The sequence below is a fragment of the Phascolarctos cinereus genome, unplaced genomic scaffold (genome assembly GCF_003287225.1).
Source record: "Phascolarctos cinereus isolate Bilbo 61053 unplaced genomic scaffold, phaCin_HiC Scaffold_1;HRSCAF=81, whole genome shotgun sequence".
NCBI lineage: Eukaryota > Metazoa > Chordata > Mammalia > Diprotodontia > Phascolarctidae > Phascolarctos > Phascolarctos cinereus.
In genome coordinates this window covers 67,201,222-67,273,310 of record NW_027555514.1, presented here as the reverse complement: position 1 = coordinate 67,273,310, position 72,089 = coordinate 67,201,222, and the positions used below count along the sequence as shown (strand labels likewise).

Genomic DNA, 72,089 nt, shown 5'->3' with positions numbered 1-72,089 from the left:
TACTGACTACTCTCAAATTTCTCCTAGCCTCTGCTCCTAAATATCTCGTATCTATCTCATTATATTCTCTCATAAAACATCCCAAAAGCTTAGAACTACATTAAGACTTTTGGAACATGTATGGTTGTTGTAGATATTTGTATTTTTGTTTATTCTCTCTGTATAGCTTTATATGTGTGTATATAGATATATATGTATATACACATAGTATATATATAGAGTATATATATATATATATAGTATATACACATTGTATATATATGTATACACACAGTATATATATGTAGTATACACACGTAGTACATATAATGTAGTATATATACATAGTATCTATATATACATATATATGTATCTATCTATATCTATATCTATATCTATATCTATATCTATATCTATATCTATATCTATATCTATATCTATATCTATATCTATATCTATATCTATATCTATATCTATATCTATATCTATATCTATATATACTATATCCCTATATGTCATTCCTTCCTTAGAATGTAAGCCCTTGGCATATAGTAAACACTCACTAAAAACCTCTTTATCTGATTAACTGATATGTGTCCTCATTGACTCCCCTGCTCCATTTGAGTAGGAGTCATTTTATTCTGGGTATTTGTATTCATAGCACCTCACACTGTGCTTAGTTTTTATTAGATGTTCCATAAGTGCTTGGTGATTGATTGATTAATCTAATCGAATTTGGAATTATACTGCTTCAGAGTAGCTGTGAGATCACGTGGAAAAGTATCCTGAACAATTTATTAACTTGTGAGTGAAGGGTGGCAAACCTTCTTTTCTTAGAATAGCATATAATTTGGGACATATTTCCTTGTACTGAAAGTTTAAATTCTGGTGCCCCAAGGAGGATTGAACCTCCTAGAGGTCTGTCTTGGCCCTGTGGTTTTTTAACATCTTTATCAATGACCTGGACAACAGAAATAGAAAGGATGCTCATTAAATTTTCAGATGAGATAAAGTCCAGAGAAAAGAAGGAAAAGAAAGCTTTGAGGAGTATAAGATTAAAAATTCACAATAACCTTGGTAAAACGGGAACATAATCAGCATGGCACCAATAAAAGTTATAAGGTCAATCTCTATGGGGTTCAGCTAGCTCACAGATTTAATTCAATTAAACACCACTTATTAAGCACTTACCATATAAAGAGTGCTACGTGACACATCAGGGAATAACAAAGTTTAGTTAACACAAGGCTGCTGCCCTTATGAGGCTTAGAGGTAAAGATATAATGTATGTTTGAGTAATCATAATACAAAATGATACATCATACATGCACAAACAAGAGGCAGTATATCACAGTGGATAGAAAACTGGCCTTGGAGTTAGGAGGACCCGAATTCAAATCCTACTTCTGATACATATTAGCCAAGTGACCATAGACAAGTCATTAATCTTTCATTGTCCCTGGTGACTTTTTAAGACTATAAGTTACAGATAAGTGGACAATCTCCATCTTGGTGAAGGATTAATAGGGGGTTTCACACTGGGAGTTCCCTTCCTTGATGAAATCATAAGTCTGGGCTAAAAAAAAAAGTGTATTTTGTTATCCAAGGGGGAAAAGGTCATTACTGGCTAGAAAGGACAAGGAAAACTTCCTAGAAAGAAGTGGTATTTGGGCAAAGTATTAAAGTTAAACAAATTATTAAATAAATTAAAATTTTTAATTTGGGTAGGTATTAAAGGTTAGATAGGAAATACAATGGGCAGGAGAAATTACTTGAAGACTGATATTCCAGAGGCAGTTAGATGGCACAGTGAATAGAGCACCCACCCTGGAGTCAGGAGGATCTGATTTCAGAATCTGGTCTCAGACTAGACACTTTGACACCTACTAGTTGTGTGACCCTGGGCAAGTCACTTAACCCCAATTGCCTTGACAAAAAAGAAAAAGAAAAAGAAAAAGAAAGACTGATATTCCCAGCTGTTTTCCTACCCCAAGCCATCTCTTTTCCAAACCAAACATCCTTCTGGAGGACCTGAGACTCACATGGTATGGGCCTTAGGGGCTTTGCCATCTTGGTGCCCTCCTCTAGATTCCTTCTGGATTATTAATGACCTTCCCATGACTGAACACAACTTCCCAGATGTCATATGCCCAGGGAAGAGGACAGCAACCTTTTAACTTTTTCTTATTAACTACTGATTATTATTAATCATTAGCTGTTGATTATCATATCGTTCTTCTCTTCAAAATCTTTTAGTGGAGTCTTATTGCCCACTGAGTAAGGTTCAAATTCCTTTCCTTGGCCTTCCTGGTCCTCCCCAGTGTAGTATAGTGAACAGAACACAGGATTTGGAGTCAGAAGAGCTGAGTTCAAATCCTGTCTCTATCATTTACTACATGTGCCCCATTTTCCATCAGCTGCTCTGCTTGGCTTGGACTCCATGGAATAGCCTTAACACCCACCCCCCACAAGTAAGATGATCACCTGAAATCTTGTCACCATGAAGAATGGGTCCAGTTTTGATATTCTACCCCAGTGCTCAAAACCTGAGCATCAGTCTTCAAATAAGCGAAGGGCTGTGAAGTCCAAAGGGCTTAGGCTTGTTCTCTTTGGCCCCTGAAGACAGAACTAAGATCAATGAGTGGGGCGGCAAAGGGGGAAATGAGGCCTGACCCAAACTCCCTAATGATTACAGCTCTCCCCAAATGGCAGTGGCTGCCTTGACGCGCGAGGAGCTCTCCTTCCTTGGAAGGCTTCAAGCAAAAGGCTGGCGGATTGGTTGCGTAGCAGAAAAGTTCTAGGGGGGTTTCTTGGTCAGGTAGGGGTTGGACTGGATGCGCTCTTAAGTGCTTTCTAAACGCTGAGATTTTGCCATTCTGTGAAGGGTAGATTGAGGAAGGAAGACAGTGGGAGTGGGAAGACCCACTAGGTGGCAGCGGTAGTAGTCCAGGTACCAGGTTGGGAGCCTTATACTACAGTGGAAGCAGCAATAATTGGAGAAGAGATGGATGCAGAAGAGGAGGCTGACGTGGTGTTACCAGGAATTAGTAACTGATTAGATATAAGAGGGGAGGGAGAGACCAGAGTCACAGATAACACCAAGGTCTCAATTCCCCCAGACTGGGTTAATGATGATACCATTGACCAAAACGCTGAAGTCAGAGGGAGAGCAGGTTTTGGGAGAAATGGAGTGAGCTCAGTTCCCACAGGGGTGGGGAGAAAGCCTGTTTTTATAGCCATAAACTAGCCCTGTCCCCAGCCAGTCATTTCACAAATGTACACTCACACACACACACACACACACACACACACACACTCATACATACATGTGTGTGCACACACATTCTCTCTCTCTCTGTCTCTTTCTGTATGTCTCTGTCTCTCTTTGTCTCTATCTCTGTGTCTCTCTGTCTCTCCTCCCTCCCCACCTCCCCGCAGAGAAAACTGAATCAGGGTAAAAGATGGCTCAGGTCAACACATCATCATTTGTGAAAAAACAGATGTTTTGTCAAGCACTGCAAACATGGGTCAATAGGTCCATCTTCATTTAGGAAGGACAATAATTCAAGCCAGAAAGCATAAGCATGAGGGTTCGGTAAGGACAGGAATCATGCTGCTCACTCACCAGCCTCCACCTCTCACCCAGATCAAGCTAGGCTCTGGCTGGAGAGTAGTTACCTCATCTTGCCTAGTCTCAGGGCACACACCATTTGCCTACCATCTCTATTCTATGCTGACCAACTAGTAACCTCTCCTCACTCTCCTTCACTTTCCAACTCTAGCTGCAAAACAGTGATCAAATCACCATTACCATTCTCAGCCTTGACATATCAGTCATTTGCCCCATGTCTTCAGTCACTATTTCCTCTGATTTCCCTATCCAACACTCTCTTCCTGGGCCACCACTCTCCTCCATACGTTGGGTTCTTTTATTAGAACATAAGCTCCATGGGGCAGGGATTGTTTTGCTTGCTTGCTTTTTATTCGAATGCTTAGGACTATCCCCAGTACACAGTAAGCATTTAATAAATGCTCTTTCACTCATTCATTCATATTTTAGGCCCAAGAAATGAGCTCAAAAATTGCAAGGTGAATCAGCACATCCAAGTGCCTTCTTCCCATTGAAGCCGACTGTAAGCAATGCTCTAACCCCGCTAGTCTATGCCAAGGATGCCAACGAGGTTATACTCTTCCTATAACATAGCAAGGAAAGAACAATGCAAGGTACCAACCCAAGAACACTTGGCCTTCCCTGACCTTTAGTTAAGTTTACACTCATTAGAGCATCTTTAAAAACCTATTTCATCAGTCTATTCCCTCACTCTTTGGCCAAGGTTTTGGTATCCCCTTCATCCTTTCTCTTTCCCCATATCCTCTGCTTTCCCACATCCTATATCTGCATTAAAAGAAACCCATCTGGTGGAAGCTATTTCTATGCCACCACTGAGCACATCCCATTCTCATAATGGTTTCACCAAGGACATCTTAGTCAGAGATCTGAAGTCATCCTGTGCTGCCGAACATCAGGATAGATGTCATTGTGAAGTCATGGTAGCTTTTGCCTCAAATTTTCTGAAGTCTGAGGGGCCCCCAGCCCAAGGTGCAGCTGCATGCAAGGACAGTCTGCCTGAACCAGAGATTCCCAGCTACATTCCCATACGTGGGAGTCATTCCCTATAGCCATAACTCTGAAGGTAAGGATGCTGCAGATTAGAGGATTAAAGGTTGATTTCCTTCCTTCCTTTTTTCCTTCCTTCCTCCATTCCTTTCTTCTTCTTCCCTTCCTCCTTCCTTCCTTCCTTTCTTTCATTATTTCCTCTTCCTTCCTTCCTTCCTTCCTTCCTCCCTTCCTTCCTCCCTCTCTCCTTCCTTTTCTCCCTTCCTCTTTTCTTCCCTCCCTCCCTCCACTCCTCCCTCCTTTCCTTTTTTCATTTCTTTCTTTCCTTCTTTCTCCCTCCCTTTCTTCCTTCCCTCCCTGCTTCCATTCCTTCCTTCCTCTCTCCATTTCTTTCTTCTTTCCTTCCCTCCTTCCATTCTATTCCTTCTTTACTTCTTCACTTCCCTCTTCTCTCCCTTTATCCCTCCCTCCCTGTCTCCCTCCATTCTTTGCTACTTCCCTTCCCTCACTACTTTTTCATCCCACCTTCCAGTTTTTCTTCCTTTTCTCCCAAAATGGAACGAATAAAGTGCTAGCTTTTAAGCCTAAAAGATGCTGCCTCTGACTCTTGTTATCTAAGAGACCTTAGGCAAGTCACAACTTCCATGTGCCTCAGGCAGCTCCCTAGGATTTCTTTACTAAGTCAAAGACTGGTTGAGATCTGCATCAATGAAGGCCATTTGTACTTGCAAAATTGCCAATGTAGACACAGACTTAGTAGTTTTTATAGTCACCTCAGTAATTTTATTATATAATTGGGGTCAACAGCATCTAGGGCTCTTTACAACTCCAACGATTGCACTTAGTGAATCTAAATATGGGGGGTTTTTTATAAGAAAAAAAGTATAACATTTATGAGCATTTTTATGCCTTAATTTATTGCCAAATGGCTAAGATAGTAGCAAAGGAGGCCTCATTTCTTCATCAGATAGGGTAACATTTTCCCAGGCTTCTTTCCTTCCTAATAAAACCCTTTTTAAATAGGAAACATCAATTTTTGCCCTTGGCTTGTGGTCCCCGTTTACAGATATCTTTGCTACCATTAATTCCATTTGCTCAGGCCCCCAACATTTGACTTGAACTTGTTTGTACTGCATAGACCTTTGTTTCCTCCCTGCCCCCCCCCCCAAGCTCCATGGGTTTATTGCATTCCTTGTTTTTTCCTTTGGTTGTTTCAGGAAGATTTCTATGAAATAATTTCAACTTAACTCAAAGCTTTCCCACTTTCCCTACATGGCAAGGGACCCAAAGAAGGGGAAATATCTCATAAAGAGAGTTCCCACCAGCTATTTAACTGGGCTAAGGAATCAAGAGCATTCAATTGCATGTCTGCCTCCAAAACATATTTACGCTTGTCACCTTTCATAAGAGGAAATCCACACCAGCATTTCTAAAATTTTGTTCTTGTCATTTATTTAAAGCTCTATTTGGTCAGTGGTTAGGAAGAGAAAAGGCAGTACTGTTATCTGGAGTCCGAAGGGCAGGTTTTGAGTTCTGGCCCTATTGCCTGCTATCTGCCTATGGTTACTATGGTGCAGTGCAAAGAATGAAGGCTCTAGACCCAGAGGACCCAGGTTCACAAGGGAGCTCAGCCACTTACTACCTATGGGACCTTGGCAAGTCCCATAGGACCTCAGTTTCCTTCTCTATAAAATGAGATAGTTGAACTGAATGGTCCCTGCCAGTTCTCTGAATCTATGATCCTGTCACTAAATATTTTTGGGCCTCAGTTTTCTCATCTAAAAATGAGGCAGTTGGCCTAGACTCTGTTCTCTTCTATTTCAAAATCTATGATCCTAGAAAATTAATCAATGCTGGAAGGCCACTGACAAAGATCACAGAGGGACACATAATTATTTTTGTTTAGTCATGGGAAGGCCTCCTCAACAGCATACTTCTCTCATTGTTCAGTCATTTTTCAGTTGTGTTCAACTCTTCATGACCCCATTTGAGATTTCTTGGCAAAGACACTGGAGTGGCTTGCCATTTCCTTCTCTAACTCATTGTACAGATGAGAAACTCAGGTAAACATGTAACCATGGGCAAGTCACTTAATTGCCTAAAAAGAAGAAAAAGAAAGAAACTGAGGTAAACAAGGTTAAGTGACTTGCCCAGGGTCACACAACCAGTAAGTGTCTGAAGCTGGATTTGAACTCCGGAAAAGGAGTCTCCAGGTTCAGCACTCTATGCACTATGGCACCACCTAGCTGCCCAAAAGCTTCCCTCATAGCTACATGTGAAAATTGTTCAAATTTTCTTTATTTAGAATTAGCATGTTTATACAATAGTTCTCTTCTCCTTACCCTCCTGCCCCCTAAAAAAATTTAGCAAGAAATAAATTCAGTGGAACTAATTATAATAATTGACATTGATATAGCACTTTAAGTTTTGCAAAGTGCTTTACATAATCTCATTTTGGCCTTACAACAATCCTAGAACAAAAGTTCTGTTCAGATTATATAGAGCCTCTCTCTCTACAGAGTGTTTTTATATACCTTAATAGTCTGGTGAAGCCTATGGACTTGCATGTCTACCTCCAAAACATATTTACGCTTGTCACCTTTCATAAGAGGAAATCCACACCAGAATTTCTAAAATTTTGTTCTTGTCATTTATTTAAAACTCTATTTGGTTAGTGGTTAGGAAGTCAAGGGTACTGAGGTTCTCTTCTCATAATAATGATCTGCTTGGGCTTGTTTTTTAAATTTTTAATGAGAAGAAATGCTAAATTTCAATTAGAGGTTAGCAAAAAAAAATGTTTTTTTTTTCTCATCCAAGTCCACAGACCCCCTGAAATCTACCAGTAGATCTTTTGAGAATCCAATCCCCCTAGGTTAAGAACCTCTGTTCTAAGGGCATCATTATCCATATTTTACAGATGAGAAAACTAAAGCTCAGAGATGTTAAGAGACTTGTCCATGGTCAGACAGCTTCTAAGTATGAAAGGTGGGATCTGAACCCAGGTCTTTCCAAATACAAATCCAGTACTCTGTCCATTATACCATGCTGACTCCCAATAAAGGATGAGTTTTATAGGACCAGAGCTGAGGATGTAGAATTGCTAGCAGTCCATTTCACTGAGTCTGCTTAGTTTGGTTTTTATACTATTTTGAGGGGTAGGTTCATGCCAAAATATTTCTCTGCTGTCATAAATGTGGCAGAGAGATCAATAGTTGGGTGCCGTGACTTGGAAGATCTTGGCATGGCGGACAGCCTAGGAATGTTCCTCCTGCCTTCTCTGAAGATCTTCAGCTGTGTTATTGAGGGCCTGGGGAAAGGGTCAGCATTCCAACACAGCCTAAAGTCAGAACCAATATCACGGAGGCCAGCCATGATTCTTTTCCCAGCTCCATCCCACAGAAGAGTTAATAGAATCAGTTTGTTTTTTTTTTAAGGGACCCAAAGAGGAACTTCAGTTTCCTAGCTCACTGGCTCTCTGAAGTCTCTTGGAAGCCCCATTCATTTATTGCAAAGAGAGGCTGCACAAAGAGCTGGGAATTTGTTCTGGGATGCCCATTGTAGTAGATATTCACAAAAGTATCTGAAAAGCAACCCACGGTGTAGCTTGATACAGTGGACAGAGCTTCTCTGGCTCAGAATCCTGGCTCTGCCATTTACTGCTTTGGGTAATTTAACCCCTTAGTTTCCTCATCTGTAAAATGGAAGGAGATTTTGAACTAGATGACCTCTAAGATCCCTTCCGGCTCTACATCTGTCATCCTATGCGTGATTTGGCCCCTCCTCTAAAGCTGAATTTGATTGGTCATCAGGCAGAAGGGGATAAAGGAAGGGAAGAAGTATTCTGGTGCTGACAAAACACAATGGAGTTCAAGAAGAAAATGACAAATGTTGGAGGGAATGAGGGAAAACAGGCATGCTAGCCAGCCTAACCGTTCTGGAAAGGCATTTGGAACTGTGCTTCCACAGTTACTAAACAGTGCATACAGCTAGACAGTGCAGGGGAGTCAGGAGGACTTCAGACACTAGCTGTGTGACTCTGGGCAAGTCACTTAACTGTCTCAGCCTCAATCTTCCCCATCTGTAAATAGGGATAATAGCACCTACTTCCCAGGGTTTTTGAGAGCAACAAATAGGATTATACTGGTAAAGATAATATTTGCAAATTTAAAATGCTATATAAATGCCAGCTATTATTATTACACGCTTTGATCCAGCTATACCACTGCCAAACCTATACCTCAAAGAGATCAAAGAATGCAGGGAAGGGCCTCTACAAACAAATATATTTATAGCATCTCTTTTCATAGTAGCCAAAAATTGGAAACCTAAGGGGCAATGTCTAAACAAATTATGGCATATGAGTTTAATGGAATATTACTGTGCCATCAGAAATGATGAAATGGACAATTTCAAAGGAAATTGAGAAGATCTCTATGAAGTGGGGCAGTGAAGTGAGCAGAACTAGAATAATTTATACAATGACAATAACATTACAGAGAAAAACAACTTTGAAAGACTTTTGAAGTCATATCAACCCGATGACAAACCGTGGATCCAGAAGACTGCAGATAAACCACAGCATTCACCTCCTGCCAGAGAGGTGATGGATTAAAATGAAGAGAGACAGACATCTGGGGGCATGACGAATGTGGGGATGTACTTTCCTGGACTACACATGTAAGTTGTTCAGTGAGGTGGAGGGAGTATTATAAATGCATATAAATATAAAAATTAAATATAAATAGGATGTAAATATAAGTAAAATTAATTAAATATAAAAATTAAAATATAAAAATGATTTTTTTAAAGAGAGAGGCTATATAAAGAAAACACATTTTAGAGGCACCATGATGAACATGTATTCTGCATGGCCCAGGAAAGAAAATTCAGTTTTGGAATCTTGGGGCGGTTTTGGAGCTCCCTCTGCTGGCCTGTGATGACTTGTTAAGTGATCATTTTCAAAGTCACTGTTTGCTTAAAGGCCTCTTAAAAGTACAGTGAGCCAGACTGCAGTTAAAGATATGATAACTTGCTTTCATGGCCTGGAGAACTTCTCCCAGCAATGCATTCTGGGGTGGTTAAGCAAAAGCACAATTAAAAAAAAAATACACTTTAAAGCAGAAACAGCCTGGGTCCTTTCAGTTCCATGCAGCAGGGGGTAAAATTATATTACCAATTAGAAAACAAAATCAGGGCAAATCAAATTGCTTCCAACTTTGAAGGAGAAAGCTCCCCATATAGATTGGTGGGGAGCTGGTAAATCAAAGAGCATGTGTCCTAGTCTCTGGGGTCATGCTTCAGCTGCTCCTCCTCTTGCTTTATAGATGATCTGTTTCTGTCTCCAGTTTGCAAGAATTTTACCCAAGGCTGCAGCTATGCCCTCTCAGCAGGCTACTGGTCCTGATGTATGAGGGAAAGACGTCACCTGGTGAGCCACTATAGGGGTGGGGTCCTATGGTCCTGTTGGAAGCTTGGGTTCCTAGTCTTTTCTGCTTATTATCCTGGCTGCCCTGAGTGTGTTCTTTGATTTTCATTCTTCACTAAAAGGTTACAAAGCATTTTACCAGCATTATCTCATGAGGCCCTGCAAATTGGCCAGTGTAGTGAGATCACTGAGTGTGTGGAAAGGATTATTATGTCAAGAAGACTAGAAAGGTAGGAAGGGGCCAGGGTACAGTTTTAAATGCCAAATGGCAGACTTTATATTTGATAATGGAATAGGAAACTGCTGGAGATAGTTGTGGGGGGTATGGAGGAGAGAAGGTGGCATGACGGACCTACACAGAGTCTTTGTAGAACATGCAGTAGTGAAAGACTTGAAGCAGGGAAATGAGTTAGTAGGTTATCTTAGCCTTTCAGGTGCAAAATAATGAGGGCCTGACTAGAGTTATAGCTGTATGAGCAGAGAGAATAGGTAAGTTCAAGGCATCCAGTTTCAGATACCCAAGAGGCAATCGTGAGATACATTACCATAGCTCACTCGATGTTTCAAGAGAAGTGGGTGGACAACAGAGTCCACAGGTGTCCCACAGCCATGGACTACACTGATTACTCAATCTACAATCTCATCACAAACCATTAGGGGGCAATGTGACTTCAAGCACTCCCAGCTCTCTGGTTTCCTTCACTCAATCTCACACATGCACAGACAGAACATCATTTGGGTCTTGAGCAACTGGGAGGAGAGCCCACCTTGATCCCTGCAGCATCCAGCCGAACTCCCCCGCTTATTCCACTCCTCTGCCCCCATCCTCTGCCATGGTTTACCCTTTCTAGTCCTGACCAGATTCTAGCTTACTTACCTTATTTAACCTACACCAAAGGTTCTCAATTTTTGTGTGTGTCAGTTTTGGGAAGGCTATGGACTCCTAAGAATGTTTTAAAATGCATAAAATAACATAGACAAGATTACAAAGGAAAGCAATTACATTGGAATGCAGTTTTGTGTGTGTGTGTGTGTGTGTGTGTGTTTATACCAAATTGATGGACTCCAGGCTAAGTACCCTTGGTCTAGGGTTTAAAATGTAAAGGTCATTATCATATAATATTTTATAAATTTATCAAAATTCACTTAGTCTCTGTTGCCTAAGATTCTTTTCTGCTTCATTTCCTGTTAGGCAGGCAATAAGCATTTATTAAGTACCCACTATGTGCCAGGCACTATGATAAGTGCTAGGGACACAAACAGAGGTACTGTGTTTCACCACATAATCATCACAGATTTTATACCAATTTTTTTTTTTTGCAAAAAAGTGGAGTGTGACCATTATGTGAAGCTTTTTTTTTAACTGTGCCGGTATTACTTAAAAATCATTTATTACTAACTTGTCTTTGGTGCAAGATTAGGATGCACAGAATACTTGTGAATACTGACAGTGCTCATGCACTGAGAATTCTAGGCTTGTAATGCACGAGAGATAAATGCATACCCACGTGCCGCTAGTGAATACACTGTTGCTCTGTTTACCTTTTAAGCAGCAAGATGAACAAAATCATACCACGTGACAATTACATGATGAAAAGCTATAAACGAATTTTGGATTGGGAAAAAAGCAGCAACAACCCAGGGTGTGACGATTATGCAGAGGGGAAACAGGGTAAACGATCCCTGCCCTCAAGGAGTTCACGATCTAATGGAGACAACAAGGAAACAACTATACAGAAACAAGCTATTGTTGTTGAGCTGTGTCTGACTCTATATGACTCCATGGACTTTGTCCGTGGGGTTTTCTTGGCCAAGTTACTGTAGTGGTTTGCCATTTCCTTCTCCACGTGTCCCCATTTACAGATAAGGAACTGAAGCAAATAGAGGTTAAGTGAGCTGTCCAGGGTCACAAAGCTAAGAAGTGTCTGGGGTCACATTTGAACTCAGGTCTTTCTGACTCCAGGCCCAGCACTCTATCCACTGTGCCACCTAGCTATATAAAGGAAAAAGCGGGAGTAATTAACAAAGGGAAGGCACTGGAATTAAGAGTGGTTGGGAAAGGCTTCGTGTAGAAGGTGGGTTTTTAGTTGGAACTTCAATGAAGCCAAGGAAGCCAGAGAGAGGAGATGAGGAAGACCATTCCAGGCATGGGGGACAACTAGAGAAAATGTCCAGAGCCTAGAGATGGAGCATCTTGTTCATGGAACAGCAAGAAGATAAAGTGTCACTGGATCAAAGACTTCAGTGTGTGTTGGGGGGGAGTGCTGTGGAGGAGGGGGAAGGAGTTTTCAGATACAAGAAGACAGGAAGCACGTGTGTGTGGGTAGCTTATGAAGGGCTTTGAATGCCAAACAGGATTTTGTGTCCTGTAGGTAACAGGGAGTCACTGGGGTTTATTAAGAATGGAGGTGACATAGTAGGACCTGCACTTCGTGAAGCAAAGAAATTCAAATTCCTATCACAGATTATAACACGCTGCCTGAATGGGAAGTGTATGTATATATGTGTATATATAATACATATGACATTCTGTATATGTACATACATAAGCACAATATAGACATATATGTGACATTAAAATTCCCAAATAGCTGTACTATTCCAAGAAAAAAAATCTAATTATTTCACTTTTCTCAAGTGCATAGAGACCATTATAGAATAAGTCTAACAGGCTTCCCCCCAATATCAGAGTCAAAAAGAGGGGAACAGGACACTTTCACCCTGTAGGCACCATCGTGACAGCCACCGTTTCTGGGCAGATTGTCAGATGAACTCTGGAGTCGTGTGATTACTGGAGGCTCTCCTGACATCCCCAAGAGCTGCTCTCCCCATGTCCAGGCCCTCACGAAATCATGCTGCAAGCCAGCCAACAGTGTGTCCTCATCAGGGTCTCTTCTGGCATAATTGCCATAAAGCAGTCTATTATCTTTATTTTAATGATTCCAACTATTGTGCAAAAAGTAAACAGTGCTTTAGCGGCTCAATTTACATTAACGCAGACCTTTTTCCATTTTAGTAAGTCCCAGCAGGGAAAACTACCAAAGAATACTTAGAAGGAAAGTACCTAGCTAAACTGGCATGCTGAACTGCCCAAGGGCTAATGCAATTTAAGGACCTGGCTGAATGATAAGGATTTATTCCAAGAGACTACTTTTAAATACCTCCTCGTCTGCTCTTCTGGGTGTTGGCCCTGTGGTTTTCTGAATGTCACTCAGGCAGTAAATATGGTCTCAGCCTTGGACCAGCAAGGAATAAGAACACGTATCGTGTCAGCCAATACTCAGCACAGGGTATTGGGCATGGTGCCAGGCACTGGAAGGCCATGTTGAAGAATAAATAGTCTTTGTGCTCTCTATAAGTCTGAGTTTAAGTGGCTAAAGACCATTAAGAATGCCTGGGCAATGAGAACAATGAGGCTGCCTCTACTCACCCCATATAGGGGGACAGACCAATTCAATGACTTCAGGAAGCTGCCACTTATCTTGGACCCATAACTACTAAGTATTGCACATGGACCAAGCGGCCCAAGGACCGAAGGCAGGAAATGAGCTTTTAAGTCAACTTTTTTAGTTTGACACATTCAGGTGGTGGGGAAAGCCAACGGGTCTCACTGGGGAGGAGCTCACCCAGGGTACAGCTGCTAAGAGGAGGAAACGCTGCCAAATGGGAGCTTTCTATGCCATCAAGTTGTGCTTGTTACCTCAGTGGTACATTCGGTTGTTTTATGCTACTGCAGGACTTCAGATACTGTCAGCACCCTCTAAATGTCAGTGCCTTGTAGTTGGTTAAGATCCTTTACACAGTAAGTGATACCATGGTGTGCCTGTCCAAAAGACATCATGGGGTCCAATATAACCAGGGTTTCAGAAGTGATTGGCATCATGGGATTTGTAGTTCACATGGACAAACTTTCCCTCTTAAAATTGAGAGTCTCTTTGGGACTGCTGACATCTTTGTGCTGAAAAGCAGAATTGAGTTGTTCCCTATGGAGGAGGGAAAAGGAGGAGGAACCCCTAGTGCCAATGCATGGCAGCTGGCGAGAAGATGGCCAGGGAGTGAAGCATGACAGCAGCTGGTCCTAGATGTAGTGAGCGACTGAGGCACAGTGGGTGACTGCCACACAGGATAACAGGGCCCCAAGGTGCAAGTTTACTATGTGCCAACTACTCTGCTAAGTACTGGCAGTAGAAACACAAATTTTAAAAACAAAGATAGTCTACCCTCAAGGAGCTTACATTCTATATGAGGGAAGACAACACATAAAATGAAACTGAAAGGGGAGGTGGTAGATTAGGACAAGGATATGAACATGGCAGAAGAAGTATAGCCTGGAGGGGCAGGTACGGCGCAGTGGATAGAGCACTGGCCCTGAAGTCAGGAGGACCTGAGTTCAAATCCAACCTCAGACCAAACACTTGACACTTACTAGCTGTGTGACCCTGGGCAAGTCACTTAACCCCAATTGCCTAAAAACAAAACAAAAAAGTATAGCCTGGAGAGGAATGAGAGATGGCTGGCTTGGGTATCCCTGACATCACTTCCAGCTCTCAAATCCAGGGCTTGTCTTTCTAAGGCCCCAATGAAATCAAAAGCCTTTACCTCTGCTCCTAACCTACCTGTGTGTAAGGAAGCAAGAGTTTTTCTTCTGAATTTATTGGGAGAATGGTATACTCAGGTTAGATTTCAAGTTTGGCTTATTATTAAATCATCGGAGCACAGATGAGAATAATTATAATTTTAATGAGCTGCAGAAAAAATCTTATGAACCGACTGCTTTGGAGTCAGACAACATCATTAGCTCTTCCTTTATATTTGCAGGGAATGCCCCAGTTCTGTAAGTGAACATGATTTCTAACCCACAGCTCCAGCACAGCCTGCTGGCTGAACTATTATTACACTGAAAAAAAGAAAGTAGAAGAAATGAGGAGTGGCACAAGAACTATTCTTTCCTTCCTGGATTTCTTCAGGGTTCCGCATCTATGTTAGTCCTTCTATTGCTCAAAAAATCCCAACATCACACTCAGCTAAAAGCAACAAACTGTGATAACCTGAGTGTGCCTTTTCTGCTGGGTCAGGCTGAACCGGGAGTCCCCAGGGGCTGGCTGGGTTCAAAGTCCCCCTCTGACCCTTTCTCGCTGCATGGCTTTGGGCAAATCTCTTAAACTGCTCTAAACTACAGTTTTCTCATCTATAAGAAACAAACACAATAACTGAAATGCCTCATAGGGCTGTTGTGAAGGTCAAATGACTTAAAGTGTGTAATGTTTTACATAGTTGACAACTTTATTTAAGTTTTGTGTTTATTATTGTTAGTAAGAATAACTATAATAGCATTTATATAGTGCTTTAAAAATATCTCATTTTATGCTTGTAACAACTCTAAAAGGTTTTTATCCCTTTTATTGGGATTTCATTTATGGGATATTACGGGATTTATTTATTTATGGAATATTATTTGTTATTAGGCTATTATTATCCCAATTTTACAGGTGAGGAAACAGAGACAGAGAGTAGTCAAGTGACTTGCCCAGGGTCACCTAGCTCAGCACTTTTTAAACTGTGGGTCGTGACCCTGTATGGGAAAAATTTGGCAACAGCAAAAGGTTTCCACCACGTAATGACCAAAAATTAATTCAAAATCAAACGTGTAATGAATCCAAAGTGTTTCTGGCAGCACTTGCCTGTGCTGCATCATGAAGCTTCACTGCAGCCTTGGTGCTAAACACAAAGCACGCACACTGTGCACTACACATACCCTCAGGCCACACAACACCAATGAACCCTGAAACATGACAAGGAGTTGGGAGTAGAAAAAGTTTAAGAAGCCCTGACCTACCTAATAAGTGTCTGGGACTAGATTTGAACTCAATTCTTCCTGATTCCAGGTTTGGTACACCACCCATTTTATCACCCAGCTGCTTCACATAGCTGCTTTTTGACTGATTATATATATGTAAGTAGATTTACAGCATCATAGTGTTTTGGAGCTGGTAGAGACCTACTTTAAGATTTAGTCCAAATTCCTTCATTTAAAAAACATTTATATCTTTTGTTTTTACATCTCCTTCATTTCCAATATATTTTTCCCCTTTTGCCTAGTCATTCTTGGTCACAAAGTATTTAAAAAAAAAGAGGAAAAAAATCAGTTCAGTAAAACTATCAAAACCCGCTGAATATGAGAGTGTATGTAGTGTTACACATCTATAGTCTCCCACCTCTGCAAAGGAGGGAGGGAGGCCCATCTTCCCAATACTGCTTGTCTGGCCTTCTTCTAGGTCAAGTTCAGTCACCGTATTCAGTTGGAAGTTTGTTTTTTTCTTTCCATTTCCATTGCTGTAGTCATTGTGTATTCTGTTTCCTGGTTTTGCTTACTTCACTCACTCCACATCAATCTATGTCTCCCCTTGTTTCTCTGATTTCTTTATATTCATCATTAGTTACAATATAGAAATATTCCATAACAATTTGTTTAGTCATCCTAGGCAATATAAATTCCCTTTTATAAAAGACGAGGAAACTGAGTCCTTCAAAGGATAACTTATCAAGTTGGTATCAGGATTATGATTTGTTGTGAAGCTCAAATGAGGTAATGCCTGCAAAGTGCTTTGCAAGCCTCAAAGTGCTCAAAAATACTAGCCATTTATTACTGTCTTTATTATTATTATTATTGGTATTAGTGTTAATATTATTAACTAGAACGCTTAATCAGGGCCTTCACTGCAGGAACCAAACTGTCTCCCAACCACCTTCAGTTACCCCCCACCGCTCCCCAACTCTCTTTTTAAACTCTTCCAACTTGCTAACTTGCCTGGGAGGAATGGAGAAAAGGCTCCCAGGCGATCTCATACCAAGGGACAAGGTCATTCTGTCTTCAGCCCCTTTTCCAGACCCTTTCTTTCATAGGCAAATGGGATGCTCAGTCTCACCACCTTACTCAACCAAGACTAGGATTTCTTCTCCACCACCTGTTTCACAGATTCATTTAGCTGCTCATCTTAAATGCAGATTTTCTTTGTGGAATATTAATAAATCGTAATCTGTGACTTTGGGGGAGGAGGAATGTGACCATTTTCTGAGCATTAATTTTGAACCTTAATACTAGGACAAGAGGTTTGAATATTTATGAAGGAAATCTATAGAACTGTCTCATAAATTATCTTTAATTTTTGGGACCACTTAAGCTCATCACCAGGATGTCAACTTCTCAAAGACATTCTTCCAGCTCATAGAGGGGTTGAGATCTCAGTACTGTATAGGGGGTACCATCTCCCTTCTCTCCTACACTCCCCCCTCCACCCTTCATTCTCTCTCTCCCCCACTCCCCAATAAACCGACCATCCTGAATAAGTGATTCCAAAAACACAAGCAATGAATTAAGGCTATTGGTGGGGAAGAGGGAATAGTTGCATTTGAATTAAAAACATGAAGTCAAATCCTTTCTCTTTGGTCTCTTAAAGGATGTTCTCTGAGTCTTAGAGAACACCACAGAGCAGATATTGAATCAGAAAACTAAAATGTAATTTTGAAGTTTTCCTAAATTCATGAGTTGGTGCAATTTAAAGGATCTTGGAAATCAAAAAGTATCAAGTGCCCCTTTAAAAAAGATGGGGTGGGAGTGGGCAAAACAAATCGGAATTTAACAGAATTTAGAGCAGGTCATAACTTATTTCCTCAAAATGAATGGTTTAAATTTTTTTTCCCTTAAAAGAAGCTATACATGTTTTATTCATCTTAATGAATATTTTAGGCTGGTGATGTATATATTTAATCAGAATGGTCAAGCCTTTCTCTGTCTAGGAGAACACCAATATTGCCTAGATAATAGAAAATGCAAAGGAAATAAGAATTACTAAACACTTCTGAGTCCATGGAGTTAAGTATTGCTAAAAATCCATTTTTATTTTAAGGCCTAGGGAAGAAAAGTTGGCAGTGCTGCAGGAGAGCAAAGTGAGAAGCATCATTTCAGCTTCCAAGACTCCCTGAAATATTCAAGTCTTAGAATTAATGTCTCTGGCAACGAGGCAGGGCTGGTAAAAATATGGAGCAAATTAAAAAATGGAATTGCAAACAAATCCATATAAAGATAGAAGTTTATTTCTTTCCCTACAGACACCAAGTTCTGACCAAAACAAAAAAAAAGTAGCAAAAAAAGCAAACAAAACAGAAATAACTGACTCGATTAGTAATGTTGGAATATCTAGGTTTTTTCCCCCATTGGCTATTCTGAAATAGATATTCATTAAAATTCCATAGCTGTAAATAAGCAATAGGTGTTGCAATAGAAACTAATTATAAAACTCCTTTCAAAGCTAGTGCATCTCCCAGGATATATCCGTGTGCAGTTTGAGCCCAGACATGAGTCTTTCGGTTAATTTCATAGGTATTTTGGTGTATCTTCATGGTTGAGAGAAAGATTGCATTTTTAACATTCTGAGCAAACCATTCTAGCATTTAAAAGGCAGCCATGCACACACGGCATGAATTTAATACTTTGAACTTGGCACGTAAAAGTACTCAATAAAGCATGCACAAGCTAGAAGGGAAAGCTGGCTCTTACTGAAATTGAGAACCAGACAGAACATCAGAGCAAGGCTTGCTATATGTTATTCTCTTTAGCAGTGCAAGGTGGTGGAAGTTAAGACCAAACATGAAGTCAAGAGACCTGAGTTTATGTCCCATCTGTGGGCACGTGGGCAAATGATGGCAAAGTAAGTGGAGCAGTGGATATAGTGCCAGACTGTCTGTCAGAAAGTCCTCAATGTGAATCCTGCCTGACACTAACTAGCTGTGTGACGTTATATAATCTCTGTCCACTTCAGTTTCCTCATTTGTAAAATGGAGGTATTAATAATGTTACAGACAGCTTGGTGGCACAGTGTAGCAGGCCTGGCATTAGGAAGACCTGAGGTCAAGTCTGGCCCCAGACACTTACCAGCTGTGTGACCTTGGGCAAGTCACTTAATCCTGTTTGCCTCAGTTTCCTCATCTGTAAAATGAGCTGGAGAAGGAGATGGCAAACAACTCCAGTATTTCTGCCAAGAAAACTCCAGATGGTTTCACAAATTGTTGAACACAACTGGAAAACGACCGAACAAACAACATAAATAGTGTTAATGTGAGATAAAATAAGATATCATTTAAGGTGATTTGAAAATCTTAAAATGCTATCTAAATGCCAGCTAGCTATAATTATTACTTAACCTCTTGAGACTCAGCTTTCCTCACCTGTAAAATGCAGAGGATAGTTTTGTTTTGTTTTGGACTTAAGGTTTCATCATTTGAAAAGGGGCCAGAGAGAAAACTCCCTTTTACCAATGTTGTTATTCAGTCGTGTCTGACTCTTTGTGACCCCATTTGGGGTTTTCTTGGCAGAGATACTAGGGTGGTTTGCCATTTCCTTTTCCAGCTCATTTTATAGATAAGGAAACTGAGGCAAACAAGGTTAAGTGACTTGCCCTGGATCACAGAGTTCATATGTGTCTAATGCCATATTTGAACTCAGGAAGATGAGGCTTCCTGACTCTAGGCCAGACACTTTATCCACTGTCGCCACCTAGCTAACTATTTTCCCTATCAATATTCATATTATCCACCTTAAAGGCTTACAGCAGTTTATGGGAAAGTAATATATAAAGTACATAATGTATCAAGTCATGTATAGGAAATGCTTTGTAACTGTAAAGGACTATCTAGATGAGCTATTATTGTTATGTTATCAGAACACAGGGCCAAACGTAGTAAGGCGAAACTTAAAAGGGAGCAATGTAAAGTCTCAGAGAGGGACAAAAAGTCAATGTCACAAGCATAAAGTGGAAGCACAGTCAGATAGTAATTTGTTTGAAAACATTCTCAGGTTTGCAGTGGCTTGCAAGCTCAGGTGTGTGAGAAGGCAGCCCCAAAAGCTGTTGCAATTTTAAGCTCCATTTAGAAAGGTCTAAAGGTCCAGGTCTAGGGAAATAATAGTTCCACTGTACCTGTTAAGTACACACCTGGAATACTGTGTTCAGTTCTGGGTGCCATATACTAGGAAGGACATTGACTGAGGATGGAGAGTGGCCAGTGGAGGACTGTCAGGATGATGAAGGCCTGTGAGGATCACGCCACAAGAGGATGGGTTAAAGAAACTGAGGATATTTACCTTGCAGAAGACTTGCATGAGACAGCTCTCTTCTAGTATCTGAGGGGCTTCCATGTAGCAAAGGTATCAGACTACTTCTACTACTTGGTTCCAGGGGGCAGGGCTAGGAGTGACAGGCAGAAGTTACCAAGAATATGATTTAGACTCAAGGTAAGGGAAAACTTCTGAACTGTTAGAACTATTCAAAAGTAGAATGGACTGCCTCAAGAGGTAGGGGGGCCTACCTTCACTAGCGGTCTTTAAGCAAAGGCTGGAGAACTTATTTCTCGGTTCTTCTGTAGGAAGGGACAAGGGACAGAGAGACCAATTGGGAGATGCCATTAGTCCAAGCAATAAAGTGGTAAAGGCCTAAACTAGGTTGGTGGAGAGTAGAAAAGAAGGAATGTAGCCTCATCCCATCTCATCTCTTAAGAATCCCTAGTTTCCTTAGAAGTCCGGCTCAGTTCTCACCTCCCGTAGGAGATATCTACTGTTGTCCCCTCTCCACCCATCACCAGCTGTTAGCTGTCCTTCCCCTTTAAAATTACTTTGCACATACTTTTATTTTCCACTTCCCAGAGACATGAAAGTTCAAGGCTAAAGACTACTTTAGCTGTCAAGGGTATCATCATTCTCCCATTCACTCAGGCTCACAACCTCAGGGTTATCCTTGACTTCTCGGTCATGCTCACCCTACATATCCAATCTCTTGTTTACACACTTCATAACACCTCTCCTATCTGTCCCCTTCTCTTTTCTTATACAGCCTCCACTATATTACAGGTCTTTACTTCCTGCTTGGACTATTGCAATAGCCTAACTGGATTCTTCGCTTCAAGTCTCTCCCCATGCCAGTCGAGTACTTAGATGCCAAGATGATCTTCCTAAATCGTAGATATGCCAATGGCTACTCCCCCAACCACCCTACTTCCCACCCGCACTAAGTTGCAAGATGAAATATAAAGTCTTCCATTTGATATTTAAAAACTCTTCACAACCTGGCCTCTTCCTAGCTTTCCAGTCTTCTTACACTTTACTTCTCTCCACATAGTATGATCCAGCCATACTTGCTGTTCTTCTCACAGGACACTCCCACCTCCCAACTACATTGCATTGGCTGTGCCTCATGCCTGTAAATCTCTCCCTCCTCACCTTCACCTCCCAGCTTCCCTGGCTTTTTCCGAGACTCAGCCCATCCCACCTTCTACAGGCAAGAAGTATGTATTGAGGATCCGTCCTGTGCCTGGCAGGTACCCTGCTATGTGCTACAAAGGAAGGCAACAATAGTCCTACCCTCAACAAGCACATGGTCTAATGGGGAGACAAAATGTAAATAACTATGTACAAACTATTGATGGATAATCTTGGAGGAAAGGCAGTAGCATTTAAAGGGGGTTGGGAGAGCAGCTAGGTGGCGCAGTGCATAAAGCATGGGCCCTGAAGTCAGGAGGACCGGAGTTCAAACTTGGCCTCAGATCAAACACTTGACACTAGCTGTGTGACCCTGGGCAAGTCACTTAACCCCAACTTCCTTTAAAAAAAAAAGTAAAATAAAGGGGTTTGGGAAAGTTTCTTGAAGAAATTTCTTCATGGGATAGGAATTTAAGATTTTAGGACAATAGGATTTTAAATGAGATCTGCCAGAAGCCAGGGAAGCCAGTGTGCAGAGATGGGGAAGGAGAGAATTATACAGGCTTTTACTGTTTCCCTTGCTCCCACCAAAGTTGCTTCCCTCTAAGACAAGGATCTGTGGGCAGATTCAGGGGGCCCACAAATTTAAAAAAAAATTTAATAAGCACATTTTAATAATTTCTTTGTAATACTTACTTTCTTACGTATTTAAAAACACCATGAAAAGCATTTCAGGGGTTTCACCAGACTGCAGAGTTCATGACACACAAAAAGGTTAAGAAGCCCCATTTATACTGTAAATAACTTGTGTGTACATGGTTACTTACAGATTGTCTCTCCCATTTGATTAGAACGTGAGCTGCTTGAGGTCATGTTTTTGCCTTTCTTTGCCCGGCACACACAAAGGGGATGTGTGGCACATCCCTACGTATGGCACATGTTGTTGTCACATTTCTGAAGAGAATCGATGGCATCGTGGGGTGATGTCTTGACTCGTTTGTGAACTGGATTTAAGTGAGGCAGAGTTGCACAGTTATCAGCCTCACTCTCCCAGTCATCACAGTCCAGCGCCAGGACAAAAGTCAAGACTGGAGTGCAATGGCCCAGGATGCAGCGGATGATCTCGGCATCTTTAATGTCTGACCAGGCTCTAAGAATGCCAGTGCCAGCTTCAGCCGCCTTCATGGTCACCGGAACAACTCGTTCTCATTCACCCACTCCACAGAGGAAAGTCTCCACACGCCGGGGGTAGACATCCCCCTAACTCACCAATGGGTATGAGGCCCATTGGTTACCCTCAACCTGGGTTTAAGCAGTCTGCTGAGACGGTTTACTGGAGCGTGGCTGCTGGAGCCACAGGTGAGCATTAGATGAAAGGTGGACACCAAAGGTGAATGAGCAGCCCTGAAAAGGACTTGGCAAGCCCTCACTCAAGAGGCGCTAGTCCTACCCATACACCCCACAAATTGGCACAAAGTAAGCTCTTTAATAAGCTATTGTTGGCTAACATTTTTGTCTTTGTAGACTAGGCACTTATCAAAGTGGCTTACACATAGTAGGAGCTTAATAAATATTTGCTGAATTGAGCTGATAATAGAATAGGAAGTCATCTGTACAGAGAGCAGCTGAAGCTGATTAGATGTTAACTGAAAATTTTACTTACATGGAAATCTCATTCCCTGCTGATGTGGTGCAAATGAAGTACCACTGTTTATTGTTACACTAACCATTTTTGGGGGTGTAGGGGAGAAGCAAAAGTATAAATGAACGTAGTGCTTATTTTAAATTAAGTTAAATTATCATGTACAGGCAAGAAAAATCACTTTGTACTAATAATGTATTCTCCAGTAGAGGAGGCTACCACCAACCCTATAAAAACTCTTATATACTGTGTGACCCTGGGTAAGTCACTTAACCCCACTGCCTAAACAAAAACAAAAACAAAAACAAAACCCTATGTAGATGTTCTAAAGACATACTGCAGGCTTCAGCAATCACGGAAACTGAGGAGGTCCTGAGAGAGTAAATTATGACTTCTTACCCCTTGCTTCATCTCTAAATTTAACTTTTGTTTAAGAAGCAAGGGGATGGAAGAGTTTTCTGCCTGACACAAATGCATATTTAACAAAAGCTTGCTGATGATGAGGAAAGAAACAAAAAGAAGTGTTTAAAAGAACAGAACAAGATAAGAATTTGGTCAGTGTCGTTCTACTGTTGTGGAAATTTATGCAAAACCAATATGATTTTATGTTTCAACAACCAAATTTTTATAAGATTCATCCACAAAAACTAAACTTTCCCATTTCACAACAAACCCATCTCATAAGCCACTGTTCACGTTTAAGAGAGTCAGCATAGCGCAGTTGGCGCAGACTTAAAAAATAGTAAGACCTAGCTCTGAGCTCTGGCTTTGACACTTCCTAGCCATGGGACTAAAGCTTCATTTTCCCCATGGATAAAATGGAGATAATACTATCTCTTCTGCCTACTCCATAGTTATAGGGGTCAGAGAGGCAATGCAAAGAAAAGTACTTTATAATTTGTACAGTGATATGCAAATACAGCATTCAGTTTGGGGGACAGAGTAAACAGAGGAACAGGTGACAAATTATTTTAAATATCAAGGCTTTTAATCCTGTTCATGGCTATTCTCCCTCTATGTGTACAATTTATACAGAAAATTCAACAATGCATTTGGAATTTGTGAGAGCAAAGGAGATAATGTAATGCATTTTACAAACCTTAAAGTGCTGTTACTATTACTCAAATTTATATAATAAACATATGTAATAAATAATATATAATAAATATATACTACATAATGGGTCAGATTAGCTTATATGAATGTTTTCCATACATACTATACCATATTTCTAGTTTCAGCTTATTATCCATTGTACTTCCCCAATTATTCTTTTTTTGCATTTAGTAATTAATTTTTTTCCAATTTCATATATAGTTTTCAACATTCATTTTTGTAAGATTTTGAGTTCCAAATTTTTCTCCCTTCCTTCCCTTCCCTCCCCCCTCCCCAAGACAACAAGCAATTTGATATAGATTATATATGTATAGTCATATTATATTAAATATGTTAAACATATTTCCACATTAATCATGTTGTGAGAGAAGAATCAGAACAAAAGGGAAAAACTGAGAAAGAAAAAACAAAAAAAATGAAAATAATATGTATTGATCTGCATTCAGATGCCATTGTGCATAGCATTTTTCATCACGAGTCTTTTGGAACTGTCTTGGATCATTGTATTGCTGAGAAGAGCTAAGTCTATCATAGTTGATCACTGCACAGTGTTGCTGTTACTGTGTACAATGTTCTCCTGGTTCTGCTCACTGCACTCAACATTAGTTCGTGTAAGTCTTTCCAGGTTTCTCCGAAATCTACCTGCTCATCATTTCTTATAGCACAATAGCATTCCATTACATTCTTATACCACAACTTGTTCAGCCATTCCTCAATTGGTGGGCATCCCCTCAATTTCCAATTCTTGGCCACCACAAAAAGAGCTGCTATGAATATTGTTGTACATGTGGGTCCCCAATTATTCTTAAAAAGATGTCTTGGCAACCTCAGTAGGTCATGACTTCCACCTCACTAGGAGTCTATAAGCAAAGGTTTGATAACCACAGTTTGGTTATCAGGCAGAGGGTTTCCTGCTTCCTGCCCAAGCTCCCAGGCCATCACTGAGGGGAGTAATGGGGAAGGAGCTCATCTTCACCATCACCACCAACCATTAATCAGTTCAAGCCAGCTCTGCTTCCACCCTAGCTGAGAAGCAAATGCTTTGGAGATTAAACTTGGCAATTGCTTCTTCAGATGTACAGCCACAAGAACTGAAGGTTCAAGACAAAGTTTTTGTTACCAAAATCCTTTACAGTGCCAAATGGCTCAATGTTAGAAAATTTGATTTCATCAGTGGAAATGGCGTCTTAAAAGAGTCCATTTTAGTGGACCATGAGTCTTTTTCATCTGATTTGTGGCAGAAGCCTTCTCTGTGTGTTGTCTTTAGCATTAGAATGAGAGCCCTAATATGAATGTATAAATAGAGCCTATATCAGACTGCTTGTGTCTTGGGGAGTGGGGAGGAGGAGGGGGAGAAAATTTAAAACTCAAAATCTTACGGAGGTGAATATTGAAAACTAGAAATAGTTTAATTAAAAAAATTAAATTAAATTAAAAAAAAAAAAAGAACAAGAGCTCCGTGAGAGCAGGAACAATGACTTCTCCACTGGTGTTCCCAGGGCTTAGAGCACATCATAAGCACACATGCTTTTTCTTTTATTTATTCACTTAGGTTGGTCCTCAGGGCCTCTGAGGTACCTTGTAGCTCTGAGATTCTGAGAAAGAATGCTGCCATGAAAGGAACAATAAATAATCTAAGCACACTGACAGCGCTGGAGCTTGGATTCCACTGGATTAGTCAAAAAGATGGACGTACAGAATATGTGCTTGGCACAGCGCATCCCACACAAGATGTGCTGACTGATGAGTTGACTGCTTTATTTTGAGGAATCATGTTAAAAATATGAACAGGAGTACATCTTTTAATAATTTGTGGCAATTTTACATCCTTAATTATACAAATAGTATAAAGGTTCCATCGAGAATAGACATTTTCTGGGAGTTTTTCCATGGAAATTCCAGAGTAGGGATGTAATGTTTATATTCAACTGGAATTTGGATCCTCAAGTAATATAATACTGCTTGCAAACTAAAATACGGTTCTCAGTAACTTCTGAAAATATTCCTAATATCACAAGTGAAAAATTTTGGATGTTTCACCTCCTGCCTACCTCCTGCCATGTAAACATTACACAGACTAATATAACGTTACATAAAATTATATGAAATTCATGACCTGATACTTGTTAAAAGCTTTAAACTTCTTGAATTTTCTTTCATGCTAAACACTAAAAATCTGAATCCTTCTGATGCATTTAGGAATTAACTTCTACATAAGTGTGAAATTCTTTATGAGAATCTGTTAAAGTGGTAGGTAGTACCTACGATGGGGCAGGTAGGTGGTGCAGTGCATAGAGCACCAGGCCTGGAGTCAGGAACACCTGAGTTCAGATTCAGCCCCAGACACTTTTACCAGCTGTGTGACCCTGTGCAAGTCACTTAACCCTGTCTGCCTCAGCTACTTCATCTGTAAAATGAGCTGGAGAAAGAAATGGCGAACCACTCCAGTATCTTTGCCAACAAAACCCCAAATAGGGTCATGAAGACTTAGGTATGACTGAAAAACAACTGAACACATATATCACATATATTCCTTCTAAAAGTAATGGTTTAGATTCTGAATGCCATAATAAAAAAGAACACATGAAGAGTTGGACAAGACTAAAACTACCTATGTCACAACCAGCGTTTAGCAACCAGGGTTACTAAAAAGGGAATTTAGAAATCCGATCCATTCTAGACCCTGCTTCATCTGCGTGGGGAACTCCTGTTGTGGAAACTCCCTCCATCAATACAGATCAATCGACAAGCACTTATTAGGGGTTTACTTATGTGCCAGACAAAAATGAGAGTCCCCCTAAAAGAGCACACAATCTACTGAGGAAATACAGGTTCACAGAGAAGAATATAGAGGCCATGTGCAAAGCAAATACATAGCAATTGGAAGAAGGAACACTAAAAACTAGGAAAATCATAAAGTGGCATTAGCCAAGTCCTGAAAGGATCTGGGAGTTCAAAAAGGTGGAGATTCAGAGGAAAAGCAGTCAAGGCACAAGGAACAGGTTGAGAAAAGTCATGGAGATAGATGAGATACTGTAAAGTAGGTCCGTTTGGCTGAAGCACAGTTTGTGAGAAGTCAGGTGTCGTCAGTTTGGGCTGAAGGCAGAAAGGAGGGGCTCTAAAGGACAGAGGGGGTCTATGAGGCTCGAGCAGCTGTGGGAAGCCACTGAAGTTTCTTGAGCTTCAGAGATACGGTCAAAGCTGCAGAGGAGTGCACGTACTGGAAAGAGAAGGGTTTGGATGTTGGGGGGGGCAATCAGGAAGCTAATACAAAAAGCTCCAGTGAGAAGTGACAAGGAGCTAAACTGGGCTGGTTGTAGTATGAGTAGAACTAAGAGCCTTTTTAAGAGACGTTGAGGATGTAGCATCAACAAAACTTGGCAACTGACTGGATTTGGAGGGATGCAGGTGGCAGATAGGGGGTAGAATATGAATGAGTGAAGAGTTGAGAATGACTCCTAGATTGAAATCCTGGATGACTAGGAGAATGGTGATACCTTTCCATAGAAATAAGGAAGAGGGATAGGCTTTAAGGAGAAAGATAATGAGTTCTATTTTAGAAATGAGTTTGAGATGTATATGGGATATCCAGCTTGAAATACACAGTAAGCAATCAGAGATTTTGGACTGGAGTTCAGGAGAGTTCCATACTTTGTAACTTAATAGTCTTCAAGAGTTGTCTGGCTCAGTGAGAGATGAAGAGTCTTACCCTAGGTCAAATAGTTACTATGTCAGAGGCAGGATTTGAACTCAATCCCCTGAGATCAACCCTGGCCCTCTATCTACCACACCATACCTCTTGATTTTTATTTTACTTCATGAAAATCAAAGTGGATGAAAGTAACAAAGTGAGATGGAAAAGCAACAGTAATGCCTATTAATTAAGAAAAAGACAGAAAAAACATTCTTCCAGAATCTTTTCAATTATAGCTACTATAAGCTGGAATAGGAGATAAAGAATGCATAGTATTATTTGGTTCACAGATATGCTGATTGAAATGGCTTCCCATTTTAACATAAGCAATCTCAAATATTACTAAATAGAAAAGACATTCAAAAGAAATAAGTAGTCAAAGTTGTCCTATTAATTATGCCTATGTTCAGAGCCATCACTAACCCAAGCCTGTAAGCCTGGATTACCTTGGTCTCTACCCCCCAGTCTGTCTGGGAAACAGAGGGAGGCGGCAGCACAGACAGAAGGAGAGACCACCTCTGCCATTTTCTAACTGGGCAACCCCTGACAAGTCACTTCATCTGTCAGGACCTCAGCTTCCTCATATGTAAGATACTATGGTTGGACTGGATGGCTTCTAAGACCCCTTCCCACTTTAACATATAAGGGACTTAACATCACTGATATAACAAGAATATGTCAAACGTAAGCTTTCATCGGTCAAAGCAACACACACTCAAACACATCCTTCAAACAATTTTAGTAAATTAAAGATTTTTGCTTTAAAAAAAAAACCTATTAGTTCCCAGTAACAATTATCAGTCCAGTAGAATGCTCCCAAACTACACAGATGACTGGAAAATTTACTGATTCTGTCTACATAAAAATAATTCTGCTGTTTGTTTGTTCTTTTCAAACATGAGACCAAACAGCACAATTGTATGCCTCTATTGTGGACAGATTTTTTTTTCCTTCACAGCAATTTTGTTACTGTGTAAATGCTCTCTCCCTGGTAGAGTTTATTAAGTCTCTCTTCACAATTTAAATGGAAAAATATTTTCAACATACTCAGAATGTTGAAAGACCTTGGATTTCAGAAACTGCTATATGGTAGAAAGAAATTAAGGAAGAGTGAACCTGATTCTACAAGGAATGTAGTAGGAACTACATTTAAAACACTTGATTTTCTACAAAAGGTTTCTCAAAAGCAAACAGGAAGGAATACATTATAGTGGCGAGTTTTATTCTTTTGATTCTGAAAAAAGCAAGTAATATGGTATCATAATTTGAAAAAGATTAACAATAACACACCAAAAATAACAACATCTGGGTTGAATACACCTATAAATTTGTGGCCGAATAATTTATTATTCTCCTTACTCCCCAGCCATTTATTCATTCCTTAACATGGACCCTTAACATGGAAAGCAGAACCCATTTGTTTTGATTCATTTTAAAGTAATTAATAGTATTATTAAAGTGAATAATACCCTACTAAATTTTAACAACCCTAACAAATCCTAAATGCTGTATTGCATTTTAAGTATAGTAAAAATAGCCATGAACATGGTTAGAAGTCTTAAAATTTAAAATAATTTTCAGTCAATAACACTAGTGGCACTGTAGGCAACGAACTGCTTTTTAAGTTGTGATTTTCCTAAAAGAAAGTGGTACCATCCCTCTGTTGTCCATCCATTTTCTTATTCCTCAACTTTTTTTTTCTCTTTTGTCATTTTGTTTCATTCTATAAACAGTATTTGGCTTTCGCCTCACACGGCTGATGGATAAAGCTAGATGTGGATGCTCCGAGTCAGGTATATTGAGCTGGGTCAGATGCAAAGAATAAACCAAAGTTGAAACTTGTGGAAGGCTGAGGTCAGTTTTCCACTGTATTTCAAGTACATTTTTTATTGGACATAATCAATTCTTAAAAGAAAGTAAACAGGCCTCATGACTGAGTGCTAATACTTCTTTTCTCCCTGGTAGCTGCTGAATGTTTTGTGGAGTCAGCCTTTATGGACTCTAACAACTTTCTTACTGCTTCACTTGTTGGTCCTCTCCCTGGCTTCTTGGCTTTGGATTTATTCAATACAAATGGTTGCAGCAGGGCTGCCAGGCCCCAAGGGTGGTGACTTGATTTTGAAGATTGACCTTTGTCCTCTTGTAAAATCCAAGCACTTTCTCTGGCCAGATGTACAAATCTTTCCAGCTGACTTTCATTAACATTTCTGCTGACGTTAAGAGCGGGTTCAAAGGGATTTTGAATGTGTATAGGAGAAGAGTCAGGCTTGTTTTGTTCCTTTCCCTATAAAATTTTTTTAAAAGAAAAAATATGCATACATATATGGAGTGCTTAAAAACAAGAGGACTTTGCTTAACTTAATAAATGCATTAATACTGATGTCACATTCCAACAGTGGTTATATTGAATGTAGAAATTTATTGCATAGAGAAAATTACTCAATGTATTAACCTGGACGAAAACCCTACAGTTTTATGGAAATTCTCTTTATATGCTTCTTTGGGGAATGACAAACTATGCTTATGAGGTATCAGTAGCTCTGAAGGGTAATTCCAGGAATCAATCAATCAACGAGTAAGGAATTCATAAGAATTATAACAATCTACTTGGCATGCAACAGTTGAGAAGGAAGAAAAAAGGTGAATGGTAGAACAGGAGATGACATTCTTGTTAATAGGCAAAAAGTATTTCTGTAAAGGATACTTAATAGAAACATACCTATTAATCTGAACCCCTTAAGCACACTCAAAAATTCAAATTAAATAATGACAGCTAGTACTTAGCACCACCATGCTTACACATCTATTTTGTGTATTAAAACATATGTTTCAACAACTGAAGATGTGACAGATAAGGTCATCAATAATAAAGGATCAATGCATACACACTTACCTTTCGGATGTTTATAGAATTTTTATTAAAAGAAAAATTTCCAAAATATTCAAAAAATTGACACAGTAAGATATCTGGAAGAAAAAGTGAAATAGAAATAAATAGGAACAATTGCTTCAGATAAAGTAGTAACTAAAGAACCCAGCACACGGGCCCCTCGCCACCACTGCTTCATGCTCTCCTCCGGACTGTCACTCTTATTAGCCACTCCTCTCTTGCACCTGCACTGCCTACAAACCCTGTGATTCCTCCCCCAACCAACTCTCCTTCACTTCCTGGTCTGGAAGGAGAATGTCACAGTTGGTGCCTCCACCTGCCTATGACTCCCTTCCTCGGCCCCCACTGTTCTTCCAACTGTTCTAGCATCCTATCGTATCATGTTAGTTTCCAATTCCAATGGTCTTTTCTCTTTGACCTCTCCCTGCTGGCCTTCTCCCTCATACTCTTTCTGGACTTTGTTTCCATGATAAATCAGTACTCATTCACCCTCCACAGCTTTGCCTTCTTTTACATTCAGTCATTTGTCAACTCCTGTCAGGTCTACCTCTGGAGTCTCTCTAGGATACTCCCCTAACCTCCTTCAATGACTATGTCCAGAGTCATCACCAACCCAAGCCTGTAAGCCTGGACTTCCTTGGTCTCTTTTCTCCAGTCTGTCTGTCCATACAGCAGCCACACACAGCCTTCTCCAAAGGAGGCACCTCGGAGAGAGCCTGCCTCTGCCACTTTCTAACTGGGCAATCCCTGACAAGTCAATTCATATGACTTCGTAGCTTCCTCAAATGTAAGATGCTATGGTTGGACTGGATAGCTTCTAAGATCTCTTCCTGCTTTAAATCTATGATCCTATTTCATCCTAACACTCAAAATTCTGTAATGGGTCCCCAGTATCAGCCAGATGTAGGTCAATTCCTTAGACTGATATTCAAAGCCCTTCATGATTTTGCCCTAACCAACCTCACTGAGTTAATTTGCCATCTAACACTGCCCTCATTCCACGTCCAATGACTTAATGGTTCCTGGAATACTTTCTCCACTTTGTTCACACTATTTCCCTCAACTGGAATAGCCCCACTGCCACCCCAATTGCACCTATCCAGTTTCTCCCTCTTTCAAGGTTCAGTGTAAATACCACTCTTCGAAGAAGCCTCCTCTGATCCTGTAGCTGGAAATCATCTTTTTTCTCTGAATTCCCAAAGCACTTCGCTCAAATCTCTGACTGACCTTTATCTAACGTTCTACCCTGATTATATTCCAGCTGGATTATACTCTTTCTATATGCACCTCTCACCTCCCCTCTATGGTGCAAGCTTTCTATGGGTAATTTCTTGTTCATCCTTTCACTCTCTCACAGTTTGTTCCCATCTCCTCCAAAAGACTGTCCCCTCTGTGACCCTTAGTCTGTCCCTTACCTTCAAGCTTTCCCTGTCTATGGGTCTTCCCTGCTGCCTACAAAAACGCTCATGTCTCCCCAAACTCCTCAGAAAACCTCACTGGATCCTATCATCTTCTATCTCTTCTGCCCTTTGTGACTTCACAATTTGAGAAGATCATCTACAAAAGGCACTTTCCTCTCCTTTCACTCTTCTTAATCCCCTACACTGTGGTTCCCAATCTCATCATTCCACAAAACTGCTCTCTCCAAATTCACAATGACCTTCTAACCCCCAAATCCAATGGCCTTTTAGTAATCCTCATTCTCTTTGACCTCTCCATACCCTTTGATACTATTGATCACTCTTTCTTCATACTCTCTTCTCTCTAGGTTTTTGGAGCACCACTCTCGTCTCTTATTTATCTCCTCCTACCTCACCTATTTCGATTTCCTTTGCTGGATCCTCATCCAGGTCACACCCACTAACTGTATGGGCCTAAAGGGTTCTGTTCTGGGCTCTCTTCTCCCTCTGCACTGCTTCACTTGGTGATCTCATTAGTTCTATGAATTTAATTATGCTCAAAGGTAGATTCTCAAATCTACCAATTCTGCCTTGACCTCTCTGACCTCCAATCTTGCACCTCCAACTGCCTCTCAGACACCTTGAAGTAGATGTCCAGCAGACATCTTAAAACTCAACATGTCCAAAATGGAACTCATTATCTTTCCCCACTTCCTATTATTGTTGAGGGCACCACTGTGCCAGTGCCCCACCCAGGTTCCCAACCCAAGAGTCATCCTCAACTTTTCACTATTCATCCAATCCCTCGCCAAAAATCTGTCAATTTTCACCCGTTTGCCTCAAGTCTCTCCTCACTCCAATCCATTCTCCACTCAGCCACCGGTGATGTTCCTAAAGCAGGAATCCCACCATGTCACTCCCTCCACTCACTAAACTCCCGTGCCTCCCTCTTTCTCCCTCTCCCACTCCCTCCCAGTCTTCTTTTACCTTATCTCCCACCATGTGCTCTTCAAAGTCCCGTGACGCCGGCCTCCTTGCAGTTCTATGAACAAGATGCTCTACCTCTGCTGTCCTCCATTCCTGGAATATTCTCCCTCCTCATCTCTAGCTACTGGCTTCCTTCAAGTCTCAACTAAAATCCCACTTTTTACAGGACGCCTTTTTCAACCCTTCCTAATTCTGGTGCATTCCCTCTTAATTATTTCCTGTTTGCCCTGTATACAGCTTATGCATACAAATTGTTTGCTTGTGGTCCCCCCTAGCAGATTGTGAACTCCTTGAAAGCAAGGACTGTCTTCGGCCTCTTTTTGTATCCCCAGTGCTTAGCACAGTGCCTGGTACATAGTAAGTGCTTTATAATTGTTGACCGACTGCTTGTTTTTGATCATTTAGTTCATAAGTGCTCAATAAATATTCAGTGGATAAAGCAACAAAAAACTTTTAATTATTCTTTTGAAAATATTAGTATACTGCTTACCTAGAGTTTCTGTGTTTTCTGAAGGTTTAATTCTGTTCAAGTTACTAACAACTGTACAGTCATTGCCTTCTATTACACATTTATCTCTTGCATCTAAAAAAAGGCAAAAGTGAAAATTATTTTATAATAGTTTCCTTCTTTGTAAAAAGACCCGTGATTTGTACCATTCAAAATAAGCACAAGAAGTGAGTGTCTTTTGTTATTAATAACTTGAACACTGAGAATAAGGTTTGTATTTACCAACTTACTTCTGAAGGGCAGTTCATACTTCCAGTCTGGACTCTGATTACTAGGACTGAGAGGAATAACTATGGTGGAGAAGGCCCTTCCATTCCTGACCACCAACACCAATGACCAAATATTAGCAACAGGTTGCCAAGGCCTGGGAAGAGGCCTACCCGACCACCAGCTCAGCCTCTGAAGTTACTGTTCAGAGGAGCAACCTTTGTGAAAGGGGACCCATAAACTGTCTGTGCAGGTGCTACAGCCTGTCTTCTCGGCAGCCAGAGCTGCTGAAGACCCAGAAAAGAAAGTTTTCATCACCAAAGTCCTTAGCACTTTCAAATGGCTCTACATCAGAAACAGATACTGTTTTATCAATGGAAATGACATTTGAGAAGATTTATACCATTTGCCTGGTAGCTAAAACTCTTCTACATGACATCTCCTTGTCAGGAGTGCCTATCTTGCTTTTCTGTTTGTATCCCCAGGGTTTGGCACAAGGCTTTATACAAAGCATGAACCTAATAAAGGCGTTTTCATTCATTATTGCTGTCCCTATTATTAATAACTAATGGACGTTGATACTGAAAAGGGCTTTGCATACATAGGGTCACCTGAGCTTAACAACTCTGATGTCAGATACCATTGTCTCCATTCTACAGATAAGGAAACCAAGGTGCAGTGAGGGTCACAGTCACACAGCCATCAAGAAAATGGGGCTGTCAGGTCTCTCCTGAGTTCATGTCAAGCACTGTTCCCACTCCACCAGCCTAGCTCATTTGAGCAGAGTTTTGAAGGAAAAATGAGATCCTCAGAGGGAGAAGTGATATCTGAACGCATTTTGGGGGACAGTCACTACAAGGGTTCAAAGATAGGAGATGGAGCATTATATGTGAGAAATAGCAAAAAGTTTGGGCTATACAACAGAGTACGGGAAGGGAAGTAAGATATGACAAGGTTGTGAAAGTGAGCTGGGGTCAGGGCTTAAAAAACTAAACAGAAAAGTTTATATTTCATCCTCAAAGCAGTAGGAAATCAGTGGAGTTTACTGAAAAGAGGACATAGTCAAAACTACACATTAAATCATTTCGGCAGTTGTGTGTCAGATTAACTGAAGAGGGGACAGAACTGAGAAAGGGAGACCAATCAGGAAGTTAAGTCTAGGATTATGGTGATAAAAATGACAAGAACTGGCAACTGATTGAATATGTGGGGAGAGGAAGAATGGGAAATCAAGTATAACACCAAAGTTACAAGACTGAATGACTAGAGGGATGAAGGGCTCTCAAGAGAAACAGGGAAGTTCCTTTATCTATAAAATAAATGGACGGGATAAAAAAATCTTTAAAGACTCCTCTATGCTCTAAAATTCTACAAACCTATTTAAGGAGTCTTTTTCTCAAATCACTCTTGCTAATCCATTTCATATTAAAAATGGTTCACCAGTGAAACAACTGTGAACATAAAATGTGGCATCTGTGGATAGAAGTGTTACATTGATGATGTCAAACCTGACTTCACAGATTGAAGCTGCAAAGTTCTATTGTCCTCTCGGCTGTTGTGAGAGCTCAGCAGGTTATCAGACTATTTTTAGAAATACTGTAATGGCAACAACAATAAAATTGCCAGGCTATGACATGCATGGAAGACCCACTGACAACCCCAAAGAACTGAAAGTTTCCCAAGGCCAATAAGGCAATAGGTTCAGCCTGAAGAAGTCCCAGTGGATCCTAGCCCCTAGTCAGCCTTTAAGATCTGACTCAATCAGAGGTTAGGCTGGTGGACTCTCAGGGAATCTTCTTGTCCAAGTTCCTTTAGAAACTGTAGGAGTCAGATCAACTCAAGCAGCTAGTAAAGGTGTCTTGTTTTATTCTCTGATCCAGATCTACTGAGGAGCTCCAAAGGCCCGCTGACACAAATCATTTGTTCTCTTGCCCACTAGTAGGGACAAAGTAAATGGATCTTCATATTCAGATTCATAAGGTATTTAGTAATGGCAAATGATTACCTAGTTAATAAAAAATATTAAAGAGAGAAGAAAAAGAAAATAGCTTCTATTCTTACCTGCTAGATTTTTTAGATAGTCTAGAGATGGAAGGACTGAAGGACATCTTTTCTGAAGGAAAAAGATGACCATGATTGTAAGGGAGAAATTTGTTAGCCAGGCACCAGGAATACTACTTGTCAAGCCATGCTGACGTGCCCAGCACCGTACACTAAACACCAGAGCTCTTACTCGGGAATCCAGGGTACCATATATGTACAGGAGTTCTGAACTTTTCATGGCAATCCTAAATGAAAGCACAAACATTTTTAAAAGAAGTTTCAACTATCAGAAGTACTAGAGTTTTATAAAAAAAAATTTTTTATTTAATTCAAAATCCATTCTAAGTAAGAAAAATGGTTGAACATATCTAAATAGTTTAACAAATTCTATCTACAATAAGATAATTAAATCCATCACTAAACAAGTATTTATTATGAGTCTATGAGCCAAGCACTGTGCTAGGCCCTGGGGAAACAAGTACTAAGAATGAAAGAATCCCTACTTCCAATTAGTTTATATTTTTATAGGGGAGACAAGTATACACATTAATATACACAGCATAAATACAAAGTCAATAAATACAAAGCAGCCAAACATAAAGCGGTTTGGGAGGGAGGGTACTTGCCATATGAACAATCAGAAAAGTTTTCATGCAGAAACTAGTGCTTATACTGCATCTTAAAGGAAGAGAAGGGCTAAGCAAGGAGCACATTTTAGGCATGTGGGATGGCCAGTGCAAAGGCAAAGAGAAGGGAGAAAGAGCATGTGTGTGAGAAATGGAGGAAAGTTAGATTAGCTGGATCAGAGTACAAGATGGGGAGTAATGCCCAATTAAATTACTAAGACAGATTGAGCACAGGTTGTGAGTGGATTTAAAACCTAAACAGAGGAATCTATATCTATCCAACACTCAACATTGGGAAGGGAGTGGCATGGTCAGATCTGAGCTTTGGTACCACTATAAAAGATGAACTGTAGTCATGAGAGACTTGAGACAAGGGGACCAATAAGTAGGCCACTGTAATAGTTTAGGCTAGAGTGATAATTAAGGTGATGTTTGGTGAGTAGAGAGTTGAACAAGAAATGATGTGAAAGTAGGCCTATCAAGACTAGACATGTGGGGTAAGGGCCAGTGAGAGCCTGGAAGGTTGGTGGCCTCCTACAGCTTGGAAAAGGGGAGGTGGTTGTGAGGGGCAAAGATAGATAACCAGCTCAGTTTTGCACATGGTGAGCTTAAGATGTCTCTGTGGCATCTAGTACAATACTTCAAATTAAAATGGAGTACTATACCTCACAGAATTATCTCAAGCAAAAACATGACAGCTGATGATAAATGATTAAATGCTCAGTACTTGTTGTATTTTTTAAATTTTGTACTGCAAAACAATATTCATAATTTGGGAATATTAAGGATTTTTGTTCTCAACATTAAACATCAAATGAACTGAAGTATTTAGTACAATACAATAACTCACTATTTTGAATACCCTCCAATGACTAAAGACATTCGTTTCTATTTCTAAATCAAGGTTATTAGAAAGCATGCCTGATTTTATAAGTCCTACATTTAGTGTAGTGGTTCTCAATTACCACCCTTCACAGACTGAATGGCTTCTGGATCTATGTAGTACTGTTTTTCCAATGATTTGTGGGTGCTGCTGTGATTATAAAATGTAAATTCATTTCAAAATATTACCAAATTCAAAGTAATTTTTGTCATTATATATAATCGATGGATGCTAATAACAGCACTAATACTACTCAGGGGTTTCAAAGTCTTTTCATGTCAAAAAATGATCTTCATATAAGAAAAGGCTGAGAAGCATTGATCGTCTACAGAGAGACAAACCAGGGTGAAAAACTGAGGTAAACATCTTTCTCACTGAATAGCACTAAAGGTTTTAATAACTTTCAATGTACTTTCTAAAACAATTAAAAATTTCATAAGCCCAATATTTACATGAAAAACTATTAAACTAGTTTGATATAAAGTAAAATTAGTAAGGAACTAGATTTTAAAATCTATTTTCATTAAATTCTCATATTGTTAATAATTAATTGGAGCTTCTCCAAATAAAAAATATAAAACAAAGATTCATTCAAAACCATTTATAATGTGCTGCAAGTACTAAAAGAACCAATGGAGGGCTCATAACTCTTTCAGAATGATAAGCATTTTCACAATGTCCATAAAATTCACTTTATGTAGCTGAGGTAGAGGAAGGATCAAGAGGAGTACACTTTTGGGGGCGGCTAGGTGGCACAGTCAACAGGGCACCGGCCTTGGAGTCAGGAGGACCTGAGTTCAAATTCGGTCTGAGACACATAACACTCACTAGTTGTGTGACTTGGAGCAAGTCACTTAACCCAAACTGCCTCACCAAAAAAAAAAAAAAAAGAATACACATTTAACAACAGGCTCAAGGCAATTGTGTCTTTTTGTATTTAACAAAATAAAATTTAGCCAAAGGCCAAATTCTATAAACTAGGGATGACACATTTTTGCAGTAAAATAACAGTCCTGAAACACAATTTTTTAAAAAACCTGTACTGATAAGGGAGAGAATAATTTTACAAGTAAAGGTAAGTGTACTTATGTCATATTTTAAGACCTACATATTAAATGTAGTAATACTATCAAGGTTTGGGAAAAAATCTTGGTTTAGCAGAAAACTCCCCAAGATTATGAAATAGTTATTTTATTTTACTTGAAGATTACCAGGTAAGAAAGCTATATACATTTGCAGTACACATAAAACTCCAACCATTTATGAAAGTGAAATCCATGATAAGTTTACTGATTAAATTTTTATCTCATGGAATCCGCCAACTATTTTCACTAAAAACAAACCCCTAACCCCCAATTTCCAAGAATAATTCTAGACTGGATTTTCTCAAACTATCAGTCATCTTCATTACATTTACGTAATCACTGATGAATAAACTGAAATGAAAGTAAAACTGAAACACATCCATGAGAGTAAGATGCAAACAACGAACTTAATATCACTTTACTTACTGAGAAGTGCTGCAAAGAATTCTTTGTATGAAAACTTGTCTTTTTTTTTTTTAACTAAAATAGTCTATAGATTTTTGAGTACTAAACAACACGGAATTTGGGCTAATAAATATGCTGAGTACATCTAAATATACCTCAAGAACAGAAGCCAACTCTACATTGCCTGACCTAATATATAACATAACATAACATAACATCACATCACAGAACACAACATAACCTGACCTAAATCCATAAAAAAGAAACAAAGTCAACATCTGTTTAGTACAAATGACTGGACTTATAAGCGATAGAGGAGTGAGAAAGCTAGCTGTCATTTGACAGCTTGATAGTAAAGACTATAAATAGGCACTTTCTACATACACTCTTTTGTCAAATTGTACTAGTAAGAACAACAAGTCTCCTCCCAATAATGAATATTAGCTTTTTCAATGTTCTGTTCTGCCTAAAGAAGAGCTAGGTCATAAATCATAACACCTGTGCTTCAGGAGCATCAAATGACTGGTACAAGATTAAAAACATTTAATACATTTTGCAAAACACCCAAATATCTGTTTGAGTTTTAAAATTATCATGCTGAGATATGTAAAATGACAAATTCTGGAAATCATACCTATTATTAGCAGTCAAATCACACTGAAAACCAGACCCCTGATGAGAGAACCTCACCAGAGGACAGCGAGCATGTAGTATCTTCTGCACACTGACACAGCCTGGACCAAAGTTATCTAGGCATTCTCCAATCACAGCTAGAATCTTCTGAGTGGCCCACCTTTCAGAAGGTACATTTTTCACTTGATATTCCATTAAAAATGGTCCTGCTGTCTAACAAAAATACATATGTAAACATTAGTTCCTTAAAAAGACATTTACAATTATTTTGAAGAGGTATTTTGAGTTATTTTCGAAAAAAAAATCAACATTCTTAATGCAATTAGAAATTTTTAAAAATAAAAATATTTTAAAATCACATTTCCCCAAATTTATAAAATACTAGTAAATAAAAGTTTACCTTTTAGTTAATGTACTATCCACACAATGTCACATACTTTAGATATCATGCCTTACCATTACATCACAAGCCCTTTTCTACTACAAAGGTTTTTAAAGTCAAACCCACCTCAACACACCCAACATGTTACTCAAAACCCCCAATAACATGTTATTTCCTCTACTGATTTCTTTTATCAGCAGTTTTTCTTTTGCTTGAGAGTTCTTTATTGAAGAAGAGAAAAAAAGGTTGCTGTTACTTTTAGAAAATCTCTAAGTCAGCTATGCCCTACTTTAAAGTGTTTTTGTAGTTCCCCTAAGTTTTTCTTATTTTGACACATAAAAGAGACATTGCTTTTCTAGCTCCTTTCCTCAAAAAAAAAAAAAGGAAAGAAAGAAAGAAAGAAAAAGAAAAAAAGCCTAGAAAGGGAATAAGGAAAATAGGGACCATGATAAAAGTGGATGGCAATTAAGGAGCAGGAAAATACAAAATTATCTCAAACAAGGCTAAAGATGATATTCTGCACACAACTGGCATTTACTGCCTGTCAAATGAAGGAAAAACAAGTGGGAGGAGATGGCACCCATCTCAGATGGACCTGTGATGTCATCCCAGCAGGGATCTCCTGGCATGAAATCTCCCTCCACTGAGGCAATCTGATAACCCAACTTCCTGAGTCTTAAGACAGCTGCCTGGGACACTAAGTGTTACGTAGTCACAAAGCCTGTATGGAGCAGAGAGAGGCACTGAATACACAGTGCCTCTTCAAGAAGAAGTAAGGAAAGCAGGAGGGCAGCTAGGCGGCATAGTGGTCAGAGAACCAGTTCTGGAGTAAGGAAGATTCATCTTCCTGAATTCAAATCTAGCCTCACCCTTACTAGCTGCATGACCCTAGGCAAGTCACTTAACCCTGTTTGTCTCAGTTTTCTCATCTGTAAAAAGAGCTGGAGAAGGAAATGGCAAACCAAGCATCTTCTCCAAGAAAACCTCAAATAGGGTCCAGAAGGGTTAGATACCACTGAAACAACTCAACAACAACAAGGGAAGTAGAAAGTTTGTCAAAGGGAGGGCATTCAATCATTATCAATCAACAAATATTTATTAAGTCCCTACCATGTGCCAAACACTGTGATAAGAGTTGGGGAAACAAAAAGCAGAAAAAAAAAGTCACCGTCCCCAAAGAGCTTACAATCTAACGGAAAAGAGAACATGCAAACAAATATACACAAAGTAAGCTACATACAGGATAATTAGGTAATAATTAATAAAGGGAAAGAGCTAGAATTAAAAGGGGTAAGGGAAGGCTTCTGGCAGAAGGTGGGATTTTAGTTATCATGGATAAAAAGGATTTTATTGGCTTAAGTAATAGCTGATAAGAAAATTCTACCAACACAGTAGTGTAGCTGCTCTGCAAAACTCTAAGCTTTTTGTTTTTTGGCTAGGCAATGGGGTTAAGTGACTTGCCCAGGGTCGCACAGCTAGTGTCAAGTATCCGAGGCCAGATTTGAACTCAGGTCCTCCTGACTCCAGGGCTGGTGCTCTATCCACTGCACCACCTAGCTGCCCCAAGTTTTAAAGGTTGTCTAGGGTCCTAAGATATTAAATGAGTCGAGTCAGAGGCAGGACTTGAACCCAGGACTTCCTAATTCTCAAGTCAGCTCGATACATCATGCTGCCCCCATGTTCAGACATTGTCACCACTCTACTTGTGGCAAGGACATCAAGTGCAGCACTAAAGCTGGCAAAAGCAGGGCTTTGTCCTACCCTATCAGAGACACAAGGTATCTTTAAGTTTATCTCTACATAGAGAGAAAAAGCTCACTTGAGAGTAATTAAGCAATTTCCGAAATATCACAGACCTAACTAGGGTCAGATCTGGACTGGCTCTAGCACACTGCTCTTTCTAATACTTTATGCTATTTCCCAATATCTATATGATTATTTCTAACTCCTAATACCGGTATAATAAATGGAGCACCACTGTAATTCACCTCGTCTCTATTTTCTACTTGGAAATAGCAGGGTCATCTTTAGGCAACAGAAATTCCAAACATTGTTACAAACTAAATGGTTTAGAAATATAGAGAAGATGACGAAATACAGAGAAGATGAAACCAAATCAATTAATGTAGAAAAGTGATACCAAATTCTATAGTTACGGAAACAACAGTGACATATATCATTCAACGCATCAAAATCTCAATGACTATTTTGTTGGGAATATTGTCTTTTCACAAAATAAAAATTCTGTGAGGACTGATACTGTCTTGCTTTTGTGGGGGCATTCACAACACCTCACAGGACTTGGTACATAGCAAGGGCTTAACAAATGTTTGTTAATTGATTGAGGAAGTTCATACTTCAGATAGAGGTTAGACTGTACGACTTTTGAGGTCTGTTCTAACTTAAAGATTGCATGATTATATGAATTAATATTACTAAAGTCATTCAGTCAACAAGCTTCTTCTACTTAGCACTCGGGATACAAAAACATGCTCCCTGACCTCAACATGCAATTAACTATATACATATATAATACAAACAGTATAAATGGAAGGCAACTACAGAAGGAAGGGGAGGAGGAAAAAGGGGGAACAATTTGGAAAGGCTTCTTAGGGAAGGTGGTATTTGAACTGAGGATTAAAAAAAGCCAGAGAAACTAGGAGGGAGAGGTGAAGGAGAGAATTCCAGTCATGAAGAACAGCCAGTCCAAAGGAACAGAATCAGAAGTGCCCTGGTCCAGGACAGCTAGAGCAACCCAGCATGGCTACAGGGTAGAATGTGGGGATGGGAGTAGAGTAAAGGTTAGAAAGACAGGAGGAGGCCAGTTGTGGAGGACTTTAAATGCCCAACATAAGTGTTCCTATTTGATCATGTAGGTAACAGGGAGGCACTGGAGTTTATTGAATTGGTGTGGGGGTAGTGGGAAGAGAAACATGTGACCTAGGAAAATCACTTTCCCAATAAGAGGGAGAGGGCCCAGGACAGGAGACCAATTAAAAGGATACTGCAATAGTGTAGGGAGAGACAACGATGGTCTATACCAGGGTGGTAGCTTTATGAGTGGAAAGAAGTAGATTTACACAAGAGATGTGAATACAGAAATGACAACATCTGACAAGGGATCAGATACATGAGGTGAGTGTGGGCAAGCCTGGGTGGCTGGAAGGATGTGGTGCACTTGACAATAAGAGGAAAAGTTAGAAAGAGGATAGGGTCTGAGGAGGAAAGGTAACGGTCTCTCTTTTGGACATGCTGAATTTGAGATTCGTACATCAACAACTAAACCCATATGAGGTGATGAAATCACAACAGTTTGGACATTATCCTACACAGGGCCCATGATGGAACCTTGAGGGGATACCCAGTCAGTGGGTGTGACCTGCATGAAGATCCAAACTAGGAGTTTGAGAAAGAGCAGTCAGACACGTCAAGGTGAACCAGGAGAGAATGCTGTCATGAACACCTGGCAGAGAAGAGAGCATCCAGGAGCAGAGGGTTTTCAGCCAGGTCACACGTTACAAATAGGTTAAGAAGGACAAGCAGTGAGAAAAAAACCATTAAATTTGGAATGAGCAATTTCAGTTAAATGATAAGATCAGAAACCAGACTGAAAAGGGTTCACAAGTAAGCAAAAGGGGGAAAAAATACCTAGTATAAACAGATTTTTAAAAAGCATTTAGATGCAAAAAGGGGAAGAGAGATACAGGAACAAGAAGGCAGAATCAAGTGAGGATATTTTACTGACGGGGGAAACATGGGTGTGTAAAATTGATTTGATGAATGGAAGCAAAGGCAGGGTTAGAATGTGAACTCAATTTCTGGTTGGGAGTGAGCTTGGATTACATAGGCCTTAATAGACTTTTTACAGAATCAATCCAACTTTTGAAGTTCCAGTTTTTGCTAGGTGGTACAGTAGACAGTGCACCAGCCCTGGAGTCAGGAAGACTTGAATTTAAATCAGATCTCACACACTTATTAGGTATATGATCCTGGACAAGTCACTCAATCCCAACTGCCTCCAAAAAATAAAGTCATCTCGATTATGAGCAAAGATAAGGTATTTCTGAAATTATTTTGTTCTATTTTATATGTCAGAACAATTCTTCCAAGGAGTCAGAAAAGCAACAGGCAATAGTTTTCACTCTGTAGAAATATGATTTTTTACAGTTTTCAAATTCACATTGGAGTTTCTCAAAACTAAGATTTATTAACTATTCCTCATAATTAAAAAACTAAACATTCCTCATAACAATTCTTACATGGAGCTAGTACTATTAACCCCATTCAAAAGTTGGGAACTTAACGAAGGAACATGAAGATTAGGTAGTTTGCTCACTAGAATGAAGAAAAGCAGAAGAGTAATTAGAACCACTAAGTTCCTAATCTGCTCCTTAAATCCACCAATTCACATGCCTTCCTTAAAAGAAGGTAGGTAGAAAGATAAAGAATATAACACTAGCAAAAACTCTAAACTAATCATATCAATAGCATTTAAATTTCATTTATAATCTTTATAGATATAGATATTAAATTTAAACTACTTCAAAGCTCAATACATCAGATGAAGAACATTTGCTGTATTTTAAATAGTAAAAAAGAACTTCAATTTTCACAGAATCACAAAATTCCAGTACTTGGAAGGGACTTCAGTAGTCAACTACTCAAAAAACATATCTGAAAAATACAATCCCCTGTAGGACATACCCAACAAGTGTTCTATCCTTTCATTTCCTATTCTTAAAATCTAAAATCTCAAAGTATTCTATTCTATTTAGAAAGGTTACAAAGTGAAAGTTTTCCTGTACCTTAAATCTATAGAAAATGTAGTACTAAATTAGCTAACAAGGGCTCCATAAAAACTTTCTCTGAAATCTTCCTTTAATTTTTCAGTGTGAGACGAAAGTTCAAAACTTCTCCTCAACAACACCAAATTTCCCAGCTTCCTCCTTTCGGTATTTTTCTCCTAAATTCTTTTACTGAATTATTCAGAAAGTCCTAAAATAGTTCTTATTGCCTATGCTGGCAATTCCATCAAAATAAGCAGCTCTGGAGAGGTCACCCAATGACTGAGAACCCTCCATTTACTCATGATATGCTTCCTACTGCATAATCAGCTCCTAACTCCCTGCTTCTCTCCTCTTAAAGACTCACTGAAAATTTTTAAACACACTGATGGCCTTCCAAAATGCTAGTTAATCTAAATTCAATCATTTCCCTTTGTTGATTAATTTCTTAATTTAAAAAAAAACCTGTTAACAGCATAGAAAGACAGATTCATACTTACCTTTGCAGCACTGTTTTTCCCAATGTCATCCAGGTCCAAAAACATGTCCAAATCACATCCTAGTTTCCCAAAGCTGTTTACTGATGAGCCAAATGGTTTGACAGTACAAGATGGAAAATATGCCGCTGCAATATCCTCAATGAGAGAGCAGGTAAGGTATCGAAGCCTAATATTCTCCTCTGTTATTTGTAATGTCCTCATGAGTGTGTTTATTTGGCCTTCTACCTAGCTGACCAAAACAGAGACACACAAAACTCAAGAAATGACAAAAGGAACAAGTCAATTAAATGACTTTTTAAAAAAAATTTATAATTTGTTAATGCTAGTGATCTGGTTGTTTTCTAAGGATTACGTTTAAATTCTTGAATTATTTATCTCTAAAGCTAAAAAAAAAGCCCACCAGTATCCCTTAATATTCTCTGAAACAATAATTAAAGTGGAAAAATGAAGACCAGAATTACAATCACACCTTTTTCTAAGAAACAACCATCCGAAGGAAAAAAAAAACACAAAACAAAAAACCTCTGGCAAAGAACTAAACTATTTTTGGGAAAATTAAAATAAAGAAGTAATGCAAAGAACAACAAAGATAACAATTTAAGAAAATCAAAAGCCAATAAAACACTATTTTTTTTACAAAGAAATAAAAATGTTTGGGGTTAGAAAATTTTAATGAGATTAATAATATTAATTTTTAAAAAGAAGATTAGAAGCCAAGTTTAAAGGTTAAGGTACAGCAGAAATGGGCAAGGTGTTTCAAATTACACAAGCAAAATTTCCAGTTTCCTGAACTGTATATTTACCAAATATACCATCAGTATAGTTACCAAGATATCTATTACTTAGTTACCTTTAAAACAGTGCATCTTATTATTCCTACATACCTGCAAAAACACAAGTAAAAATACAGAACTTACACTTTCTGCATTACAAAGCCTCTGGATAAGATCCGCATTTAAAGGGCTAGACTGGTTACTACATTGTACAAGAGTCCCATCTGAAGTTTGGTTTGATGGATTCTTCAAGTTTAAATGAAAGAAACGAGATTTAAAAGGAATAGGAAACTCTGTTTCTCCACGAGGGATAAGAGTTGCATCCTGTAGTGAAGCTATACTTTCCTTTCTGGAAAACTCTATAACAGCATGAATTCCCTATTTAAAAAAGAGGAAAAAAAGCCACAAATATAAGAACAAGAATTATATGGAAATAGACTGAAAGTCACTTTCTTTTTGGTTCTTAATCACTCACATTATCAACTTACATTTTAATGTAATTACTAAGTTATATATATTTTCCCCCTTTAAATCTTTCTCTTTTCACAAATTTCTTACTATTTTGTACTTTCACATAAAGATAGGGATAGAGGACAAACATGTTAGGAAAATATTCTGAATAAACCGCAAAAAAATCGGTCCATCTCTGACCCTGAATCAGATAGTTACTGTTACTTATAAATGATGAATCCTGCAGTTACAATTTCTATTTGTTGTAAAATTAATACACATGGGGGCATCTAGGTGGCGCAGTGGATAGAGGACAGGCCTTGGATTCAGCAGGACCTGAATTCAAATTTGGCTTCAGACACATAACACTTACTAGCTATGTGACCCCGGACAAGTCACTTAACCCCACTGCCTAGCCCAAAACAAACAAACAAAAATATTAATACACATAAACCTCAGTAGTCAAATACAAAGAATCCTATAGATCTGTATCATTTGGCAGAAATACACTCCTTTTAGAAGACTGTTACACAGTAACAGCAACACAGTGTGATGATCAACTATGACTGACTTGGCTCTCCTCAGCAATACAATGATTCAAGACAATTCCAAAAGACTCATGATGGAAACTGCTATCCAAATCCAGAGAAAAAACTGACGGGAGTCTGTGAACGCTGATAAGACGCATACTATTTTCACTTTATTTTTTTCCTTTTGTCCTGTTTCTTCTTTCACAACATAACTAATATTGAAAGATGTTTTACATGAATGCACGTGTATAATCTATTGCTTACTTTCTTAGGGAGGATGGAAAAATAAAAATCTGAAACTCAAAATCTTATTTAAAAAATTAATGTTAAAAATTGTCTTTACATGTAACTGAAAGAAATAAAATACCATTCTTTAAAAGAAGAAAGAAATGCACTCCTTTTGCTGAACAAAATCCAAAGCAGTGACTGAGCTGCTTAAGAAATCTAAGAGCATAACTACATGCTTCTTCATGAAGTTCACTTTGTTTCCTCACTTGGTCAAGTATCCTCTCAAACTCTGAACATCCTGAGAACTTACAAAGCTTTCGAAGAAGAAATGGTTAGTGATTTCTCCATGCCGACACAAATGCTTCAGAAGCTTTTTCTCAGGAACTTCCTTGGGGCAGCTTATTAAAATGGACCTTTGTGCTTGCTCTCGTCTTTCTTTTTGCACCTCAGAAAAAGTCTTGTTGTTGGGCTTCTCTTGCAGGCCTATGAAAAAGACAAAAACATTTTCCCTCACAAAAGTAACATTTAATCTGTACTTTGAAGAGACTATGTAGATAGCACTAGAGTCACAAAGACCTCGGTACCAGTCCAGCTTCTTACAGACACTACTTACGTAACTGTAGTCAAGTCCCTTAGCTTCACAACACCCCCCCCCCAAAATGTCTAAAACTATAAGTTATAGGGCAGTCACTGGTGAAGGCATTTACAAACTGAAAGCTCCCTCTATCAAGAAAATCACAGACCTGGATCCTCCTTTCCTCCACAAAAGGAGTATTTTGGCAGCTTAAGAGGAAAACTTATAAAATGAGTGTAGCTTAAAGTTACAATCACAATACTAAACAGGTCTATTTTTGTCTCCTTCCACATTGTGTCAACCTTCCCATGGAGCTATCATTAGAATCCTCCAGAGTCCTTGTTTTAAACTATTATATTTATCTATAGTGCCCATGGAGTGAACTCTACAAAATTTGATGAACTGTGAACAAAAAAAGGAAAATACAATTTCTCATTACAAATACATGTGTGTGTGGGTATCTCACAGAAGCCAATATGCTATGCAACTTATTATATGCCCAGAGAAAAATATGTGTGTGTGTGTGAATTTAAGGCAAAAGTAAATGAGGTAAAAGAAAAAAGGTAATAAATTGCCTCTCTTTTCTACTGGTAAGTTTTTCATGAGAAATTTTTTTTCTGGCCAAAGATCTGAGTATTTAGTTATAGGCTTACCTAAGCCAGAGGAAGCAAAGAAAATCTTTAAGAAAAATGTAGACAGGGCCAATATGCCCATTCTGCAGACCAATAAAAACACCTAAGGACTCGAGTTAGTTTTTCTTCTTTAAAGTAACTACTCTATCCAGTGACCCCACTACCTTGATAAAAAGGGATCAACAACTGAAGGAAAGTATTTATGTACACTAAAACCATTTCTAGCACTTTTCGTGGCAGCAACAAAATGGGAACAAATGACACAAATCTGGCAAGGACCCCTGATATGTTAGATGAGCATCACTAACTGCCTATGTTACACTTCAGACCAGATGTCCAACAGACACTGCAAACTCAAGTGTACAAAACTGAACCCATTAAATTTTTTTAAAATTAATTTTTATTTTTTTCAGACAGCAAAAATCTACCCTTTCTGCCTCCTGTTCCTCAAGCCCTCAACTGAAAATGAAAAAGAAACAAAACCGCCGTCACAAACAAGCATAGTCAAGCAAAACGAATTCCCACAGCAGTTACAGCATGTCTTGCCACCAGTCTGCAGCTGGTCATTATACTGCTCAGAGTTCCTAAATCTTTCAAAGCTATTAGTCTCTACCACACAAATCATTCTCCTGGTTCTCTTCACTTCACTCTGCATTAGTTCATACAAGTCTCTCCAGGCATCTCTGAAACGATCTTCATTTCTTACACTCAACAGCACACACTCATATATCGTAACCTATTCAGTCATTCCCCAAAACAATGGGCACAACCTCAGATTCCAATTCTATGCCACCTCAAAAAGAGGCATAAATATCTTTGTACCCCCTTAGAGTTTGTTTTGCTTAGGACTAAACCCTCCCTTAATCTACCTTTCCTTTAATTTTCCCTTCTCTCCTTTCCCACCCTGCTGAATGAAATGTACGTCTGTACCCAATTCTCTCTCTCTCTGGATATGTGTATTCTTCTTTCCTTTGACCAGTTCAAATATAAGAGAGAGGTTCAAGTACTGAACATTTTCACTATCCCTTCTTGTATGTACAGACTTTTACTTGGGCACTCAGATGGTGAAATAATTTTAACATTCCTTTCCCTTCCCAGCTCCACCCCCAACCCTTCCCTTACCATTCTTCTTTCAAAACTTTTAAGATCTAACATAACCACTCACAGGCCTTCTGTCTAATTAGACTTCTTTCTATGACCCCTGATGATGATAGAGTTCAGAGACGTCATACATATAAAGTTAAGGGGAACCCTAAACTTGTCTTTTTGAGTTGCCATATTTTCCAGAAACAGTGGACGCAGAGTACAGAGGAGGCCCTGAATGTGTCAAGGATAAAACTCACCCTGAGCTGACATAATGTGTTGTTTGCATCCCAAGCTAGACTCCCTGTGCGTCCCTGGGAGTCAAGATAGGTGACAGGTAGACTGTATTAGACTGAGAAACTGCTTGTGCAGCTTGGACCCATATAGATAAGGAGACCACCTATCTTTCTAGTCTAATTTTGTGGTTCACTCCGTTTTCTTAAAAGGACCAATGCAATCAGGAAGGTGATGTCTTGATTTGCAAGTGAATTGGATTTAAGTGAGGCAGGGCTGTGCAAAGTCACCAGCCTCACTCTCTTCCAGAGCCATCTGCTTCCAGTAGCAAGACAGACACATAGACAGACCTAGCAGTTCCCAAGGGAAAAGAATTTGGCATTTACCATCACCTTGCTCCCCCTCCCTTCAAGAGGGTTTTTGTCCTTTTCCCATCTTTACTGCACCTTTCCCCCTCCTAATTTGCTTTTCTTCCTCCCTTTGTCCTACTGTTACAAAAATGCAAACTTCTGTATGGATTGTGCACTCTTTGGGTTCCACATGCAGATCCATTTCTCTTGTAATAAACCTAGTTTTCACATTAAGTTTTGTGAAGTTGTGATTGCCTGTTGACAATAATCTTCTCCTATTAGAATATAAGTAGTTTATCTTTGCTCAGTCTTTCATGTTTACCATTATATATCTCTCTTCACTCCTGTGCTTGAAATTCAAAGTTTCTACATAGCTCTGGCCTTTTTATCAGGAAGATTTGGAAGTCCTCTATTTCACTAAAGCTCCATTTTTTGCCCTATGGAGTTCTACTGTTTTGCTGGCTAAGGTATTCTTCACATCTCCTTTGCCTTCTGGAATATTGTATTCCAAGCTCTCAACTCCTTTAAAGTAGAAGCTGCTAAACTACATGTGACCCTAATTGTAGGTCCTCAGTACCTGAAGTAATAATTGGAAACCATGTCACTCAAGGAATGATTGAAGGAAAAAGGAATGTTTGCTTTGGAAAAGGATGCTTATAGTGGGACACAGCAAACTTCAAGAAGAGAGCAAGGGAGGGAGACAGAGGGAGGGAGGGAAGGAGATGGAGAAAGGAAGACAGGGAAAGAGATAGGCAGGGGGGGAGAGGTGGAGAGAGGGGGAGAGAGGGAGAGAGAGAGAGAGAGAGAGAGAGAGAGAGAGAGAGAGAGAGAGAGAGAGAGAGAGAGAGAGAGAGAGAGAGAGAGAGAGAGAGAGAGAGAGATCCAGAGCTCTATCTAATACAGAAAAGAGATGACTTTCTGTAGGGCTCCAAAGGGAAGAATTAGAATGAACCAGTAGTAGTATCAGGGAGATAGCATTAAGCCCAAAGTGAGGAAGAACTTTCTACCAATTAGAGCAATCCCAGAATAGAACTACTAGCTTATGAGCACTAAGCATTCCATCACTGTACCTGTTCAGACACCCTGTGTGTCAGAGATATTTTAAAGAGGACTGCTGAACATGGTAGCAGGTTGGACTAGATAATAACTAATATCTCTTTCAATGCTAAGATTCCAGGACTAGCTGTTAATAATATGAAATTACCCTCTTTTAAAAAATTTAAGTAATGCAGACAAGATTTTTTTATTGCCTATAAATGTTACTGTGCAATGTTTCTTTTTATTTTTGTTTTGGTGGGGGGTTTGGGAACTAATGACTTCATTAATACAGATCAGGAACTACAATTTAGAGGTAGTTAGGTGGCAAAATGAGTAGAGCACTAGATCCGGAATCAGGAAGACCTAAGTTCAAATCCAGCCTCAGACATTTACTAGCTGTGTGACCATAAGCCAAGTTACCTAACTTTTTTTTGTCTCAGTTTCCTCATCCATAAAATAAACATCCGTAAAATGAAGTAACTCTCAGGGTTGTTGTAAGGATAAAATAAGACAGTATTTGTAAAGTCCTCTCTGTAAACCTTAAAGTGTAACAAATGCTAATTATTATTGTTATTATTGCTTAAAGAGTTACCTGGGCATGGAGGTTAACTTTAGGAACAGGGATTTAAAGCCAGAAGGTCATCCAGTCTAACCTACTCATTTACAGAAAAGGGAACAAAAGCCTAGAGGGGTTAAGTGACTTGTCCTGCCCAAGGCCATAATATAGACAGTAAGTTGCAGAGTTGGGATTTGGGTCTGAGTTCTCTAACCCCAAATTCAGCACCTCAAGTTCAACACTCTCTGAATGAAACCATTGCCACACAGCTCATGTGTGTCAGAGGCAGTACTTGAAACCAGGTCTCCCTGACTCCTAAGCCAGTCTTCTATTTATTATCCCAAGCTGCTTCTCAATCCAGAAATTTTACTCAGTAAAATTATCTTAATGATACCAAGAGGAAAACTGAACTATCCCTATCAGTCAATTCAACATGTTCAAAATCACCAGCCTACTACCTAGGCTCTGAACCCAAATGGGTGTCCTCCCACACTATGCACTCCTGAAGAATATTTGCCATAAGACGACATCTCAATGACTGTTTTGTTCCTTTCAGAGAACCTGAGAGGGGAAATTTTCCTATAATTTAGTAAAGACTGTTCTGGGCCTTTTTTAAACCACTGGACTTTTCTAATATGACTCTTGTTTATTATTCCAGTATATTCCTTTCCATGTAATTTTAAAAAGACACAAAAAACCTCAAGATGGAAATTAATGGGTTAGTCAGTTTACAGAAATCATTTGTTACTCTATTCCGGATTAGACCTTGGAGTTTTTAACAAGAGGAACCAGCTACCAGCTCACAATACAAAATTAATGCCTACAGTGAAACACCACTGAAAAGCGATACCAATTCTTTCAAGTTCAGGCTTTCCATAAGCTCACTCAATAAAAATTGTTTGTTTGTAATACAGTAGATGGCTAATTAATATTTATTGATTGAGGCCCTGGTGGTATCAGTAAAGGCACTCCATTTTCTTTGGGGAAAAATACTAATTCACTTAACTCTAGGATGACAAGGGAAGAATGCTTTACTATTACCACTTAAAATTATACCTAGAAGGATATTAAATGGGTCTAATAGAAACAGATCTGATCAATAATACTATCAGTATCAACAACAGCTAGTACTTACATAGTGCCTACTACTTCCCAGGTGCTTTACAAATATGATCTCATGTCATCCTCACAACCTTTCCCGATATGCCCATTTTACAGATGTGGAAAGTGAGGCAGGCAGTTCCGTGACTTTCCCTGGGTCACACAGCTGGTAAGTGTCTGGGGCCACATTTGAACTCAGGTCTTCCTGCCACTTGGATGCCTTCACAGACCAGTCTTCGTGGGAAGCTGAAGGCTCCAGTGGATGCCGTCCCAACCTGAAGCCCTGGGGCTCTGCGGGACGGTCCGGTGTGGGTTTGGGACCCACGTATCTAGGGTCTCCGGGTGGGGTGGGGGGGGTCCAGCCCTGGAACTCCCCCAACACCACCCCTGGAGGAAAGAGGGGTCCACAGAAGTTAAGGGGCGGCTCCAAGGTCAGCAAGGGTGGGGGAGGAACCCTCGGCCCAGGACCGAGAAGGCCCAGGCTGGGCCCGTCCCCTCTACCCCAAGGGGCCACAGAGCCCAGACTCACCCCCCACCCCACCCCCAGACAGGCCCGGAGGAGCGGGGCTAAGGGAGGCCCCGCCTCCTGGCCGCGAGCGTCCCACGCTCCCCCGCCATCCCCGATACGCAGACGAGGGATGGCCGGAGATAACCGGCCGCCCCTACTCACCTGGCTCCACGCTCCCCCCAGGCAGCTCTTCTCTTTTGAGGATGGCAGTTCCGGGAGAACTGAGGTGCCGGTGGAGACAGTCAAGGAATCGGCCCCTTCCCTGGGCGCACAGAGGTAGACGGGTCATCAAGCCCACGCGGGCCGCCATCGCCGCTTGTTGCCGGGATGGGGGAGGGGAAAGGAGCAAAGAGGAAAGGTCAGAAGTCTCCTGCGCATGCGCCCTCCTGTAACCCGGACGGAGCGTCGCGTGGGTCAAACCAGAGCTTGTGGACGTTATTCGCTCCTGAAGGAAGAGGAAGCCCAGGACTGGTGAAGGCCGCTACCCCCCGCTCCCTGACCGGGGTCCTGAGAAGAGAAAAGTCGAGCCTCACACCTCCCCCGCCCTTTCTCCAAGATTTAGAAATCGATTGGCCACGTTAAGAAATACACTCAGAGCATCGTGGTGAATTGTGTGATGAGGAGGGGGCGGGGTATTCCTGGGTGACTCTGGTCACTTGACTTCCCCCCTACCCCCCCCCCGGCCTCTCGGAGGAAATGAGGCCATTGCGCTGGATGAGCACCCGGCACGTCTCCAGACTTCCGTCATCGGAAACCTAGGGAACCAGCACTTGTTACAGAGTCAGGGGCCCCGAGTTCAAATCCTCCCACTGATGTTTACTGGCCGCGGTCAGGCTTCTACGCAGGATCAAATGAGATAGTGCATGTCAAGCTCTTAGCAAACCTCAAAGTGCTACGTAGGTGCTTCGTTATTATTTATTATTACTACAACCATCAATAATGCATTATTATGATTATTAGTATAACCGTTAACAATGCGTTATTGTTTCTTAGTATTTATGACGATAACTACTAATGGTTGTTGTAATATTAATTATAATGGTTACATATAGTAATAGTTACTATAGTAATATATAGTAATGATTAATAATGGATAGAGCACCAGGCCTGGAGTCGAGAAGATGTGAGTTCAAATCCAGCCTCAGACACTCACTAGCTGTGTGACCTGGACAAGTCACTTAACCCATATTTACTTCAGTTCTTCACCTGTAAAATGAGGACACGCTGGAGAAGGAAATAGCAAACCATTCCAGTGTCTTTGCCGAGAAAAACCCAAATGGGCTCAGGAAGAGTCAGACATAGAATAACAACAACATAACTATTTATTAATAATGTATTATTATTTCTTACTATGATAATTCATCACTATAGTGATTAATAATGTATTTCTTACTAGCCTTTATCACTATAACCATTAATGCATTATTTATTGCTATTATATATTACTATAACTATTTATTAATAATGTATTGTTACCACTACTGCTGCTGTTGCTACTACTACTAGTACTACTACTATTACTTCCACTTCTACTACTTGCCAAGCAGTGTGCTGGGGAAACAAGAAAAGGCAAAAACCTACCCCTGTCCTTAAGGAGTTCACAGTCTAATAGAGGGCAGCCATGTACAAACAAGATATAGACAGGATAAATTGGGAGTGGTCTCAGGGAGAAGCATTAAAAATAAAAATAAAAAACCAAGGGGTTGGATTATCTAGGCTTTTGAAAGCCAAACAGGATTTTATATTTGATTCTGGAAGAAAAAGGAAGCCACTGGAGTTTATTGAATAGAGGCTGATGTGGTCAGACTTATGCTTTAGGAAAACAATTTGATCTCTGAGCAGTGGCTATGTTGGAGTGGGGAGACTTGACGTGAGGAGTCCAACAGGCCATTTCAATAGTCTGGGCATTAGGAGATGAGGGGTTGTACCAGGATTGTTCCGTTGTCTGGAGGAAGAAGGGGTGGTATGCTGGACATGACAGCAGCTGACAACTGACTGGATAGGGGGTGGAGGGAAGGTGACAAAGAATGAGGTGTGAAGGATGACACCTACGCTTAAAGTAAACAACACCTATTATAGCACTCACTGTTCTGTTAGATAGCTGTGGCTGAATGTGTTGGTTTATGTACTGCTGCCTGGAATAACAGTGAGAAAAAACTCATCTCTCTTCCTTGGTCATGGGATTGTTGCACATCCAGGACACAGAACTAATGTGGATTTAGCACGAGAACCCTCCGCTTGTAAATGAGGCTTCTGGAGGCTGACTGATCACTACCATAAGTGTTGGTGCTGCCCTTATGCCCAGAAGAAGCAAGGTGGTGTAGGAGTGGACAGAGTGATTGACTTGGAATCAGGAAGACCTGAGATTGAAATTTTCTCTCTCACACTTAACTATCTGTGTGACCCTGGACAACTTCTTAACCTCTCTGAGCCTCAGTTTCCTCATGTATAAAATGGGAATGATAATGGTCCCTACCACATAGTGTTCTTGTGAGGATCAAATGAGTTATCATGGGTAAAGTACTTTGTAAAGTGCTGTATAAATATTAGCTATTATCATTACTCCTTAAATCAGAGAGACTGTAAGGGGGTGAGAAACAAAGGGAAATGGGTCAGCTTTTCAGTGAACTACCTGTGTGCAACTGTGCATACTCAAGGTCAGTGAAGTTCCCAGCAAACCTCAGAGGGCTGGAACCTGAAACTCAGTGAGCTGCCTCTTCAAGGCTGGCAGGACGAGACCATGGGGCTATTGACATTGACCAGATCCTGTGTATTTTTCTATAAATACCTTGAGCTTTATGACTCTGTAAGACTTTGCTTTAAAAAAAAAAAGGTAATATGGTAAATAAACAGGAGTGGAAATGGTGATAAAGACAATACTTATTCAACCATATTTTGAACATAGGTTATGAGATCTACAAAGAAGTGAAAGACAATCTTACTCTCAAGAAACTTGAGTCTAAGTGGGGAGAATTCATAAATTTGATAACTGATCTTTTCTCCTGTGGATATTAGCCAGGATAAGGCCTTTAGTCAAAACCCATAAAATTAGTATATTTTATAGGAACTAGGGTGTGTTCAGGTAAAGTTAAATATCATTTTATTGGAATAACTTACTGTCATATTTTTGTTTTTAACACTTTATGAGCGCTATCTCATTTGATCATCCCAACAGCTCCGTGAGGTAGGCACGGTTTTTCTGAGAATGGAAAATGAATGATTTTCTCAGAGGCTGGTTGTGCAGTCTTCTCTGCCCTCCTCCCCCTCCATTCCCTCCTCCAAACATGTGGGATCATTCCCTGTTTTCTACCTGTTTCTGGTGGATCAGGTGGAAGGTCTGGGGGACCAGCGTCAAGCCACATAAGACTGATTTGCTGAGAATTTTCTATATGGCTTCTGAGCTAAAGAGCATGCATTTAACTGGCCAGCACTGAGTGGGGACTCTGGCTGCTTTTGCCTCTCGTGATTTCCTTCCTTTAGCATCATCTTGTGAGTCTAGAGAGATGGCAGCTGATGTCTTCTTCTATAATACTTTGGAGGGAGTAGGAGAGTAGGGGAAGAGATGGGATGAAAATACCTAGATAGCAGTCGTTGTGAACTAATGCCACGGGAAGAGTGGGCATTGGAGTGGCCATGGTAAAGTTCCATCTTGGCTGTATGGTCAGCCAATGCCAACAGGCATGAAGTGTAACATGGTTCATGAGCAGTCTTGCAAAACACTGTATTATGGCCCAAAGAGGTTTGAATATTGACTCCCAGCAGAGTCTACTGGTAGTAATAATATGCTGAATCCTGTTTAAATCATTCTGTTGATACATGCTACAGTTTCCTTAGACTTATTATTCCTTCCTCTGTGAGAATAAATTACCTGCCCTGTGCTTGACTTTTATTATTCATTGAGTACCTCTTTTATTTTCCTTTTTATGGGAACCCATTTGACTTTCAGGCTATAGCCACAACTATTAATGGAATTAGCAATTTTCCTCAGAAAGCTGAGACCATGAATATGAGACTAGGAAGCCTACTGGTGCTATTGAGAAGCCAGGCTTCCTTAGAACTGAGCCTGAACAAACCTCAAAGGCTAAGTAAAGGCCAGGAACTGAAGTGGATTGCCAGCCCAAGGCCTGCAATCAATCGCTTGCCTCCAGCATCTATGCTAGATTTGTATACGCTCTTTCCAACACGGCAGATAACCCTTGAACCCCTACCAGTGAATGTTCCACACAAGGTTCTGTCTTAAGGCTCTCCTCTCTCTGTACTCTCTCAGTAACTCCATGAACTCCTCTGGCTTTCACTATCTTCCCCATGTAGATCACTCTTTTATCTCTATATCCAACCCCAGTTTCTCGAGAGTTGCCTGTTGGATATTTCAAATTCAACATATCCAAAACTGAACTCATTATCTTCATCCCCAAACTGTCCATTTGTTCATACTTCCCTGTTTCTGTCAAAGGTACCCACCATTCTAGCAGTATCTCAGGTTCATAATTTTAAATTTATGTTGGTCTCCTCCCTCTCCTTCCCCGCACATGTCCAATAAACTGCCAAATCTTGTCATTTTGTGCACCCTGAGGTGTCTCTCATCCAGCCTCTTCTTGCTGCTCACAAAAAAAATACCTTAGTTCAAGCCCTTTTCACCTCTCACCTAGATTATTGCAACAGCCTCCTAATTAGTCTCCCTGACTCAAGTCTCACTTCTGCAGTCCAGCCTACACACCATTGTTGCAAATGTAATTTTCCTTAATTGCAGGTCTAACCATGTGTCTCCTCAGTCACCTCCAGTGATTTCCCATTGCCTCTAAGATATACTACAAACCCCTCTTTTTAGTTTGTGAAGCCCTTCACAAACAGGCTCTAAGCTGCATTTCCAGCATTGGAAATTATCCCCCCTCCTGTACTCGGTGAGGCTGCCAGATTGGCCTTCTCTTTTTGTTATATATAAACACAGACACACACACTCTTGCACTCCATCTTCTGTCTCCTGCATCTGGGATTTACTCCCATCTTACTTCTGCCTCGCAGAGTCCCTTTGTCTTTTAAGATGCGGTTCAGTTACCATCTCTAGATGAAGTTTTTCTTGATTCACCCAGTTGATTGGTGTCCTCCCTCCATGATGGCCCGGTGTGTAGCTACTTTGTATTTGTTTCTATTTATTCCCTATATATTTATGCTTATGATATGTGCTCTTACTGCTTCTCTCATTAGTATGTAAGCCCTTGAGAGCACGGATTGTTCTGTTTTTTGTACTGGCATCCCACTAGTTTGGATGGCATAATACCTGGCATTTAATACATGCTTGTTGCTTCATTGACTGATACAAGTGACTCACCTATTGTCTCTCAGTTGAATTTCCTACTTTAAATGACTTACCTTTCTATACCTCCCCCATTGCTTTGCATGTAGTCAGCACTTAAGAAATATTTCTTTGAAATTAATTGACTTTGTAGTTCTTTTCTTTGAATAATAGAGACTGACTTTAAAAATATTTAATACCTGGTAAACTTTAAAGAGGTTGCAGTAAATCTAATTCTACTCATTTGGAATTTGGCTAGAATTTGGCTTTTGTGCTGTCTACAAAGGAAACCTTTGCAAATGACATTAATAGTACAAACATTCACAAATACTTAAGCTTTATAAAGTTTTAAAGCTTTTAAAATCATCCTTCAGTTCTTCAGAAGCAATGATTCTCATACAATTAATTGGTATACTAATTATACATTACCTTAACCCCAATGAAACTACCTTTTAAAAGTTGTATAATATGTACTTATCAGACTGGCTTATTGGCACAACTAGTTCAAATCACTGAGATTTTGCTTGTATCAATTAATTTTCATCTGCTACTTGCTATCCTTCATTTTGGGATATTCAACCAAGAGCTTAATTTTAATCCAGGTTTTCTTTTGCTTCATGTTTTGGCAATTTATGTTGATCTCCTGTAAAAACCATGCACCTGATTAGGATCTATATCATGCCCTCCCTCTCTCCTCAGTGCGGCTGTTGAAATACTCCTATATAGTATCTGACAAGTGACCTAGTCACTCTTCTAAACTCATTATTAAACTTTGGGCTTCCTTACCATACCCACAATTCTACCCTGGGGGCCCAGGAGAGAAATATCTTAGGCTCAGTCCCAGCATGCCAGTCTCTACCATTCACCTGTCATTCAGGCTCAGAAATTGCTAGGAATTTAAACACTCAGAAAAATGCCAAAGTGATTTCTCATATATCAATTGCGAAAGAATCTAGATGGAGATATTGTCTTTATGCCCTTTCCTGTAGATATAAACAGCACCTCGAATTGCAGATAAAATAAAACTGTTCCCAGAGAGTGGGTGGTCCCTTCAGTTATGGTCCTTCCATTCAGATACAGCTTGAATTATCATAGGATCATATAGCACTGGAAGGAACCCTACAGACATGCAAACTAGGGCCTAGGAGGTTAAGTGACTTGCTTAGTTAAAGGCAGACTTATGCCTGCTGTTTGTCCTTTGTTCTTGGAGATATGACATGACTATGTCATATAGAACTATGACATCAGGGAAGTGATGCCATGATAGGCAAGTGAATTGGATTTAAATGAGGGAGGACTATGCAGTCATCAGTCTCACTTTCTCCTCCAGAGCAATCTGGGTCCAGTGGCCAAATATAGATCAGGACAGCTGGAGATGGCCCACATGCAGTGGGGGACCTTGACCTTTTCAAGCTAAGGTCTTTAACAGGTCTCAGTTTGACTAAGGCAAAGCCCATTTGTAAAAACCTGGACAGTATACCAGCACCATGCAAGGAGACTGAATCGCTTCCATTTGAATTGTCTTAGGAAGGTTCTGAAGATCACCTGGCAGGATAAGATACCAGACACTGAGGTCCTTTCTCAAACTAAACTGTCAGGCATTCAAACTCTGCTTCAGAGAGCGCAGCTCCAATGGGCTGGCCACATTGTTGGAATGCAAAATATATGCTTGCAAAAAAGACGATTTTATGGAGAACTCATACAGGGCAAGCGTTCACATGGTGATCAGAAGAAGTGATACAAGGACACTCTCAAGGTCTCTCTTAAGAACTTTGGAATTGATTGTGTGATATGGGAGATACTGGCACAGGACTGCTCAGCATGGCATGCCCACATCAGAAAAGGTGCTGTTCTCTATAAGCACAGCAGAATTGAAACAGCTCAAGAGAAATGCAAGCTAGAGAATCCACCCCAAAGGTTCACAGGGACTATTTGTGCCTGACTTGTGGTAGAACATTCCAAGCTTGTATTGGTCTGATCAGCCACATTCGGACACACTGAAACTTGACTCTAGCACAGTGATGTCATTTGGTCCTCTTCGAAAACAAAGGACAACAGCAAGATTAAGGCTTAATAAGAAATGAGGCAGAGAATGGTCTCTTAAAAGTTTTTTGTCTGGGAGGGGAAGACCCTCAGAGTTTCTGGCCAAAACAAAAACAATTGCTGTTTACTTTCACTGTAAGCCAGTCAGGGCCCAAACCATGATCAAGTAGGGCTTGGCCTGGGACCTATTGTGGGCCAGTCAATGAAAGCAAGGAAAAGATCTGGAACTGCCCTTTCTACCTACTACCAGAGTGAGCCTAGGCAAGTATGAAAACTTTCTTCAGGCCTGAGTTGCTGCATCTAAAATTGGGGGATTGAATTTAGTCTCTGAAGTCCTTTCAGCTCCAAATCAATGATCTTATGTTCTCATGAGTCTAGTGGCACCAGGTCTCTCAGACTGTAAGAAATCTGTACATTAGAAGAAGTAATGGCTATCGGAGCTCACTGGACTTCCTGGGTCAGGGGTGGGGAAGCTGAGGCCTCAAGGCCACTTTTGGCTGTGTCGGTCCTCCAATTTGGCCCTTACTTCACAGAACAAAAACAACTTGGATTCAGGCAAAAAGCGGCACCCAAGGACCTCGAAGACCTCATGTAACCTCGAGGCTGCAGGTTCCCTGTCCCTTAGATTCCTACAAAATTAGTAGGTAAGGTTAGGAAGAAAACAGAAAGGAAAATAAGAGAAAGCATTTAACCAATAAGCACAGATTGTGCACCTGCAGATTGCAGCTGTGTGACACAGCACTGGACCTTGATTCAGGAAGACCTGAGTTTAAGTCGAGGCTCAGACATGCGTTAGCTATGGGCAAGTCACTTAACCTCTGTCTGCCTCAACTTCTTTAACTATAAAATGGGGACAATAACAGCTGTGGTGAGAATCAAATGAGATAATATCTGTAAAGTACTTTACTCAGTGCCTGGCACATAGGTGCTATATCAGTGCTTATTCCCTTCCCTTTCCCTCTTAGACAATGGCAATACAAAGGCAAAAAACCAAGAAGAATCCTTGACTTCAAGGGGCTAATGTTATATTATGGGAAACAACATACCTAAATATAAAAAATATGAACAGTAAATACAAGATCTCCCTCCTCCGATGCAACCTCCACTCAGGTATCGAAGCGTTCTTCCTACAGCACAGGTCTGATCAATAAACTCCAGTTGTTCCTTCTTAACCTCCAGGATTAAGTATAAAAGCCTGTTTGGCATTCAGTCTTCCATAACCTTCCCACCTTTCCCTCCTCTTATGCTCCTCTACCCTCTATGTACTTTACAATCCACTGGCACTGACCTCTTTGCTATGCCTTTCGGGAGATACTGCATCTCCCAGCTCTGTGCATTTTCACTGGCTGTCCCCCAAGCCTACAATTCTCTTTCTTTTTGTCTGTGTCTTCTTGTCTTGTCTTGTCTTGTCTATGTCCTGCAAGTCTCGGCTAAAATCCCACCTTCTGCAAGAAGCCTTTCCTGTCCCCGTCACCTCCAGTTTTAGCCTGTATATGTCTTGTTTGTGCATAGTGGTTTATATGTTTCTCTACACCGTTATACTCGGAATTCCTTGTGAGTGAATAGGGGCCATTTTGCCTTTCTTTGTATCTCCAGCACTTAGCACAGTGCCTGGCACACAGTAGGTATTTAATCAATGCTTGCTCACTTGACCACATGCCTCCCAAGGAAAGCACTGAATAGCTGGAGGGGGCTTTGGGCTCACCAAAAGTAAGAAAGAGAAAGTTTTATGCTAAGCAAGGGACCTAGGAGTGTACTACTAAGGCTTTCCAAAAAGATACTTCTATCTTTCTCAAAATAACTCACTAAAAATACTAGTCTAGGGGAATGATGGCTTCATATTATGAATCTCTCTTTGTTTTTATTTTGCCTACTTATCACCTGGAGCTGACTTAAAAAGCTGTTACAGGCAGGTAGCACCACTGGAGTTGTGAGTTTCTGGGAAAACTCTGAGGTTGTTCAAGCTATTTCCCATTTAGACCTGACCCCCACCACTGCTGTTGCAGAATGAGTGTACTGCATTATCCAAATTGGGACTTGCTTTCAACTTCTATCATCCAAATAACAGTACAAAAACAAAGATTGGGGAATTCATATTCATATTTTGTTCATCTGGCAAGTAGATTATACAAATGGGAAAAGAGAAAAAAAAAGATGGACAAAAAACACAAGGGGGAAGTAGAATAGGAGGTTCTGGCCAGTACAGTGCACTGGAAATAGAGTATTCAGTGCAGTACACTTCTCTGACTACAAGGGCAAGACACCAGAGGGGACAGTTAACAAAGAGACTTTCTCTAAAGTTCAGCGTTTCTGGGGAGGGAAAATATCTCTGAGAATCCACCTCATCAAAGCAAATCCACTCTGCACATCAACGCCTCATCCTCTTCCACTACAGCATCACTGTAGTGGCAGTCTACTTGTAGATTTCTTTGAATGAAAGAACTGCAGAACCAGCATCCTTCCGTATGTTTCCAAGAAAGAGAATACATTTGCACACTGTACTCTGCCTCCTCCTTCTTCTTCTTCTGGTGTCTTTCTCCCTGAATGATCCATGAACAAGTCCTTGTCACAAGTTCATCACTACAGGGGCCTATGGAATCTTAGGAGAGTACCTGCATCTCCAATGGTCACTCTTTTGCAAGAAAACACTCTAAATATCCCAAGGACTCTTATGACTCACCTTAAAATACTGTGAGTTCAGCAAGATTTATTTTGGATTTCCCTACCTTTTCTTTCCAACTACGAACAACCGTGCACCCAAACTATTCCTTTTAATGTTCTCTCTGTTCCCTTAACATGACCTTTGAATCAATGTAAGGGTATCTCAGGTGAAGAAGCTGCCTCTATCAATGCAGACCTGCAGCTATTCTGTAACTTAGTCTTACAAAGTTTCCTGGGAAACAGAGATTAGAGACTTGCCAGGGTCATAAAGACTATACAGCATGAATAAGAGGAAGTACTTGAAATCTGGTCTTTCTGACTCTCAGGCTGGTTCTCTGTCTACTGCCCTATGCTGCCTCTCATCCACTTCCTACCATAAATTATTCACAAGGGTTCCACCTAACATCATTCCAGTTTTGTTATTGTTCAGTCATTCCAGTTGGTCTGACTCTTTGTGACCCCATTTGGGGTTTTCTTGGCAAAAATACTGGAGTGGTTTGCCATTTTCTTCTCCAGCTCCTTTTACATGCGAGGAAACTGAGGTAAACAGGATTAAGTGATTTGCCCAGGGTCACACAGCTAAGTGTCTGAGGCCAGATTTCCTGACTTCAGGCCCTGCCCTCTATCCACTGCACCACCTAGTTGCCCATCATTCCAGTAGACCTTTTAAAATAACCTGGCTACTAGAGCAATGCATTGTGATTTAATTAAATGTATTCCTGTAATACTATTGTGCTTTAAGAAGGAATAAACGGGATGGTTCCAGAGAAAACTAAAAATACTTGTATGAACTGATAGAAAATGAAGTGAACAGAACATGGGATATAATTTATACAATAACAATATTGTAAAGACAAACAGTCTTGAAGGACTCTTAGAAACTGATCAGCACAATGACCAACCATGATTCCAGAGGACACATGATGAAACATGCTACCTACCTCCAGATAGAGATGGTAGAATCAGAATACAGATTTAGATGTGTTTTGTTTTTTAGCCAATGCAGGAATTTGTTTTGTTTGACTGTGCATGTTTGTAGCAAAGGTTTTGTTTTTGTTTTCTTTTTCAGTGGGGAGTGGGAGTCAGAGGGAAGAAAATGCAGGACTGAAAATAAAATAGAATTTTAAAATAACAAAATATTTTTATGATTGCAAAAATGTAAAACTTTGCAGTTTTCCTTTAAAAGTAGCTAAAATCACAGATTTAGAGGCAAAGGTCATCTAGCCCCATCTTTCTCATTTTACAGATGAGTAAACTGAGGCTCAGAGGTACATTGAGTATAGTCAGTAAGTAGTTGAGGCATGCTTAGAACCTAAGTCCTCTGATTTCAAATCTAGTTCTCTTTCCATCGTACCACACTGATGGTAAAGAGACTGGTTGTAACAAAACCCAGTTCCCTTGACCCATTCTAAAACACTGCAAATATATACCTTGGTGATTGATTGTGAGGAAAGAAGGAGAAGATTGAAGGTTGAAAATTACACCAAGGTTGTGAACCCAGGTGGCTAGAAGATTGGTTGTGCTCTCAACAAAAATAAGGAAATTAGAAAGAGGGGAAGATTTGGAGGGAAAGACAATGTTTTGGATGTATTGCATTTGAGATATCTATGGGACCTCCAGTTTAGAATAACTAATAGACAATTACCCATGTGGAACTAGAATTCAAGAAAGAGAATAAAGCTAGAGGTATTCACCTGAAATTGTTCCCATAGAGATAATAGTGAATAGATGAGATCACCAAAAGAGATAATGAATTGAGCCTGAAAGTAAAAAATGTAAAGCTAGGGAAAACCAAATTTATTAAATCAAATGTGAAAAAAGATAAAGATGAAAGAAGTAGAATTAAAAATAAAAACAATCGAGGTAACAAAACAGTTATTTTTACATACAAAAAAAGCTAACTTGATTTTTAAAAAAAGAGCAAAAATAGATGAACAAAATAAAAACTATAATGGAGAAAATTCTCAATATATGGAGAAGAAATAAAGCAGAAACTGCTACCGTGATGAAATGACCTGGCAGCAATATTGAAAGCCTAAATAAAATGTTCATAGGTAGTGAAGCAAAATGGAAATATTTTGAGTCAGAGAGCCTCAGTTCAAATCTTGATTCTACCATTCATTACCTCTGTGGACTTAACCTCTTAGAGACTTAGGTTCCTTGTCTGGAAAATAAAAGGGTTAGACTAAATGACCTCTAAGATCTTTTCTGGATCTAAAACTATGATCCAGTGATGAATTTCTATCTATAAAAATATGAAATACTGAAGTTAACAAAATAAAAAATAGATGATATAATAATCTTATCCCAGAAGAGAAATTGAGCAACCCATAAATGAATTCCCATGGAAAAAAGGCTTCAAGTCCAAATGGATTTATAAAGTAATTCTTTTAAATGTTTAGTAAACACATTATAATGCTACATAAACTTTTCCCCCAAAAAATGGAGAAAGAAGGCACGGTGAGACTCTACATAATACAAATCAGGAAGCAATAAATCAGAGAATGATAACTGTAAACTAATTTCAATCATGAACATTAATGCAAAAATATTAAAGGACTGACAAAGTGATTAAACAATATGTCCAAAAAACAGTGATTATTATACAGTTAGATTTTTAACTTGAATGCATGGATGGTCTAATATTAGGGGGTAAACAGCATAATAATTCACATTAATGCAGAAAAAAGCCTTCAATTTAATGTAGCACTCATTCATGACAAAAAATTAAAGCATAGGAATGAAAAATTTTTCTTTATGTGATCAAAAGTATTTGCCTAAAACAGTTATAATTCTGTATAATGAAGAAACTGGAAACTTTTCTAATAAGATCAGAAATGATAGATATCCACTCAAACCAATTTTATTTTAAATCATATTGAAAATGGTATAACATTAAGAATAGGAAAAGTAAACCCATTATATCATTAACAAAAGCAAATCACAATTATCTCTACTTCTGGATAATATAATGATATGCTTAGAAAACCCTAAAGAATGAACAGAAAAGGGGCAGCTAGGTGGCACAGTGGATAGAGCACCAGCCCTGAAGTCAGGAAGACCTGAGTTCAAATCCAACCTCAGACCAAACACTGGACACTTACTAGCTGTGTGACCCCGGGCAAGTCATTTAACCCCAACTGCCAAAAAAAAAAGAGAGAGATTGAACAAAAAATAATCTTCTAGACAACACTTCTTCACTAATGGATTTCATCAATGTAATCACTACAGATAGTGCTCCATATCACAACCCATCCATGCACACCCTTCTTGTGCTACTCTTGCCCATGTCCTCCTATAACTTTGCCATAAAGGAGCTTTACTCTCCCAGCTTTTTGTGGCTTTCCTCAGCCTCCCATTGTCCAGCTCCCTGTATTTTTTATGCATCTCATCAGAAGTTGAATTCTGCCTTGAGTTTGCCTTCTATTTAGATTAGGTTGCACAGTTTACAGTGCAAGCTTTTAAGGGCCCTTTGGGCATGCCCAAATTTTTATGTAGCCAACCTCAAGCTGCCCCTTTAATTCCATCAAAATCAGATGTTTACCTTTATTTCTTTTTAAGGAATCACAAAGTAGTAACAATAAAACTATAAAAACTATTAGAAAATTCCTGACAGATCTTTTCCATTTTTTAAATCCATGTGTTGTCTTTCTTCTAGTTTCAGCCTTAAGTGCCCTTGGGATAAGTTTGCTTAATTAAGTCTCTCAACAAACTTTTCAGAAACTAATTTTCCCTTCACTGCTTCTCACAGCTTTATGAAACAGTATTTTTCATAATCTTCCACCATCCTTTGCAAATGATATTACATTCTAAAACACTATTGCCTTGGATTGTCTAATTTCTCCATGTTGGCAAGGAGATCAAAGTCTGCTGGCTTCAACAGCTTTTTGGTTTCCTCATTTTGGCAATTGATTTGCTTCAATTAAAATTCTGCATTAAGTCATTATAATTAGTATTATAAATTATTATTTTATAATATATATGTAATATATAATATAAATAGTTATAATTAATCATTGAATTTACCTCCATCTATTTTTTTTACAATGTGACTTTTAAAAAGTGATATACTGTATTCTCAGACTTTTGATAAGAATTGTAGTGTTTTCAGTCCAGCTTATAGCATTAGAGAAGATTTGGTCTCAGGAATTTGACAGACAAAAGTATGGTTTAAATCACACAAGCAGACTATATTTTCATGTCCTGCCCTCCTGAAAGAAGTGGTTCATTTGCATAAAAATAGTCTTATTTGTTAGAAAAGGTTTCTCTGTTTCTCTTTAATCCAGTATTAAAACAGCTATTTCCTCACTTTGACCTATGTTACCAGTTTTTTTTTTCCTTTTAAAGAGGCTGTTTATCATCTCTCTACCTAAGAAGAGTCAGCAGACCGACTGGTGTAATTTTAGCCAATCACAACCTCAGCCTAGGTTTCCTTATTTGCAAAATTTCCCTATCTTTGAAATATCTGCCTTATTTACTCACCAGATTCCTGTGCTGATCTAATAAAAAATATATGAATGTTTTGTAAGATTACAGTTTAGACCTCTATGCAAATTATTATTATTAGTCATTATCATCATCTCATTCCTTTCATCTTCTCAATGGATCTCAGATAAAGACAGTTCTGGGCCAGGCTACTATCCTATCCTATTTTTTTATGTTTGATGTTCCATAGACCCTTGCATAGGTGGATAAAACAACTCCTATTTGTAATGGAGTAAATACTTTGGGATGCAAGCCCATCTTCTGTAGGTTCACCGAAAGCATCATCAGGATGTCTCTAGTATATCCAGAGTCTGAGATCCTTGAAAGTAGAATCATTTGTAAAATAACATTATAATCGCCGATACGGAAAATATCTTTTCATATATGGCACATTTGGAGCCTGGAGCTACTCCCTCAATCCCCATTTGTACTGGCAGATTGGGTCCCCAAAGGGTAGCTGCTACTTGTCCTCTCAGAATCTAGCAAGTAGCCTTCAGGAAATGGTGGTTATTTTTTCCCTAATGTTATGGTTCATGAATTCCTATGAATATGCTTTCTGCTATGAGTATCAGTTGATATTAATTAACCAGGCTTAGTTTTTAGAGATATATATTTACTAGAGTAGTATAATTTGTACATAATATCCTCACCCCAAAATCTGTGAAACATTCTCCTCCCAGTTCACACAGAGTACAGTGGAAAGTGAGTTTAAGCTTAGAGCTTGTGGCAAAAGGGTCAACTCACAGTTCCTGATCACCGGAAGTCCTGTCTTTTCCTTTGTGTTGTGCTCCTGAAATTCCCTGTAGGCATTGTGCAGCTTTTTATTTGGAGGTCCTTGTAGAGCCTTGAATCTGCCTTTTCTCATCGCATTCATTCTATTATTGACTCCCTGGGAATGATACTAGGACACTGATGGGAAGCTAGAATTCTCCAGATACTTTGAAACTCTCAGAGCCTTCCTGTGGCCAAGGGGTTGAGGGTGAGGGCTGTTCGGGTAGTGAATAAAATCAAGGCTAAGTCCAAGGTACTCCCCTTGCTCCCCAAGTGACTCCTCAGATCATCAACCAGAACTTATCTTTAATAGTTTGCCACTTGCAGGAATCTCTTGGATTCTGAACTAGCTCCTGTATACAGGTCTCAGAGGGGATACCAACATCTGAAAAGACTTCACACCTAGAGAAGTATCCAGACCTTGTTCACACCTAGTGAAAAAAAGAGAGAGTCTCACTTGATAAACATATCAGAACTGAGTGGGAGTGCCTTTAATCCCCTCATTACATTTATATAATGTGAATGTCTGTTCTTGGGATGTGATATGAATGGCTTGACAACTTTCTTTGCATATTCTTTTTCTCTAATTGACTAAATAACATGATTCCTTTTTGAAAAACTTTACATGAAGGCTCATTATAGAATTCATTACTTTTAGATTTTTGTGGTTCTTTTAGTTATGTACTGACTCTACATTTATTTCTGCTATACAAATCACATTGAGAACACTATTGTTTTAGGATGTGGATAGTAAGATGCCCCTCTTGTCACTGCTAGATTTAATTAGCCTTTTTCATGAACTCAGACATATTTTATTGATGTTTTATTTATTCCTTGACCTAGATTTCTTCTTGACCTTTAACTTATCTATATGTGTCTCTGTGATTAAAAGCATTTCTTCACTAGTAACTCTAGATTTTCACCATAACAGTCTTGAGTACTCAGTTGCAGTGATGTGTCCCTCCTCATAGTTGTACATTTATATTCTTGCTTGTCAATTTACTCACTAACATCTGTCTTCTGTTAAGTCGTGAATTTACATAATTGTCACAATAGTTATGCCCTCTACTCTTTATCTTATAAAACATTTTGCTGCCCTGGCTATGCTTAAGATGGCCATTTTATGTCTTTTGGCTATAGACCCAAATTTGGAATGAAAGCCACAGATTTAGGCTCTTCATACAAATATAAAAAGAACTCCTTGGTCTGTTGTGTGTGTTATATAACAAGCAATGAATTCTTAAAACTCTCTGAGCCAAGGGGAAAAAATGCTATAAGTCACATTACTACTTTGAGCTTAAATGCTTCCATTTCCTCATCTGTAAAGTAATTATCCTGGCTCTCAAAGCCTTTCATAGTGTATCACTTAAGAGATCCAACCTTATTAGCCATTATCCTCCCTACACTAGAAGTATGATGGACATAGTACATGACTTTGGTTGGGAGCTACCTGAGTTCCAATTCCACCTGTGATATTTTATAGTGGTATGATAATGGACAAGTCCCTTAACTTCTGAGCCTCAGTTTCCCCATATGTAGAATGGGAATGATCACATCTGTAGAACTTACATCACTGAATTACTTTGAGAATCAAATAAGATATTGTATGCAGAACACTTAATAAATCTTTAGGCACTATATAAATATCAGCTATTATTAATATGAACCTTTCTTCCCCAGCCAAAAGAATCTATTAATTTTTCCTAGAACACACGATACACATTCCCACCTCAGTAGTTTTGCCCAAGCTTATTCACTCCTCTAAGGGAATTCCTTCCCTTTACCTTACAACTTGTCATAACCTTTCCTTAAAGCTGGAGATAGTTTCAATTCAATCAACAAGTATTTAACATATACAATAAATTCTGTTGGGAATATAAAACCAACAAAAGACAGCCCTTCTACTTCAATGAGTCAGGTCTAATTTATTAAAATGAACACTGAATTTGGAATCAGAAGACATAGGTCCAAATTCCAGCTCTCATCCCAAATACTCTGTGTGACCTTAAAGCAAGTCTTGTCATCCCTCTGGGTCCCAGTTTTGTCACCTGTAAAATGAGGGCTTTAGACTAATCAGAAATATCAAACTTATGGCCATGTAGCCAGTGTGCCCTGAACCAAATTAAAATGTAACTGGAAAACAGTTAACAATAAAAATAAAAACACAATACAACATAGATGATGTTAATTTGTGGTTTTCTAAGTCAAAATGCAGGCTGGCAGGGATCCATTTCTAGTTGAATTTGATACCCCTAGTATATGATCTCTAAAGTCCTTTCCATCCCTGAGTCCTGTAAGGCACCGAAGTCCCATCACCTTCATGAAGATTTCTCTAACTGCCTAGCCCTCACTATTCATATCTTGTTCAGAACTCCTGCAGTATCTTACTGTGTTTATCATTATTTTCACAATATTACCTTCTATTATTATCTTTTTTTATATCTTTATGGCCTGGGTCCCCAACTAGAAAGGAAGCACCTTGAATTAAGAGACTATATCTTTGTATTTCTTTTCCATCCACAACACCTATTACAGTGCTCTCAATGTAATGGCCAATGGTAAATGTTTGATGATGGTTTTCAGCATCTTACTTCCCTATCGTCCTTTTCCCTTCTCTGACTTCTTAGCAGTTCATCCCCATGTATTTATGTTTCCTTTTGACTAGCCAATACTGGAATGCCCTTGCTGGGCCCTCCCTGTCTGAAGTGCATCGTGCTCTAAAATGTCTACTTCTCTAACATCCCTCCCATAACACACAAAAAATCTACACCCCACAGGTGCTTTCCATTCCCTCAGTTTTTATTATCCCTAGTATCAAGTCAGGAGATTATATGACTACAATAATTTACTCTAATTTGGAAGTACCTAATTGGCCTAACTCAGCTGTGGGGTGTTTGTATTTATAAGAGGAATATCCAATAATCCATTGAATTTGAATTAGTGGAAGGTGTGGGGTAGATATTTTAAGCAAGGTGAGTGTTCAGAATACCTCTTACTTACTTTGGTTGGGGTCCTGGTTATGCTCCACTTCTCCCCCCAAAATAGGAGCCTATGACTTGGCACCTCATTTCCAGAAAGTCTCTAATCCCTGAGTTAATCTATAATATACCTAGCTGATTTACAGGCTTTTCTCTTTGTTACAAGATTGGGAACAGAGCTGCCATAATGAAACAGGTGGTCCAGCAGGTAGAATGATAAGGAACCTTTTCTGAAGAACGCCGGGCTCCCTTAGGCCTTTCAGAGTTCCCCAGCTCTCAACATAATAAACCACTTCCCTTTAATCTCTGGTAATCAGCTAGGTCAGAGTCTTCCCTGCTTTCAGCAGGAATGGGAAAATACTGCTAATCCATTTGGCTCTAGCCAAATAGAGACAATCCTATCTGAGGAGTTCTCAGGGGACAAAGAAAATGAGAAGGCAGCTCATTACTTACAGCTTCAGTGCCCTAAACTACCAGACAAAATGTTGAGAAATTTAAGAAAATGAATTATTATGTATTTCAAAGGTTTTGGGTTTATTTTTGTCATTACAATATTGTCATTATATAAATTGTTCTCCTGGTTCTGCTCACTTCACTTTGTATCCGTTCATATAAGTCTTCCAAGGTTTCGCTGAAACTGTTGCCTTCACTCTTTCTTACAGCACAATAGTATTTTACCATATTCCTATACCATAACTTACTCAGCCATTTCCCAATGTATGAGCATTTCCTTAGTTTCAAGTTCT

General features: G+C 39.6%; 1 protein-coding gene across 1 annotated transcript; it reads right to left on the bottom strand.

Moving 5' to 3' along the window:
• Positions 1-28,923: 28,923 nt before the first annotated feature.
• On the bottom strand, positions 28,924-53,475 carry MTPAP (mitochondrial poly(A) polymerase). The gene is made up of 9 exons (XM_020990508.2): positions 53,275-53,475; positions 47,347-47,519; positions 45,973-46,206; positions 45,056-45,280; positions 39,391-39,602; positions 35,776-36,002; positions 33,490-33,582; positions 30,616-30,689; positions 28,924-30,006 (listed from the first exon to the last, which is right to left on the bottom strand). Exons 1-9 carry the CDS (start codon positions 53,420-53,422, stop codon positions 29,650-29,652), a joined length of 1,743 nt encoding a protein of 580 aa, XP_020846167.1. The 5' UTR covers positions 53,423-53,475; the 3' UTR covers positions 28,924-29,649.
• Between the last annotated feature and the right edge of the window lie 18,614 nt (positions 53,476-72,089).

Bases quoted from the DNA above. Each gene is read 5' to 3' on its own strand.
- MTPAP (XM_020990508.2), bottom strand. From the start codon at position 53,422: ATGGCGGCCCGCGTGGGCTTGATGACCCGTCTACCTCTGTGCGCCCAG. The intron at 39,603-45,055 runs GTAAGTATGAAT...TATTTTTGTTAG, and splicing joins GGAAAAACAGTGCTGCAAAG to ACAGCAGGACCATTTTTAAT. The intron at 30,007-30,615 runs GTAAGTGTGTAT...AAAATTTTATAG, and splicing joins ATTCTATAAACATCCGAAAG to GGAAAGGAACAAAACAAGCC.